Raw genomic sequence first — 72,089 nt, forward strand, 5'->3', positions numbered from 1 at the left:
ACTGTGCAAGCTACTCCTCCATTCTGTATGGCCAGCAGATCTGTATACCTGTGGATGCAAGGGCCTGCACATCCCTTATCAAGCCCCTTCCCTGCCATCATCTCTCCTTTTGATGACTGTGTTGGCAGCCCTCACAAGGGAGTGTGCCTTGCACCGCACAAGACAAATATATTCCATGCAGAAACTTCTTGAATCCTGGGCCATTATGCACAAACAGCATTGTTTCCCTTTGCCTCCCTTTCCCCCTCCCCATTTTTCCTTATGGTCATTGAAAGGGGAATTTTAAAAAGGGGGGGGGGAAGTAGGGAAAAACAAAAGCTGAGCATTTTTACATGAAAATTTCTTTTTAAAATGTGTGTGAAATTGTTGACTAGCTCTAATTACAAGGAGGCCATTGTATGTGTGCATCAATTAGAGATAGGTGAACATTATGGAAAATAACAGAACGCCACTAGCCGTCACCTTCAGCCCCCAACTAAAACCCCTCCAACGCATTATCAAGGATCTACAACCTATCCTGAAGGACGACCCAACACTCTCATAAATCTTGGGAGACAGGCCAGTCCTTGCCTACAGAAAGCCCCCCAACCTGAAGCAAATACTCACCAGCAACCACATACCACACAACAGAACCACTAACCCAAGAACCTATCCTTGCAACAAAGCCCGTTGCCAACTGTGCCCACATATCTATTCAGGGGACACCATCACAGGGCCTAATAACATCAGCCACACTATCAGAGGCTCGTTCACCTGCACATCTACCAATGTGATATATGCCATCATGTGCCAACAATACCCCTCTGCCATGTACATTGGTCAAACTGGACAGTCTCTACGTAAAAGAATAAATGGACACAAATCAGATGTCAAGAATTATAACATTCATAAACCAGTTGGAGAACACTTCAATCTCTCTGGTCACTCGATTTCTAATTTCAAAGTGACTATCCTTCAACCAAAAAACTTCGAAAACAGACTCCAACGAGAGACTGCTGAATTGGAATTAATTTGCAAATTGGATACAATTAACTTAGGCTTGAATAGAGACTGGGAATGGTTGATTCATTATAAAAAGTAACCTATTTCCCCTTGTTTTATTCCTTCCCCCACCCCCACTGTTCCTCAAACGTTCTTGTTAAACCCTGGATTTGTGCTGGAAATGGCCCACCTTGATTATCATATACATTGTAAGGAGAGAGATCACTTTTGATAAGCTATTACCAGCAGGAGAGTGGGGTGGGGGGAGAGAAAACCTTTTGTACTGATAAACACCCATTTGTTTCATGGTCTGTGAGTATAAAAACATCTTCTGTATTTTCCACAGTATGCATCCGATGAAGTGAGCTGTAGCTCACGAAAGCTCATGCTCAAATAAATTGGTTAGTCTCTAAGGTGCCACAAGTACTCCTTTTCTTTTTGCGAATACAGACTAACATGGCTGTTACTCTGAAACCTGTCATTATGGAGTGTGAGGTTTTGATTTAGAAAGCCCCACAAATTACCTTATGAGGATCACAAACCTGTTTTTCTCAGGGCTTTTAACCCATTTGATCTGGCACAAGAAGTTGCCCTGTAGATGGTAAGCTCTGTGCTGTCTTGTGACATCTGTAGCCATATTGGAAGCCATGGGACTACACAGCATGTAAATCAGTGCAGAATTTGACCCAGTGTGTTTATGTAACCCACACTAAGAGATCATTTGTCTTTGTTATCCTCTAATAGCTGATCTGTATAAAGGATTTGAGTATATTATGGCTTCCAGTTGGAGGGCTTAGGGTCAGATTTTCAAATGTATTTAGACATCTACAGATATAGATAGCCTCTTAGTAGGATTTTCAGAAGTGCCTAGGCAGGTTGGCACCTAACTCTCAGTGATTACGCCAATGGTTGAGGAAATATAAATCAGAATACTCAGCTGCTTTAGACATAGTCTCTACTATTTCAAATTCCTAAACTGAAACTCACAGCAGCAGTAGCATACTGAAGAATTATATTCATAGTACTAAACAGTAGTTCTGAGCACTTAATATATTCTGGGTATTTTATTTTACTGGTTGCACAAAAAACAATACTCTATTGGAGACTGTTAAATTGCAAGAACATGCATATGGTTTAGTTATTCCATAATTACACTAACATTAGTACACTAACACCCTGCATCTCTTGAAACCTGGCCTGAACCAGTATGTGCAAACCATCCCTTCTGTGCCAGGGCTCTGGTGAAAAGTTGGGTGAATCCCGTCCCTCTGTTTCAAACAGTGTCCCAGCCATTTAATAATGATCATACCTGGTGTGAAAGCTGAAGGACTTAACATTTTCTCTCTCTCTCAACTCATTGCTTCTATGTTTCAGAGCCTTTTATGGTCTTCCCTTTATGTGCTTTACTTGTGCAATCAGCTGGGTTTTTTTTCTCCAGGGAGGAAGCAGGGGAAGGAAGAGAAAACCCAATGATTCCAAAGTGTTAGAACTATGAAATTTATAAAATGCTTCAAAATGTTATTGAGTTTGAACTACTGATACAAGGGTGTTTAAGATAGTTGGTCAAAAATGGGGGGAAAATCAGAAAAAAGTAAAAGTTACTATTTTTCAGCATTCAAAATGGAACAGTTTCTTCATTTTTTTGCGGAATTTTTGAAAATTCCATTTAATAATTTCACATTTGTTTTCCCTTCTTTTTCCCTCCTTTTTTTCCTCATTGATATTCAGTACAACAAAACAAATGTCTAGGGTTCCGACTACATCCCCCACATCCCACACTTTCCCGTTTTTCCTTCCTCCCATCACTGTTCTTTTTCACTCCATCTTTTCAAACCTTCTCCAACTTCCGAAAAGATAGAATGAGAGTTTCATTTTTCCTTTTGCCACTCAGCAACTTTTAAAAACTTCCTCAACTTTTGAAAAGTTAAAGTGTTTTTTGGGTTTTTTTAAGGGACAAAGTGGGTGAAGTAATATCTTTTATTGGACCAACTTCTGCTGGGGAAAGAGACAAGCTTTCGAGCTACACAGAGTTTTCTTTCACCAGCAGAAGTTGGTCTAGTAAAAGATATTACCTCACCACCTTGTCTCTCTGGGACCAACATGGCTACAGCAATACTGTAAATAAAACATAAAGGAAAATGAAAAGACATCTATTGACTTCACAGTAGGGCCAAGATTTCACTCACAGAATCATAAATACATAGAAATATAGAGATGGAAGGCACCTTGAGAAATCATCCAGTCCAGCCCCCAGCACTGAAACAGGACCAACTAAACCTAGACAATTCCTGACAGGTGTTTGTCTAACCCAGGGGTCTGCAACCTTTCAGAATTGGTGTGCCGAGTCTTCATTTATTCACTTTAATTTAAGGTTTCACGTGCCAGTAATACATTTTAATGTTTTTTAGAAGGTCTCCCTCTATAAGTCTATATATTATATAACTAAACTATTGTCATATGTAAAGTAAACAAGGTTTTCAAAATGATTAAGAAGCTTCATTTAAAATTAAATTAAAATGCTGATCTTATGCCGCTGGCCCGCTCAGCCCGCTACCAGCCTGGGGTTCTGTTCACCTAGGCCGGCAGCAGGCTGAGCGGGGCCTGCGGCCGGGACCCCGGCTGGCAAGGGGCTGGCAGCCAGAACCCCGGGCTGGCAGCCAGAACCCCAGACCAACAGTGCACTGAGTGGCTCAGCCCGCTGCTGGTCTGGGGTTCCGTCCACCAGCTCCTGCCAGCCAGGGTCCCGGCTGCCGGCCCTGCTCAGCCCGCTGCCGGTCTGGGATCCCGGCCCTGCCCACATAGAGTGGGTACCTACCTTCTCCCTGGTTCTAGCCCATTCTCTTCCTCTCTCTCTCTCTGCACTGAGCTGAGGGTGGGAGTGCACTGAGCACAGGGCTGGGGGTGAAAGAGCAGGCTGGGGGTTGGGGTGTAGGGTCTGGCCAGGAGCTAGAATGAGGGAGGGGGCTCAGGGTTGGGGCAGGAGGTTTGGGTGTGGAGTGCTTACTTGGGCAGCTCCCATTTGGTACAAGGGGTGCAGATAGGAATGTGTGTGTGGGGGGGTGCAGGAGCTCCCATTTGGTGCTCAGGGTGGGGGTGAGAATGTGGGGGGTGCAAGAGTCAGGGCATGGGGTGTGGGGGAGCTGAGTATGTGTGTGGGGTGCCAGGGTCAGGGCAGAGGGCTGGGGGCATGTTAGAGGGGTGCAGGAGTCAGGGCATGGGGTGTAGGGGGTGCTGGAGTCAAGGCTGGGGTCGTGGCGGGGTGCAGGGGTCAGGGCAGAGGGCTGAGGGCGTGTGAGGGGGTGCAGGAGTCAGGGCACAGGGTGTGGGGGGTCTGGGTATGTGTGGGGGGTGCTGGAGTCATGGCTGGGATTGTGGGGGGGTGCAGGGGTCAGGGCAGGGGGCTGAGGTGTGTGTGGGGGTGTAGGAGTCAGGCAGGATTTTTAATGGTACACTGCTGCCTGCTGGGGTCCCGGCCTGGGTTCGGCAGCGGGCTGAGCAGGGCCGGCAGCTGGGACCCGGCAGGAAGCAGCGTGCTATTAAAAATTGGCTTGCATGCCATCTTTGGCATGCGTGCCATAGGTTGCCGACCCCTGGTCTAGCCTGTTGTTAAAAACCTCCAATGATGGGCATTCCACAGTTTCCCTTGGAAGCCTACTCCAGGGTTTAATTACCATTACAGTGAGAAAGATTTTCCTACTGGCTAACCTTAATCTTCCTTGATGCAGATTAATCCCATTACTTCTTGTTTTACCTTCAGTGGACAAGGAGAACAGTTGATCCCTGTCCTTTATATAACAACCATTAATGTATTTTAACACTGTTATCAGGTCTTTTTTCAATCAAGACGAAACATGCCCAGTTTTTTTACCTTTCCTCACAGGTCAGATTTTCTAAACCTTCTATCAGTTTTGTTGATCTGATCTGGACTCTCTCCAGTTTGTCCACATCTTTCCTAGACCTGGACACAGTACTCCAGTTGAGGCCTCACCAGTACTGAGCAGAGTGGGAGAACTACCTGTTAATACACCCCAGAATAATATTAGCTGTTTTCTCAACTGCATCACATTGTTGACCCATATTCAATTTCATTGTAAGCCACAGATCCTTTTCTGCAGCACTACCACTTTGCCAGTTATTTCCCATTTTGTAGTTGTGCATTTGATTTTTCCTTCTTAAGTTTAGCGCTGTGCACTTATCTTTATTGCATTTCATCTGGTTGATTTCAGACCTATTCTCCAATTTGTCACGGTCATTTTGAATTCTAATCCTGTCTGCCAAAGCACTTGAAATCTCTCCCAGTTTAGTGTCATGTGCAGATTTTGTAAGCATACTCTCCTTTCCGTTATCCAAGTCATTAATGGAAATATTGAATAGTACCAGACACTGGATTGACCCTGTGGGACCCCACTAGATACATCCTCCCATTTTGACAGCAAATCATTGCTAACTACTCTTTGAGTAGGGTCTTTCAACCCAATGTGTACCCATTTTATAGTAATTTCATCTAGTCCGCATTTCCCTAGTTTGCTTATGAAAATGTCATGTGGGATTGTATCAAAAGACTTAGTCAAATCAAGATATTTCACACCTACTGCTTCACACTTGTCCACTAGGTTGGTTTGGCAAGATTTGTTTTTGAAAAATCTAGTCTGGCTATTTCTTATAACCTTACCATCCTCTAGGTGCATACACATTGATTGTTTCATAATTTGTTGCAGTATCTTTCCTGGTATTGAAGTTAGGCTGACCTGAATGGTTCCCTGCCCCCCCCCCTTTTTTTTTTAAAGGTCGGTACTATGTTTGCCCTTCTCCAGTCCTCTGGAACCTCACCCATCCTTCATGAGTTCTCAAAGATAATTGCTAACAGTTCAGAGATTGCTTCAGCTAGTACATTAAATACTATAGGATGAATTTCATCAGGCCCTGCCAACTTGAAATACATGTAACTTTTCTAAATATCCTTTAGATATTTCTGTTCTTTCCCTATTTTGACTTAAGTTCCTTCCCCCTTGTTGTTAATATTAATTGTTTTGCACAACTGGTCACCATTAACCTTTTTAGTAAAGACTGAAGCAAAACAGGTATTAAACACCTCAGCCTTCTTGAGGTCATCAGTTATTAGCTCTCCTACACTTTCCTTAATCTTTCTCTTGCTCCTAATGTATTTAAAGAACCTCTTCTTATTGTCTTATGTCCCTTGCTAGGTATAGCTCATTTTGTTCCTTAGCCTTCCTGATTTTGTCAAGTTCAGGGAAGTGATTAAAGTTTCAGTAGTGCAGCTCAGGCAAAAAAGTTTGCAGCATGTCTCATCAAAACATAGCTACAGATCTTTTCTTTAAAAAAAAAAAAAAAAAAGGATGTCCTTAGGGAGTTTAGTTACATTTTTCTTTCAAATATTTCCTTGAAAGTCAGGGAATAATTGTAAATGCAATTCATAAAGAAGAAAATATCAGTTATTATATGGGCAGAACCCTTTTTGCCTGCTGAAGAGTTGATCAGAGGACTGACAGCTGGAATTTACTTGATTGGTATATAGTAAAACAGTACTACAGCCACTTTTTGTTGCATTCAAAAAGCCAAATATAAACTTAATGCACTTTCTATAGAATGCATTATTATTTTAAACAAAGAAGATGAAAAAGAGAGAGAAATAAGAGAAAGACCTTTGCACGCCCAAAATTATTTAGAAACTATCAAGGGAAATAAAACCTCTGTGTGTGTGTATTTGCCAGCCATGTAGAAATCCAATAGTTATATGAAGACTTTATGCAGAAATGCACATAAGGCATTAGTTTGACGCACACTTTATAGTATACCGTGACATCTCAGTTTGTGATGCTTCATGCAATCTACTTATTTATTAGTATTAGTGTTCAAAAGCCCAAGCACACAGAGTAATACAGTGCTTATATAATTTATAGGTGGTCTTTCCAATTTTAACTGATTATACAGTATCAAGACTGTCTCCCCCATCATTATCCAGAATGACTCCTTCATAGATGCATGAACGATACACATCATTGCAAATGCAAACTGTTAACTTATTTACATTGTTTTCTAATACTTAACAAATTTACATTATTCTTCAAATTTCTCTTCAATTTTTCCTTTCTGATTAATACAAGAGCTGTCCAGTGAGATGGTGTCAATATCACTATAAGCTCTAAAGAGAAAAACACTTGACAATTTATACATTCTTCATTCTTATCGTTTTACCCATCATAAGCCTCTACTCAGAACACACACACACACACACAAATATCTTGTCACTCACACATAATACATTCATTTTCCAGCTAAAAGTTTTCCTCTCCCAACAGTTTCAACTATAATTTATTGGCAGAGCTGAGTCTTGGAATGAGCACCACATTCATCACTGGACAAAGAATTGCCTTTACTACTCATCCATTTTAGAGGCCGGGATGGAACTGACCTCTTATTCATCGTAAATTTTTCAGCAGATTGTTTAATTTACTTGTGGATGAACTGCGTGAGGCTGGAGTCTATCACAGGGTTTTTCATATTTTATTATGCAGGGAATTCATAGTTCTGAAGCTTCACTCTCATTACTGGACTGCTGCATTTGAATGTACCTCATTTGTAAGAGCTAGCATGGTGGCATAAAAAGAGCTTCCCAAGAGGCCTGTAATTTGAACTAAGTAATAATTAACCTAGTTACCTAATCCTTCATGATGAAAGGAGTATATATTTATTTTTGGTGAAGCAGAAGGTGACCTAATATTGATTAAAGATTCCCAGGATTCCTGCCCGAAACAGCTTACAATACAATTTAGACAGGGTATGACAAAGACAGCCAAAAAACAGTAAGATGGACACCATGGGTTGCAGCAAAGGCATGGGAGTAGCGTGGTGGAATATTAAAAATTAACTACTCTTTTTCTTGTCTGGGGGCATTATAGTAGAGGAGAATCTTCAGGAGGAGTTTAAATAAGAAGTGGTTAATGGTTTTTGGTTTTTAAAGCTCATTTACAAATTATCCTACAGTTCTTCCTCTGGAATGCTCACAGGGCTAGGTTGTGTAATTTCCACCACACTGGAACGGAATGTACAGCACGCTCAGTCTTTCCCAGTGCTGCTTGGTGTGTATGGATGGGTGTACTCTCTACACAAGCCACTAAGATGGTGTGGGTTGCTTCCCCACCCACTGTGTATCTGCCCAGCTCCCTAGAACAGCAGAGAAGGATGGAACCATAGCCTTTTTTTGTTGCCACATCTTTGTGGGTGATCCTCCTTGTAGGGAGAAAAGAAGGTGATTGGTCCCTGCTCACAGGTACTACAGTTGTGTTCTATCTTTATACATCCTGCGCAAGGCTGGAGGGTGCATTTCTCTCCACATGTCTATAAAAGGGCCCTGATTTCCCCAAAGAGCTGAGCAGGTGCATCTTCAGTTGGAGTCAAGAGCAGCAGTGAGTGCTCAGCACCCTTGAAAATCAGACCCCACATTTAGGTGTCAAACATGGTATTGACCCAGATCCTCAAAAGTATGTAGGGTGCCTAATTCCCATTGAAATCAATGAGAGTTAGGCACTTAAATACCATTGAGGAGATGGACCTTACTTCAGGAAACCATTTTGTTTTAAATCTTGGTCCAAGTGTGTAGCCGTAAATGACCCCATGTTTCTGGTGTGTCCCACTCAATTAACACCACAAAGGTGTACAACTACACCTGTCTTTCCTGTGTGATACACTCTTCTTGGAACTCCTACAGTCCCAGAAAACAAAGAACTCCTCTCTGCAGCCCATGACAGCTGTGGAACCCTTCCTTCCCCAGGCTTCCAATGTCCATGATTCCAATCTCCTAACATGTTGTGAAAACCTCCCCTAATGTATGCTATACAGATTACTACTACTTCACACACAGCTTTGCAAAACTACCATAGGATTCCCTTTAGTTTGGCAGGTACTCAAACACATGTGTCTTCATGCAAGGGGGTCTTGGCAATATGGAATTTGCATGAACTAATATAAGCAGTCATAAATTCTTTTGGCTCACCAATGATAGCAGGATAAAAATTTGGATGAATGATTTACTAATGTGTTCAGAGGATAAAATGTACCATACTGTGAATCTTCCTTTTTCCCCACTCCTGGTTATTGAAACAAGACCCAAATTGGGACTCGTATTGAAACGCTTAGTTTTCAAAATAGTCTACCTTACATTAAAAGGGGTCAGGTGCATTATATATTACTTCTCTACACTTAAATTGCAATCAACTTTAATGTTTGTTATCATGCAGTGTTGTTGTCACCATGTCAGTCCCAGGATATCAGAAGGACAAGATAGATGAGGTAATATTTTTTATTGGACCAACCTCTGTTGGTGAGAGAGAGACAAGCTTTCAAACTACATAGAGCTCTTCCTCAGGTTTGGGAAAGGTACTCTAAGTGTCACAGCTAAATACAAGGTCGAACTGACAGGTTAGCTTAAATAGTTAGCACACATTCTAAGGGCCCATTCAAGGTGAAGTGGCTTGTTCACACCCCTATAGTCATAGGACAAAAAGGGAGGGGGGACGGCTTAGGGCTTATTACAACAATCGGTAAGCCACTAAATCCAGTGTCCTTATTAAGACCATGATTTTTACTGTCTATCAAAGTTATGAATCAAACAACTACAACCCATACTTGATGGGGATCCCACCCTCAAAGAAATATTTCCTGAATGCCTTCTTCTGGCCTTCAAACAACCCCCAACCTCTCCAAGCTTATCACCAGAAGCAAGCTCCCCAGAGACCAGGACACACCAATTCAAAGTGGCACCAGAGCCTGCCAGAACAACGGATGCAAAACCTGCAGACATATCTCCACGGCAACAATGATCAACACCCCCTATAACACCCCCTTTAAGATCCCTGGTTCCTACACATGCCTATCACAACATGTGGTGTACCTCATCCAGTGCATTAATGTCCCAATAACAGTTATGTGGGTAAACCATACTCTCAAATGAACTCTCACAGGAAAATGATACAAGAGAAAAACACCATATCACCTCTGGGTAAACACTTTTCACAAAGCAATCTCTCTGTATGTGACCTATTGGTCCTCATCCTCAAAGGAAACCTGCACAACACTTTCAAAAGACAAGCCTGGGAGCTTAAATTCATAACTTTGCTAGACACTAAAAATCATGGTCTTAATAAAGATACTGGATTTATTACAACAATCTGTAAGCAACTAACCCCCTCTTCTTGTCCTATGACTCTTTCAACTTGAATGGTCCCTTAGAATATGTTCTAACTACTTATGCTAAACTAGCTGTTTGATTTTGTATTTAGCTTTAACACTCTGAACACCTTTCCCAGACCTGAGTAGCTCGATTGCTTGTCTCTCTCACCAACTGAAGTTGGTCCAGTAAAAGATATTACCTCACCCACCTTGTCTTTCTAATATTTGTTATTGTCCTTTCAAGGATCTCCACTCCCCTAGTGTCCATTCAGTATGAACCCCTCCTATTTTAACCCCTTTTTCCAAAACCCCTGCAGTTGCAGAATTCTTCCTTAGTATAAGTCATTCAGTGCTTTGAAGGAATAAACAAATCTCCTCTTTTCCTAGAGAAGTGGACATTTCAAGATAAACAGACCATTTTAACATTGTAACAACAATGCTTCACCAAGAATGCAGAGATTGATAGTTTCTCAAAAAATTAAAAGTATTTTAAGACATATTTGGTTAACGAAATATCTCAGGTTTCCTACCCAGCCTCAACAGTTGGCTTTTGCTGTACTAACCACTGCTGTTAAATTACATATTGCACACTCCACTTATGATGGTCATGGTTATAATGGACAATTGGTTGTAGCGGACAAAAACAGATCTCCCAAACCAAGCATATTAAATTCAAGACATATCCTCTCTGGCTATAACAGACAACGTTTGGCCACAGATGACAATTTCTGGGCTTTTTTTGAACACTGTGAGTGGATTGAATAGCAGGGAGAGCTGGTGAGGAAAGTCACAGGAATATTGTATTTTAAAAACATAGAATCCTTTATTGGGCTGGTTTTGGAAGTTTTGTCATTCTGGCACTCTTAATCAGCCTGACACACTACTGTATACCAGACTGGTACGGCCCTCTCTGCAATCCCCCCTACTTTTGTGCTAGAAAAGAGCCCAAATGGGAAGTAATGCCACAGGGAGTGTGAGAGTGTGTCTCTGGGTCACAATTTCTTCCCCTGGCTCCTCCTGAGGTGACATAACTTCAGACTGCCCCATGTACCAGGGCAGTGTCCAAAGGCTCAATCTAGTCCTAAATGACATCATTTTTAAATGTACCTGTCTAAAGTTCAATTCCTGTTTTTATTTACACTTGCTGTTTTTATACCTGGTTATAAAATGCAACAATTCTAACTGAAAGATGAGTTTGCAATTGCCAGGAACGTGAAATAATTATTCTTTGCAGCAAAAGCTGGGGAATTTTTTCAGACAACAGTTTATTTGCCAAAAAATGCAGTTTCAGATCAATTGAAACTATTCATGAATTCCATGAATGATTTTGGTTGGAAAAAAAAGAAGAAGAAAATTGAGAAAGTCAATTTTGACTTTTTGTTTTTGAAATGACATTTCATCTAGAAATTTAGCTAGATTTATTTCAAAAAACAAAAGCAACATCTTTTTGCAGATTGATAGAGCATCGACAATGCTAGATCTGCGAAGTCCTTACACATTTTGAATTTGTGGACTGAAACTGTCTGTGAAGGGATGCTGTGAAGGGATGGTGAGTAGGACAGGGGTATTGTATCCTCTTGTTCCCACACACATCCATTTAAGCACAAACATTACATGTTCTAGAACAGTGATTTTCAACCTTTTTTTCATTTGCAGATCCCTAAAAAATTTCAAATGGAAGTGCTTACCTCTGGAAATTTTAGACATAGTCTGCAGTCCCTGAGGGGTTCATGGACCACAGGTTGAAAACCACTGCTTTAGGCTATTTAGACTATTAGCCATTCAAACCACAGCTTTGACTTCCTAATATCCGTAAAGCACCTATTACTCTCTAGGTATACAAACAATTAAAATACATGAATAATATAAGGCAATTTTCTTATTGCCTTGCAGCCATGACACTTTCTAGTGAAATAATAAAGACTTATTTGGGGATTTGTTTTAGAACTGATGCCTTATTCCAAAGAAGGGTAAAATAGAGTGATTTTTATATCCAATCAAAGGCCTGATCCTACTTCCATGGAAGTCAATGGCTAAATTCCTATTGATTTCGGAGGGTGCATGATCGTCCCCCAAATGAATTTTGAACTAAAATTGGGCAATTTATTCTTAATAAAAAGAAAGTAAAATTTCTGATCAGGTCTGGTTCTGTATACAGCTGCTGATGGAGAAGAGTAACAGACAGAACTGAGCTTCAGCAATCAATGTTAAATAATAAAAAATTAAAAGGGAGAGCTATTCTGTCAATACTACTCCTGTCACAAAGGGAATGCTTGTTTTATATTGATTAGCTCCTGTTAAATAATGTATTACTGCTTCACAACCATGTAGGCTCTCACAGGGTTATTTACTGCAAGCAGCGGCAGTACAGAACTGCCTTTAGTGAACCACCAAATCAATACTGTATCTGTAAACAAGCTTGCAAATGCAGTCCCACAGCTCACCATCAAGTCTGCTGCTGCTCCATTAAGCAGAGTAGTGTGAACTAAGGCAGGTTGTAACATTCTGTATATCTTCTTCACCACTCTTCCAGACAACAATAAGCTGCTGGAGATGTTAAATTAGACTCCATTCAAGAAATGACTGTCTTGGTGCATTTCTACCTACTGTTTACAAATCTATGAGAAAAGGTTCCACTAATCATATAAGCCACTTACAACATACTGTATTTCTATTTTAGGACAGCAAATTAGCAGTTTCCCCTTGTTCAATCACCAAAGTTAGCCATTTATTTGTGAAGCTGAAAAACGTGTTTAAAACCAGGGCACTCAGAACTTAGGAACAGTGGATGTGGAATCACTTACCCATCACCCCATCCCCCCAAACCAGAGAAACCCAGGATGATTGCCACCATGACATTGTTCGCTCTGCTTTTGTGTTATTCCTGCCCCCCCCCCCCCGTGTCTATCTTGTTTATTTAGATTATAAGATCTTCAGGGCAGGAACTATCTATTACTATGTCTGTAAAGTACCTAGAAAATGCGGCCCCATTCTTGGTTGGCCCTTATACACTCACATAATAAACGTATATTAATAATCTCCTCAAACAGGCCCTTTGGAATTTCCTTTGGAAGGCTGGACTGCTCAAACGAGTGTAAGGGAATTAGATGTCCAACTCCAATTGAAATTCAGTGGAAATTGGACATTTGGGACCTAGATTCTCAAAAGAATATAGGCTCCTAACTTTCATTTGGTAAGATCTGGGCTAAACTCCTCTAAAAGTTTTAGCCTGAGGCAGTGTGGGACTGGCCAAGTGAAATACCTCACACCACTTTTGAAAGGACTGAGCCTTATTTTTCCATTTTTTGGTGGTAATCTGAGGGCCTATCAGGACCATGGTATGATTCCACTGAGCCAAATTTCCTGACTTGGATGAGTTTTGAGTCTTTTCCCATAACAGTGTCTTTTATTTTTCCTCTGATGGGATCATTTGGTTCATGCACGACAGGAGTGTAACTGTTTGTTGTCACCACTTGCATACTAAGCATATGATGAATTGTGCTCCGTTTTATGATACAAGACTTGATCCTGCAAGGTGCTGAGTGCTGTCGACTCCCCCTGAGCTTCACAGAAGTAAATGGAATTTGAGAGCCCTCAGCACTTTGCTGGATAGCATAAAAGATAAATATAAATAAAGAACAAATGGTGATGTACAGATTAACTCATATGATAACATTACAGCCAAATTGGGCTGGTTTGATGATGTGTAATTTGTTAATGTATGTAAATAGTTGCATTTAATCTTTAGGTCCAAAGAAAATTCATCTGTAAAGTCTTAGGTGAGTGTTTTTATTGTAGTCTGTGTCCTCTGTCTGCCAGCTGAAAATAATAATCACCAATTACAATATGTGGCTCCATGCAAGCCAGAGACATGGAACGTACAGGATAAGCTAGATGATGTGCTATAATTAGTAACAATTGGAAATGCAGAAGAATGCTGAAAAGAATTATTTCATGTTACTTTTGAATCACACCAAATGGAAAAGAGCATGCGGTAAACTATGCTATCAGACCTGAATCTTCAGTCCTGCTGAAAATCTAGGCAGGGCACCAGGTCGCTTTGCAAGGTTCCAATGATAACCCTTCAAAGGAAGATAGCTGGCAGTGGCATACAGAACATTTCATCGAAAAAGCATGTTGGTTCAGGATGGGAGTGGCTCCAAGTTGGGAATGGCTAAAATGGCTTTTGATAAATCTATTCTGTAGCTTATGTGACATGAGTTAATGATCTCACTACGGGCTGGTGTTCACATGACAGAAACCACCATCTGTCAGTCTTTGGGGAGAGTGAGCATGGAACTGAATTACCTTTTTTCTTTTCGAAGTGATCTCTTCTGAAAGGGTTAATATAATAGAGAGGGAAGTGTGTATAGAAAATGCTGTCCAGGCTGGGTGACCAGAAGACCTTGGTCCCAAGCCTTGTCCATATGGCTCTTGTAGGAGCTATAGAAGAAATCCCTCCTTTGTAAAGGGAAAAGGGTTTTACTCCTTATACTTCCTGATCCCAAAAGCAAAATGGGGTCTCTGGCCTATTTTATATCTAAGGGAGTAAACCAAGTTCCTCTAAAATCAAAATTCCATATGGTCATTTTAGCTTCCATTATTCCTTCCCTGGAGCCAGGGGACTGGTATAGTGCTCTTGAATTAAAGGACACTTACTTCCATATGGTGATTCATCAGAACAACATAATATTTCCGAGATATACTATCAGTGGTCACCATTGTCAGTTCACTGTGCTCTTTTCTGGTCTCTCAGCTGCCCTGCAGGTATTTACAAAACATGTGGTGCTGGCAACAGCATTCCTTCAGAGGTCCGGGTCCATGTTTTTTCTTACCAGGATGACTGGCTGACAATGGGTCCATCCACATCACAGGTGTTGTCCAGCATAAGTGTAATCTGATCCTCCAGCTTCGATGCACTCAGCCTGTTGATCAAGTCAATCCTGTCTCCAATACAGAAAATAGAATTTATTGGAGCGGTTCTGATTCGACAATGGCCAGGGTCTTACTACAGCAGGCAGGTGCATGCAATGCAAAATCTTAAAGACTTGAAGATGTATTCCATCACCATGATCATAAACTGTTTAAGGCTGCTGAGACACATGGCAGCATACACTTGTGTAGTCCAGGCTATGTTTCAGATTCCTTCAAAGCTGGAGGGCCAAAGTGTATTCACCAAGGAGCACCACATAGGTATATGGTAGTACACATACCAAATCTGATCTTATCCTCCCTAGATTGGTGGACATGATCAACGTCAGCAAGGGAGTTCCCTTCACTCTGCCTCAACAGTCGCTTACCTTAGTCATGGATGCCTCAGACATGAGTTGCGGGGGCTTATCTGGGACACCTGCAGATGCGAAGTCTCTGGTCTATCCAAGATCTCAGTCGACACATAAACATCAGGGACTTGTGAACTAACTGATTAGCTTGCATAGCATTCCTTCCTCACATCAAGGGAAGGGTGTGTTGGTGCTGATTGACAGTACGATAGCCGTGTTTTATGTCAACAAACAGGGAGGGGATCCAGGTCCTCACTTCTCTGCCAGGCAGCAATCCTGCTCTGGGACTTCTGCATCAGCAGCTCTATACTTCTGAAAGTGGCTACCTCCCAGAGACTCTGAATATGCTGGCAGATCACCTCAGCAGGTTGTTTATCAATCACCACAAGTAGTCCCTTCGCCCAGACATAACAAGGTCAATTTTCAAGTTCTTGGGCATTCCCTAAATGGATCCGTTTGCAACAAAAGGCAACAGAAAATGTCACCAGTTTTGTTCCTGTGCGGGCCACAGTTTGCGTTCATCCATAGATGCTTTGCTGCTGCCATGGGCAGAGGTTCTGCGATACGCTTTCCCCTCACGATAACTCTCTGCATAGAGTTCTATGCAAGGTCAAACAGGTCAAGGCCCACCTTATACTGATTGCCCCGCATGGGCCCATCATCATTAGTTTTCACAGCTCTTGGACCTCTCAATCAGTCCCCCACCGTCACTCATGTTTCACACAGACATGGTTTCATAGAATTGTGGCTACCTCCTGCACTCTAATCTTCAGGCCCTTCACCTGGTGGCCTGGGAGGCTTCATAGGTAACATTGGTGGAGGAGTCCTGCTTTAGAGACTTTCAGGAATTGCTGCTGAATATAGTAGAAAACCATCAATTAAAACTACTTACCTGGCTAAATGGAAGAGGTTTTCCATCTGGTTGAGACTCAAAGGGGTTTCTGTATTTTTTTGCTTCTAACAGCATGTGCTGGATTATCTTCTATCTCTGAAACATCAAGGATTGGTGATTAGCTTGATCAGGGCACACCTACTGGATATATAGGCATTTCATCCGTCTGGGGATAACCACTTTCTCTTTTCTAACCTGATGACTGTAAGATTTTTAAAGGGTTTGGACAGATTATTTCCGAAGGTCAGACCCCTGTTCCACCATGGAGCCTGAGTCTAGTCTTAACAAAGATGATGGTCCCCACTTTGGGCCTCAAGTGCCCTGCTCTCTGTTGAACGTTTTCATGAAGGTAACATTTTTAGTAGCCATTTCATTGGCCAGGAGAGTGGGGAAGTTGAGGGTTCTAATATCAGATCCTCCATATACAGTTTTCTATGCTGACAATGTCTACCTTTATCCTCACCCAAGTTTTCTTACAAAAGTTTTCATTTTAACCAAGCACTTTTCTTACTGACCTTTCCCCAAAAATCTCATGGTAATAAGGAGGAGAGACTGTACACTCTGGCTGTTAGAAGACTATTCATTTTTTAGCTGGACCAGACTAAAAACCTTTCATGTCTTTGACTCAATTGTTCATTGCGTTTGCAGAATGAATGAATGAATGAAGGACAGTCCCTTTTCCATGCAAAGGTTATCATCATGGATACCCCGTTGTATTCGCCTTTATTACCAGTTGGCTAATGTGATGCTTCCAGATAAATTGTTGGGTCATTCAACTAGTGATCTCTGTAGCTTTTATGGCTAACGTTCCCAGACTGATCATTTGCAAAGCAGTGACGTATGCTGGTTTTTCACTCCATGCATCTGAAGAAGTGGGTTTTTTACCCATGAAAGCTTATGCCCAAATAAATCTGTTAGTCTTTAAGATACCACTGGACTCCTCATTGTTTTAGTGACCTATGCTGTATCTCAGCAATCTAGAGGTAATGTTAAATTTGGACGAGTGGTCTTCCAGTCCCTGTTCAAATAGACTCTGAACCCAGTTGGGACTGCTTGTGAGTCACCTATAGTGGAATAGACACGTCCAATTACTCAAAGAAATAATTGTTCTTTGAGATGTGTTGCACGTGTCCATTCTGTGACCCACTCTTCTTCCCCTCTCTCATGGAGTCTTCTGGAAGGAAGAAACTGAGTGGGATCAGGAATGGATCTGCTCTTTATGCTTGTGCACTCTGCGTGAGGCACCAGAGAGTGCTCATGCTACCCCAGTGGGTACCACTAAGGGGAAGAACTCTCTGACAACTCTGCGCTGGAGCACACACATACCTACAGTGGAATGGACATGTCCAACATATCTCGAAGAGCAACAGTTATGGAGCGGTTAATAATAATTTCTTCCTGCTAGGAAAAACAAAACAGGCAAGGGGGAGGTCTAAACTTAGTTTTGATTCATTGCCTGTTGATAACAAGGGTCACAATCTAAGTACCAGTTCACAGGAGTGCAGGTTGCACACACATCACCATCACGGCAATGGACTGGACCTGGTTTACCTTCTTGAATTGTTTGGCAACCTGTAATTTACTTTCAAACACAAAAAACATGCTATACATATCCAGCAAAATGATCCTTGTGGCCTAATTACATAAAGCTCATATTTCAAAGATTCTGGGCTCATTTACATGAATAATTAGCTCATGGCAAGGTGGGGTGTGAATCTACCCTACACTAGCCTTCTGCGGACTATCTGTCCAAGTGGACCTGCTGATATGAAATGGGACTAGATCAAAGTGCATTAATGGACTGTTAATGCACATCAGCAGGATCTACCCAGACAGGTAGTTCACTGCAGGCTAGTGTGGGGGTACATTCACACCCCAGCTTGCCATCAACTAAGTGTTCATTGAGGCAAGCCCTCTATCTCTTGTAGGGTTTTATAGTGCCACTGATCACTGTCGTATCTCAGTGCACAATTAAGAAATATTGTTGCTACAAGTGTATTACTTATATTGTCATAAGGCTTAGGATATAGGACCCTGTTATGCTAGGTGCTATACAATCACAGAATGGGGTTTTAGATATATGGCCTTACATCGGAAAATGTTTGATGTGAAGTGCCTGTTCCAAAAGTATGTCTCAACTTTTGGGTGTAGAATGAAGTAAATTATTCATTTCCAATATATATTTAAATCCTCTTCAGAGCAAAACTGTTCAGCATGCCATACATATTAATATCAGTGGATCGTGTGAACCTAAAATAATACATTACAACAACCTCATGTTTTTTAGGCAAACGGTTCTTGAACAATATGTCAGCTTTTGCTTTGCCCTGAAAAGTTCCTTTTCCCACCAGCTTTATTGTGCGTGCCAAGAGTGACTTAACCTTGAAATTATTTGTTACATTTGAACAATGAACAAACCAAGCTTATTAAGAAAAAGGGTGGGCAGTCTCATTAGCAAGGAGTAGAGCAGAGGACTCTGACATCTGCATTGAATGGTGCACCCACAGGTTTTTGCAGTCTCTGGGAAACATCTCTTGTCTGTGAAGTAATACAGAATTTTTGCTATATCCTAAAGGGTTATATTAGCTGTGCTAGTAGGAACGTGCTGTATTCTCTGCCTTAAAATAGGGCTCTGTGTTAAGATGTTAATCTACTGACTGAAACATGGTTGATGCATTTAAAATATGTCAAGAATTCTTGGGGATGTATCTCACCAGTGGTTTATAAGCAGAACTTTCCCTGTGGAAATCAATGGGGACTTGTGCTTAAAAATCAGTGGCCATTAGAAAATAAGTCTAATGTGAAGAACATTTATTCATTTGAAAATGTATTCACTTCTAAGGTTCCCATCCTCTTTGCAATGGGGGAATAAATCTTTTCAGGGGAAGAAAAGGAGGAGAAATCTTTGCTGTAGGTTTCAGAAACAATTGGTAGATGTGAGAGCTGTTCAGAGATTCAGTCAACATATTCCTCTGCAGGTGCTTACATTTTGTCAGGTACACTTATCCAGAGAACAAAACACAAAAAGAAACCATGATGGTTCAGCCAGGGTCGGGGAAGGTCTGAAGGTTAACCTAAGTCAAAGATCCTAGGGGAAATTATTCTTAATGAAAACTGACATATGCCCTTGCCAGCTTTAGAAACAACTGACATAGTTTTCATCTGAACCTAGAACTATTTAAGATATGCAACAAACTCTGAACAAATTTTGTACTGAGTGACATTAACCACATAAGAAAACTGAATTCACACACTTTTTCCCCCTACTGACTCCATTACCTAGTAGAACTGGTTTACACTTATCTGACCCTGACATCACCCTTTCTTTCAAAACCATTATATTTAATGAATTTTCATGAGGAGCAATCTGGGGTGTTGCCTAGTCATTGTCTCAAATGAAGCCAGAACCTCTACTGTAATAATGAATATGTATCTATACTATCTCCATACTGTTTATGAGCCCCAGTGCAATCTTCCTTTGGAAACAATAAAGGGTGTGTCCACATGAGTTCCAAATGGCACTCCTTGCACACTCAGAACTCCTAGTGAAGTTAATGAGAGGCTTTGGGTGTGGAAGGAATACAGCATCTAGTTGTATATTGTTGGAGAATGCATAAAAGCAAGGGATTGGCACAAGTTTGTTAGTCTAAAGTGGAGCTCTCCATTGCAGACATATTTACCATTGACGTACACACTAAGCAACAGGGCTGAGAGTTTCAAAGTTACCTGGGGAGTGGGGGTTGCTGGTCACACAGTTCCTGCTAAAGTGCATAGGAACTGGGCATCTAACTGCTCAAAGAAGCTTTGGAAATCTCAGACCAAATGTATTAGGCCAGATTTATTCCTGGTGTGAGGCCATTGAACTCAGAGGGCACATTTAACTCATTCATTTTCATAAAGGGCTGTAATGGGGAAGAGTGTTTCAGTTGCATTTGACAGTTGACCCGAGTTATGCCACCTGGCACCAGCTGAGGATGTGGCCCTTCAGACCTCAGAATCAGCACGAGGCAGGTTACAGACCACGACATCTTTATTTAAATAATGGGGAGTTAGGAGGCTTTACAGAGCTGTATGTCATGAACCTTGTTATGGAAGAACATGCTCCATGTTAATAACAGGTATTGATATTATTTTTATTTGAGAGGCCTCAACTAAGATCAGGGCCCCGTTGTGCTACATATTTTCCCCAAACCAAAGAGTTTAGAGTCTAAATAGACATGTCACTGAAAGGGTGAGAGAAAGGAGGAGTTAGCAGCATTTCACACCTAGGGAACTGAGGTACAGAAAAGTTAAATCAATTGCCCAAGGTCACAGAGGAAGTCTGTGGCAGAACTAGGAACTGAATTCAGGTCTCCTCCTGAAGCCCATTCGAATACCTTATTCACAAAATTATTTTCTTTTTGATGTAGCCCAATACTGAATTTCTAATCTCTCTTGGTAGATGCCCCAGACTGTCATGAAAACGGAACATACTTTAATATACGATCTAACACTAGTGTAAAATAATTTAATGGCATGTGATGTATTTTCTACATAGTTACATGCTGTTGGTGTATAACTGAATTAATGTGTATATTCCCTTAAACCAGTTCCAGCTGGTGAATAAACAGGTCTTAGAATATTTCTATTACTTGGAATGGAACTTACCATAGAAAATTGTCTGGAGATGTATATGTATATGTGTGTTATGTATTTACAGAAGAGACGATTAATGGAATGTGATTAATACAGAACTTTGACTCCTTATTTAATCTTATTTAAACCTCAACATCATTTTATATTCTTCAAAGAACTGGCAATAACTCCAATAACTACTTAGAATATCATTTGTTCTGAGCAGCCGGCATGATATATGCTGACATTTGTACTAACAATCAAACCATTTGCCTATTCAGTATCAGCAGCCTAGTGGAGCAGTCTGAGCATGTTCCGAACCTTCCAATGAAGGAAGTATTCAGGATAGGTCTATCATTTATTTACCTGATGTTCATACCACTGACTGGTGGGTGGATACATAGCTCAGCTCCAAGTCTCCAGCACTAATTGGTGTAAGAGCGGATGAATTCTCAGCATTCCATTCTTATATGCATTGAGGCTCCATCAGTGGTGTCCCTCCCCAGAAATGATGACAGCCCTGATAGCTTAACCCGGTCTTGAGAGAATAGTGGTTGGGAGTGTATCATTCTGAGTACTTCTTTGACAGAGTTAGGGGTTTTTTTTTTCTTATCAGTACCAGGCAGGATTTTGCAGGGTTCTGTATGCAGGAGAGAGATATTACAGAATTCTACAAACATCAGTAATGCTGTCTTTTAAAACCTGGAGTCAGAAAATACTGTTCTGTTTTTACAAATAACCTCTTTAAAATATAATTTAATAATAAAAAAAAAGTCAGTTGCTACTACTGCAGCATTTCCATGATGTCTTTAATGTCATCCATTTGAATCTTCCCTCCCCTTTTTGCATCTATTCCAATCCCTACCTCCATGAGTTTTGTTCAAGCCAGGACTCTGGCTATCCAAAGTAACTCCTATCTGTCAGGGAAACCATTGATTTCAGTACAGTTCTCCTTCTGGAAAAGGCACTGCTACACCCTACACTATGATAGACAAAGTATTGTCTGATGCACAGAGTAAACAAATTGTGGGAGGGGGAACCAGCAGAAATATTTTTTCTCCAATCTCTTTCATTTATCATTATCTCAAGTGTTATTTGTAACCATAGTAAGTGAAAAAATATTCAGACCTGAGTGTGATACGTAAATTGATTGTATCCCTATAAGGCACTCATCCTGTTTAGCACTGCCACTGGAGCAGTAAAATATTTACCTCTGGAGCACAGGACAGTGTTGTCCTATTTACTGTCCATCAGGAGCCACTGCAGAATCATAGAATCATAGAATATCAGGGTTGAAAGGTATTCAACATCTAGTCCAACCCCCTGCTCAAACAGGACCATTCCCCAACTAAATCATCCCAGCCAGGGCTTTGTCAAGCCTGACCTTGAAAACCTCTAAGGAAGGAGATTCCACCACCTCCCTAGGTAACCCATTCCAGGGCTTCACCACCCTCCTAGTGAAAAAGGTTTTCTTAACATCCAACCTAAACCTCCCCCACTGCAACTTGAGACCATTACTCCTTGTTCTGTCATCTGCTACCGCTGAGAACAGTCTAGCTCCATCCGCTTTGGAACCCCCTTTCAGGTAGTTGAAAGCAGCTATCAAATCCCCCCTCATTCTTCTCTTCTGTAGACTAAACAATCCCAGTTCCCTCAGCCTCTCCTCATATGTCAAGAGCATGACAATAAATAAAACAAATCTTCAGCATATATCTCCTTACATTTCCCAAATGTATAACTGGCTAGTTGGTCACATGATAATTTGAAACTGTAGATGTCCCTTTCTGTGCTGGTCTCATGGATGTGAATCTAAAGCAGGAGTTCTAAAATTGTCAGTTGAGGCTAAATATAGAGTCTGACTAAGGGAAATAAAGAAACCATCCAATATTTTCTGGTATCACTTGGGAAGAGGACTCCTTCATATGCAAAAATAATGTTACTGTGTTAACTGAAATATTCTAATCCATGAAATGATTAATTCCTAAGTGGTCTGGTAACTTCTTTGCAATTAGTATGTACAGGTGAACACATTTTAGAACCAGGATTAACAATATTAGGATCAGAGCAAAAGTCACTGTAGTCAATGGGAATTTCCTCACTGACTGCAACAGACTTTAGTCCTGCCCCTTAGATTGTAAACCTTTGGGACACGGGCTGTATTTTAGTATGTAATTTTACAGCCCCTAGCATGATTGGGTCATTTTTCTAACTGGAGTCTTTGAGTGCTATTATAATACAATAATAAAACAAGTAAAATAGCCATCAGCCAATCTGATCCCAGTACACATATGACTTATAGTGATAGCGTCAAGTAGCTCAATCTATTTAGTTTAACAAAGAGAAGGTTAACAGGTGACTTTAGTACAGTTTATAAGTACTTACATGGGGAACAAATATTTGATAATGAGCTCTTCAGTTTAGCAGAGAAAGGTAGAACACGATCAATGTGTAGAAATTGAAGGTAGACAAATTCAGACTGGAAATAAGGTGTAAATTTTTACTAGTGAGGGTAATTAACTAGTGGAACAATTTACCAAGGGTCATGGTGGATTCTCCATAATTGACCATTTTAAAATCAAGATTGGATGTTTTTTTTTTCTAAAAGATCTGCTCTAGGAATTATTTTGGGGAAGTTCTATGGCCTGTGTTATACAGGAGATTAGATGCCCACAGTTTTCCTTTTGGCCTTGGACTCTATGAAACCATCTTATAGTTCTTTTGCATAAATGAAGAACACTAAGCTTACATTTTCTCTGTTGATATATTGTTGTACACGTCATTACCTCATTGTTATATTTAACTCAAATGTTTTTTTGCTACATTCATTGCTGCCTTTATTATTTTTCAGCATAGACAACATGCTTGGTGCTAAACAGCACACAAAGATAAAGAGTGTCCACACCCTAAAAGCTTCCATGTACCTGAAAAAAGAAAATAAAGCTTTTTAAACTTTCCTCAAAGGACACTAGCTCCCACATCATGCCATAGGAAGTATCAGGTTTGAATGCCGCTGCATACTGAACCTCGACTTCTGCAACACCAGAAACACTTCTCCAGTAACTGTTGTGTGAAAATGTATGTAATTCAGTCTGGGACCTCTACTTCTGACTGTTGCCGATGAGGAGGATTTGCTGGTTTTAAGCATCTCCTGAGTGGAGACTAATGTAAACCAAGTGCTGGAAGGGATAACCTTAAAATAGATATGCCCATGAAAATGTGATGAGGACTGTTCCCCTTCACCCTTGTATAATTTTCTTATGAAATGTTAGGATTAAAGCTAATTCATCCTGTGGTTATTACTAAAATACTTATCACAAGCTGGCATCGTATAGGCTATAGAACAACTCTCAGTTGTCGGGAAACAATTCAAGGGTGGGAGGGAAGTTGCTACTTGACAACAATTCCAAGAAAAACACATGAAGCCATTTTTAGATGCAAACTAGAAGGACGAACTTGCAGGATTCACTGGGTCACATCTTTAAGGAGGGATTTTGTTTTCTCTTTCCGAGAACTGGGACTTCATATTTCTAAACGGGATTTAAAAAAAAATCCTGATATATATCAGAAATGTAAAGCCTCAACTGGAGGCACAGACCTGTGGAATTAGCAAAAACATTATTAGGCCTGGTCTACACTGGGGGGAGGGGGGGGGAAGGGATCGATCTAAGATACGTTGACTTCAGCTATGAGAATAGCGTAGCTGAAGTCGACGTATCTTAGATCGACTTAGAATCACTTACTTTGCATCCTCGCAGGGCGGGATCAATGGCCGCCACTCCCCCGTTGACTCTGCTTCCTCCTCTCGCTGTGGTGGAGTTCCAGAGACGACAGCAGAGTGATCGGGTATCGATTTATCGCATCTACACTAGACGCGATAAATCGATCCCCAATAGATCAATCACTACCCGCCAAACCAGTGGGTAGTGTAGACATGGCCTTAGACTGTTAAACTAAAGGTGAGCCTGGGAAAAGAAGCACTGCAATTAAATAGACCATCTAAGAGAATTCAGATCCCCTGAAGAATAGTAACAGGATGGATCTATAGAACTTACAAATAATTTATATTTTTTCCATAGAGAATATTTTTAAAAGCAGTGGTGGCATCTATGTTTCAACCTGATGTTTATATCCAGTGAACCACATTTACCACTGAAGACAAATCATATCTTTTTACAGGCAAAACAATGAATTATTTGCTAATGCATAGAAGACAGGTAACATAGCATGAGCAGCTCCTTGAATCATCCAGATAGCCTTCAGCTGCCCCACGGGGGTCAGTTCATAAGGAAAATGAAGGCAAAGGCTTCTAAATGCCTGTGTATTAGTGGGAGTTAAAGTGTCTGTCCCCTGCTGATGTCCAGCACTTTTCCCTGCATTCTTTTCTACATTGTGGGCTGGAAAGAATTTTCTCCCTTCTGTCCTTCAAAGAATAAAAGGTAGAGCTGGTTGAAAACTGGAATTTCTGCCCATTGTTTCGATTTGGTTAAAACCCCCCAAATATTTTGATTCAGGTCAGTCTGACAGAACATAATTCAACTTTCCAGATGGAAAATCAAAAAAATTCAGCAAAATAAAAAATGTCCATTTTATGGAAACTGTATCTGCCTTTGAAAAAACATGGATGGAAATTTTCTGATTAGTGCTACTGAAAACAAATTTAACTGCACTGCTTTTTAAAATATTGTTTTCCCTATTAAACTGCACGGACCCAGGCACCTTACTTGTTCTCTAGCAAACTGTAACCCTTTTCTCTTAGAGAAAAAAATTATTTCATTTGGTGTCTGTTCCATTCTCAATTGCTGTCTCCTTCCTACTTTTGTCCCTTTGGTACCATTGGCATTGTCAGCCAGCATAGCAGTTTCACAAAAGGTGCAGAGAAGGGTAATGAAAGTGAGTACAGTTTTGGGGGTATGGTTGCTGTACAAAAAGAGATTAAAAAAACTACAACTATTTAGTTTGGAAAGAGGTAAGCATGGCAGAGGATTATGACAGTGGACCATAAAACATTATGGAAGAGGACAACTAGCCATTTCTCTTTATCTTTTCCTATCACACTAGGACCATAGGGTTAAGGTGATTCCTCATTACTGGTTTCAGTCATTTCTGTTTGTATAACACCCATTTTGTCAGCTAGGGCAGGCCTGCTTAAAGGGGTTCAGTGTGGGAGATGCACACACTCTGGCATGCACATGGCCAGAGGAAGTACTTCTACATGGATCCTTGTATTGAGCTGTGCAAACCCACAGGGGTTAAGGAGCAGGTCTGGGCCCACCCCCACACCTGCAATGCATACACAGGCTGGAGGAGGAGCTGAAAAGGGGAGCAAATACAAATTGAAGGCTGACACTCAATTTAAAAAGGGGAGCAGAGTACCTCACTTGCAGACAATCAGGGAAGGCGTGCAGACCCAGCTCTGCAAAAGGAGCACTGTTGGAGGCCTAGCTACCAGAGCCCCTGACCTTTGATTTATTTTTATAAGCCTTTGCTTTTCCCTCTTGTGTGGGGAGACTGGTAGGAAGTGATCCAGGGAGGCAGCCACATAGCACAGGGTGCAGGACTTAGCCACCTACCTTTGGTTCCTTGAGTCAGAACCTGGTGGAGAGGGTGAAGCTAGATTCCCCTACCCACCCCCTCATAAGATTGGAGGCAAAAGGCCTAGTATCTTAGAGACTGGAGATTTAAGAGTAGGGAGAGCCCATATCCCAGAAGGTCCCAAGTCTGGAACTTTGGCCAGGTGAAACCTGAAGCCCCTCATTGGGCAATGGAGTTAGCCTTTTGTTGGACTCTTTACATACTCGGGAAGGAGTGGGCACAACTTGTGGCCCAGTCAGAGTGCTGAGCCGTAGAAGGTGACAAACCACCTCAGGGCTGAAGTGGCTATTAACAGGGATGGCAAGAGAAAAGAGTGCCTGTCATGCCCTCACTCTCGCCTGACTTCAGTGACTGGATTGAAGTAGCTTCTGCGGAGTGTCTCCCTTGTCCCTTAGGCTGTGGACATGACCCATAGTGTGCAAGATGTGGCTAATATTAGCAAGAAACATATATACACACTGAATTATTTCATGCTTGAAAATATTTTTATTGCAAGCCAAATTATACCAAGTAGCCATCTATCCAACTAGTTCAAGGAAAACACGAGCAACCATCCATGCTAGAAATACAAATCATAATAAAAGTTGACCACAGTCACCAATTGAGCAGACATTTCAGACAACAACAAAAACCTTAAGAGGAACATTAACAGTTGCATCCTGGGTATGTGTAGATGGATTTGATCTGATAGGAAAATATTTGTTAAGAGTGGTGCTACCCAGAAGAACCAGGCAGGAAACATGGTTGGACAGACAAAAAGAAAATAAATATTACTTGGAGGATGCTAGGGGTGGGGTCAATACTATGCCTGTAAAGAGAACTGTACCATTCTCCCATGACATTTTCAGTGTGAAATTATGGACAGCTTCAAAATGAAGAAGAGAAACAGATAATAGTGTAAGAGAACAAATGCTAAGGGAATAACTAGTGCTAAGAACACAAAGTGAGTCAGTCGGGGGAGTTCCTAAAGTGGTCTGTGTGCAAGAAAAATGTCATAGGAAGTAGTAGAATGTACACAGAAGTTTTCACACGTAATATGGTGAAGCCTCATTTATAAATAATGTTCCATGAGGACGATACACTGTTTCCAATAGTACCTGACAGAGAAATCCTAGCTGTTATTGAATAAAAATTGTGAGAAACTTAGGTTGGGGTATCATCTCTTATGGAAAAATCCTACAGAATTTAATAGGAATGAAACTTGTAGGGTTCTATGGAAATTAAATAGAATTCTATAAAAATTGCTCAGAAACATATAGATTTAATAATAATCTTTCATATAGTGCTTTTAAATGATTCCACAGAATTTAATAGAGAATTATATCCCTGCTATCAAATCCTTATTAATATTTATGTTGTAGTAGCACCTAGAGGCCACACTCAAATTTGGACCAATTGTGCTTGGCATCATTCAAACTCATAATAAATTATAGTCCCTGCCCCAAAGAGCTAGGTTCATGTAAAAATTCTCCAGAAAGGTTCTTAGTCTCCAGATTATTATGCATGGGCTCAGAGGTGAGTTTTTTGTCTTATGCATAAATTTGCACAGTATTGCATATTATATTCAATTCCTTTTTGCCAACTATTGAATTAAGGATTGCATAATTCTTCTGTTCATGCCTCCCTGCCCCTCTGTGGCTGTGGCAAGCAGTTAATTCCTCTTGGAAAGACTCAGGCAATCAGTTTATTTACCAGCCAGTAAGTATACCTGGCAATTTTCCTGCACAAAATGAGATGCTCTCTTGTCAGGAAGATGTTTGATCCTTTTGCAGGCTCTGCCATCTGTTAAATAAATATAGGCATGTGAAAGTTCAAAGTATGCTGTGTGTAATAACAGGCAATGCTACCATACATTGTGTTGACTCTTGGAATTAGGACAGCGACAGTCTCCTATTATGTAGTTGTAACAATGTTATTAGGAGAATGGCAACTTTTTAAAAAAAAAGTCACCAATTCAAATTATTTCAAATAAACAGAATATAGATTAATGGTTTTGTCGGATATGTATTGTATGTGTTTTATATCCTTCAATGAAATATTACCCCTCCCTTCAGAAAATTTATGGACAAAATATGTATAATTTACCTGAAAAGTCTGGTTTGACTATAAAAACCCTAAAAAATATAAATTGAAGGCTGACACTCAATTTAAAATGAGTTAAGATGGCGATTCTGGCCTTGGCATTGAATTTCCTGGTTTGTATCATTATCAGACAGACACTGAGCCATTGCACATACTTTTTAGCCATGATTTTTAGCCATCATAGTGTATTTGCTTCTGTTTTCTTTTCAAGAGACAGAAAGAAACAAATTGCTGAACTGATAAGTATAGGCTGCTCTAGTCTTTCTTGCAAATATATACAAACGTATACTTAACACTTATCGTTCCTCATTTGTTTTGTTGGCTGTCTTCTTCCCCCTCATAACAACTTTACTTTATTTTTCTTTCCAGTATAATTAAATGAAGCAAGACAATTCAAGAGTATAAACACATTATAGCATTTAGTGCTGTAAACATTTTACAAAGGTGTTTTTAAAACATTGTTTCATACTTACATCTAAGAGCTCAGTGGGAGAGTAGGTGCCCAGAGCATTGAGGCTCTGATTCAGCAAAGTGCTTAAGTACATGCTTAACATTAATCTCATGATTCAGTTCATTCCTATTTAGCAGAACATCTAAACACATGCCTAAATCCCACTGAAATCAAAGTGAAAGCAAGTGCTTCCCTGATTCAGCTCAGGGAAGCTGGCAATTTGGGAAGGTCCTCGCCGACTGGAAAAAGGCTAACGTAGTGCCCATCTTTAAAAAAGGGAAGAAGGAGGATCCAGGGAACTACAGGCCAGTCACCCTCATCTCAGACCCTGGAAAAATCATAGACCAGGTCATCAAGAAATCAATTTTGAAGCACTTTGAGGAGAGGAAAGTGATCAGGAACAGTTAGCTTGAATTCACCAAGGGCAAGTCATGCCTGACTAACCTAATTGCCTTCTATGATGAGATAACTGGCTCTGTGGATGAGGGGAAAGCAGTGGATGTGTTATTCTTGGACTTTAGCAAAGCTTTTGATACAGTCTCTCACAGTATTCTTGCCAGCAAGTTAAAGAAGTATGGGCTTGATGAATAGACTATAAAGTGGATAGAAAGCTGGCTAGATCATCGGGCTCAATGGGTAGTAATCAATGGCTCCATGTCTAGTTTGCAGCCGGTATCAAGCGGAGTGCCCCAAGGGTCGGTCCTGGGGCCGGTTTTGTTCAATATCTTCATTAGTGATCTGGAGATGGCATGGATTGCACCCTCAGCAAGTTTGCAGATGACAGTAAACTGGGAAGAGTGGTAGATACACTGGAGGGTAGGGATAGGATACAGAGGGACCTAGACAAATTAGAGGATTGGGCCAAAAGAAATCTGATGAGGTTCAACAAGGACAAGTGCAGAGTCCTGCTTTTAGGATGGAAGAATACCATGTACTGCTACAGACTAGGGATTGAGTGGCTAGGCAGCAGTTCTTCAGAAAAGGACCTAGGGGTTACAGTGGAGGAGAAGCTGGCTATGAGTCAACAGTGTGCCCTTGTTGCCAAGAAGGCTACTGGCATTTTGGGCTGTATAACTAGGAGCATTGCCAGCAGATCGAGGGACGTGATCACTCCCCTCTATTCGGCATTGGTGAGGCCTCATCTGTAGTACCGTGTCCAGTTTTGGGCCCCACCCTAAAAGAAGGATATGGAAAAATTGGAAAGAGTCCAGCGGAGGGCAACAAAAATGATTACAGGGATGGAGCACATGACTTATGAGGAGAGGCTAAGGAAACTGGGATTATTTAGTCTGCAGAAGAGAAGAATGAGGGGGGATTTGATAGCTGCTTTCAACTACCTGAAAGCAGGTTCCAAAGAGGATGTCTCTAGACTGTTCTCAGTGGTAGCAGATGACAGAATAAGGAGTAATGGTCTCAAGTTGCGTGGGGGAGGTTTAGGTTGGATATTAGGAAAACTTTTTTCACTAGGAGGGTGATGAAGCAGTGGAATGTGTTACCTAGGGAGGTGGTGGAATCTCCTTCTTTAGAAGTTTTTAAGGCCCGGCTTGACAAAGCCCTGGCTGGGATGATTTAGTTGGGGATTGGTCCTGCTTTGAGCAGGGGGTTGGACTAGATGACCTCCTGTGGTCCCTTCTAACCCTGAGATTCTATGATTCTATGAGAACCTTCCAATATTACGCCCTTGCAATGCTATGGATATTACTTTATTATTTTTATAATAAAATATTAATGATTAATTATTTTTATTGATGTTTGTATTATAGTTGTATCCAGAGGGCCCAGTAAGAGATGAAGGCTCTGAATATACATATCATGAAAAGATGGGTCCTTCTCCAATGAGCATACTGTCTAACTGTAAGATGAGGGTCAACAGGTTCATATGACAAACAGATGTGGGGGAGCAAAAAGTAACAGTAAGACAGTAATGATTCATTTAAAAAGCAGGGATCACAGTACACCAGCTGCCTAACCATTAATACTAAATATCAAGCAAATCATGCCAAACCAACCTAATTTCCTTCTTTGACAGGGTCACTGGCCTAGTGGATGTGGGGAAGCTGTAAACGTGATATGTCTTGATTTTTAGTAAAGGTTTTGATACAGTCTCCCATGAAATTCTCATAAGGAAACTATAAAAATGTGGTGTATTTGCAGTCATTATAAGGTGGGTGCATAACCGATTGAAAGACCGTACTCAAAGAGTTATTATCAATGTTTTGGGTCAAACTGGGAGAGTGTATCTAGTGGTATCCCAAATGGTTCTCTCCTGGGTCCACTAATAGTCAATATTTTCATTAATGACATGGATAATGGAGTGAAGAATATGCTTATAAAATATGCAGATGACACCAAACTGCCAGGAACAGCAAAGACTTTGTAGGACTCAAAATAGCTTTGACAATTTGGAGAATTGGTCTGAAATCAACAAGATGATATGCAATAAAGATAAGTACAAAGTACTAAACTTAAGAAGGAAAAATCAAATGCACAACTACAAAATGGGAACTAACTGGCTAGGTGATAGTGCTGCAGAAAAGGATGTGGGGCTTATAGTGGATCACAAATTGAATATGGGTCAGATATGTGATGCAGTTGTGAAAAAGGCTAATATTAAGAGGAGTGTCATATGTAAGACATAGGAGGTAGTTGTCCCACTCTGCTTGGCACTGATGAGGTCTCAACTGGAGTCCTGTGTTGAGCTCTAAGAAAGATGTGGACAAATTGGAGAAAGTCCAGAGGAGAGCAACAAATGTTAAAAGGTTTAGAAAATCTGACCTATGAGCAAAGGTTAAAAAAAGTTGGGCATGTTTAGTCTTGAGCTGTCATAAACATACAGCTAAGGGTAGCATAAAATCCCTCCTTTACCTTTAAAGGGTTAAGAAGCTCAGATAACCTGGTTGGCACCTGACCAAAAGGAGGAATAAGGGGAGAAGATACTTTCAGATCTGTGGGGGAAGGTTTTTGTTTTGGGCTTTTGTTGTTCTCTCTGGAGACAAAGAGAGAGACCAAGCAAGTAATCCAACTCCTACTGAATGATACATCTAAAATTACAGAAATAGTAAGTAATAGCAAGGAAATGCGTTAGAGTATCTTTTGTTTTAGCTTGTGAATTTTCCCTAGGCTAAGAGGGAGGTTTATTCCTGTTTTTTTTGTAACTTTAAAGTTTTGCTAAGAGAGGAATCCTCTGTGTTTTGAATCTGATTACCCTGTAAAATTACATTCCATCCTGATTTTACAGAGGTGCTTCTTTTACTTTTTCTTTATAATAAAGTTCTGTTTTTAAGAACTGGATTGGTTTTTAGTGTCCTAAAGCCCAAGGCGCTGGTCTGTGCTCACCTTGTTTACTCTCAAACCTCCCCAGGAAAGGGGGTGAAGGGGCTTGGGGGGATATTTTGGGGAAACAAGAACTCCAAGTGGTCCTTTTCCTAAATCTTTGTCTAACTCACTTGGTGGTGGCAGTGATACCATTCCAAGGACAAGGAAGAATTTGTACCTTGGGGAAGTTTTTATCTGAAGCTGGTAGAGATAAGCTTAGGGGGTCTTTCACGCGGGTCCCCACATCTGTACCCTAGAGTTCAGAGTGGGGAGGGAACCCTGACATGAGCAAAGAAGACTGAGGGAGGACCTGATAACAGTCTTCAGATATAGTAAGGTCTGTTATAAAGAAGACAGTGACCAATTGTTCTCCGTGTACGCTGAAGGTAAGAGAAGAAGTAATTGGCTTAATCTGCAGCAAGGGATATATAGGTTAGGAATTAGGAAAAACTTTCTACCTATAAGGATAGCTAAGCACTGGAATATTGTTCCAAGGGAGATTGTGGAATTCTCATCACTGGGTGTTTTTAAGAACAGGCTAGACAAACACCTGTCCGAGATGATCTAGTTATACTTGGTTCTGCCACAGTGCAGGGGAATGCATGATCATTATGGAATGCATGATCATTCCCCCCCCCCTCCCCCACTCAGTGCATCAAGAAAGCACTTGGAACATTAATGATTGCTTTTCTTATTTGTATCAGTTTCACTGAATTTCCTGAGGTAAGATGACCAAGAACAGGTTGATTTGAGATCTTCAATGTGGGCTCAAATGCAATTTCAGTAACAGTTTGCCCTGTATTTCTAACTTGTCTTGTACAATTGTTCTGCCCCACGACCTTTTATTTCTTTACTCTGTTTCCACAAAACAATTTCTTGCTTCATTTACACTAAGGAGAGTTGGCAGTTTTCTCTTTGGTGCAGAAGGTAGAGAATTGCTGGCTTAATTTCTGAAGCATCTGCAGTTTCACTGAATTTTTTCCCCTCTCTCCAGTATTTCCCATGTCAGTCCTTTTCATTATTGATATCCCATTTCTATTAAGTGACTTCTGACAACTCTATTTTCACAGCAAGTGTGTCCCTGATTCTCCTCCATAGCAGTGAATATTAGGAATAATTCCACCGTAGTTAATGCAGTTTCACTGGAGATGTGAGAAGAGAATCATGTCTTTATCAATCATCAGCTGATAATCCATTCTGATGGACCTCTGGAAATCCATCAGAAAGTGTGTTTATTATTGAAGACAGACTGCATTTCAATGTCATGTTTGTAAAAATAATCAGATCGGAATGGGCAGGTGGCTTGTTATTCCTCACAATCCCCTGGGACATGACCCAGAACATGTCATTATCTTTTACCTTCTACTAGCTTTACCACACTAATCATACTTAAGGCCTAATCCCGCTCCCTTTGAGTCAATGGGAGTCTAGCCATCTAACTTCCATGGGAACTGGACTGGGACATTACTAACTGGGCTGAAGATAAAGTAAAGGCAAATCAAATAATTTGGCATCTGTACCTGAAAATGCAAATATATGTAATGGGATGATTGGAATAGGTAGGGATCCAAAACAACACCAGATGATTTTTGAAGGTTCTTTGATATTTCTGTGCCACTAGTACTGTGTGCTAATTCTGTATCCCTTATTGGCTTTAGGTCAAATTGGCCTCTCAGCTACACAAATGTAAATCCAGAATAATATTAAAGCCAACAGAGTTACTCTGGATTGACACCAGACTAAAGCCCAGATCTGGTAGACTAATTTACACAGGCGGATGCCTGAATGTGTCTAAAGTCCCATCTCAGTTAACCAGGCTCTACACATGCACTGGGAACCACTGGTGCAGAGTAGTTTGAAGTATTGAGGCCTAAAATAGAGGATTCCCAGATGGTGATCACTGCTGGGTGATCTTGGGCAAATTGCTTTCGCCTCTGTATGCCTCGGTTTCCCCAACTGTAAAATGGGGAAAATGATACTGACTTCCTTTGTAAAACACCTTGATATTTATGATGAAAACTACTATCTAAGAGATGTGTATTATTAATGGTGGTTGTTGTTGTTGTTATTATTATTATTAGAAGAAGAATTTGATCCAATAATACCATCCTCCCCACTTTATGCTTATGTATATTGGATGCTCCCCAACCACAAAACTCACGAGTGTAATTCAGGCACAGCTAATATAAAACAAACACCGTTTATTAAAAAAAGCTCAACAGAATATTGAGATCAGGTTTTGAAGCCCATGTTTTCAATACTGACATAAAATGTGGGCTGGCAGTTGATTTTTAATAGCACTTGATTGTGTGAGTGCTTTTCCCAGTGGAAAAAGTTAATGAGCCTTAAAACGGAGTGTGCTTCTTTATGAATTCACACTACTGTTCTGTTTCTGGCTAAACTTTACTTGATTCCTGATGGGAAAACATTAGTTTAATAATTATGTCATTGATAATCCTACAGTAAAAACTTTTGCTTTGATAACACAATCCAGGAAAGATGAACATTCGGGAAAACAGATTTAATATGATTATAAAATGATATATTAAACTCTATCAGTGCCCAATTTTTATTCATGTTTTCCTGAGGAACCCTTGTCATTATTCACATTACATCCATCCAGCTGACCGTTCTTTTTTTGTGGCCCTGATTGTTCACAGTGGCTGTCATTTCTGTGGCATCGGTTTGCACTCGCAACTAAGTGTGCCTGACATTTACACCCACAGGTCACAGTGTATACAAATACTGTCCTTACAGAGCTGACTGTGCCACTTGGTCAGATGTGAACCTGGAATTAATTGCTGATGCAAGAATGTGGTGCGCGTGTTAATAGGTGAAAATCTGCACCAACTGAATAAAACGGCTGGGTCAAAGACCATTTAATGCCTGGCGTGTTGTACGTAATACACCTCAAAACCAGTCATTTGTGGTGCAATTTAATTTTGCACTAGAGTAATTCTTTTATTCACATTTTCACATCTCCAGTACAACTAAGCCTCCTAACATCTATGTTCTTTAAATACTAAGATTTTTGCCTTAACTTTTGGTGCCCCCGGGCTTTACATCAGGTAGTGTGCAATTTAAGAGGAGTTTCTTTCTCATTTTAATTAAAGTTGGATGTGAGGAGAAGGGTGAGGTCGCCTCATCCTTTAGTTATCTCAGCAAGATGTGTATACTGTTAATAATTTAAACTGAATGTATTACAGTTTAAATGGTGCATTTGATGATGGAGCAAAGCCACATTTTTGAGGATTCTATTAGGCAAGATTATATCCGTCAGATCCAGGGAATGACTGATGTTTAACTGGTAAGTGTAGCAGCTGTTCCGTGCATGGTTTTTTGTACAGCTTAGCTATATTGCTTTAGAAATCAGTGTAGTTATAACAATATGATACCCTAAATGCATTTATACCAGAATAAAGGTGTTGACATCAGTACATTTACAGTGTTAAGGTATATTAACCCTTATACGGCTAGAAGTGAATACACGCTAGAGGTATTGCTATGCCTGTACTAGTTTCTAATCTGACGTAGTTAAAGTGGAACAACACAATGTGTGTCCTAATGGTCATGCTGAAATATGTTGCACTCCTCTGGGACAACGTGGACAGCAAAGCATAGAATGAAATAATGAGAGCTGGGTAAGAGGCGTTCTCACTTGAGGGGCTCCAACTGTGGAAAACTTCCAGAAGAGATGACACAAATCCAGATTCTGACCACCTTTAGGAGACTGCAATGCTTCTGGGAGTAACCAGGGTGGGGCACCATGCTACCTCCTGCCCCGAGTGTGAGGTAACTTTGTTGTTCCTGCCTTGGGTCAGCTCCTTGACACTCCTGGCCACTGTGAGCACAACTGGGCTCCCCACCTTACAGTTCACCTTTTTCTATCAATTTCTTCTCCTGAAGTCCCCACAATCTCTTCATTAGCATTTGATTCAATATGCAATTAGACTTCCTATGCAAGACACACATTACACAATGGGGAGCCATTGAGATAAATGTCTCCTACTTCCTGTTTAGTGGAACTTTAAGGTATGTCACCTCTGGCTAACCTGCCTTTAACGACAAAGCTTTCAGAAGATAATTTCCTATATATACATATCTCCTTACATAATAGAAACCTTACCTGACACTCTTTGTGAACTAGAATGTAAACACTAGACACAGGGGATCCCTGTAACTCTGATGCAACCCTGTGCTCTCTGCCATTTGGCAAGAAGAAGTCCTTGGTTCACAGAGACATGGCAGACGCTGCCCATATTCACAGCATCAACCCCCGCCCCACTTCCCCTCCCAAAATGAGCCCGTCCTCCATTTAGAGTTTTCTATAACCTGAAAAGAGAGAAGAAACGGAGACTCCATGAAGCTCACTAGAGATTTCACTATTGCCAATTTATTTTATGTGGACTCGTATGCAATGATGACAGGCAGCAATACAAAATAGATTAGACAGGAAGACAGATTAACCACCCTAGCAGCTGACCAGGAAGGTTAGATTCTTATTAAGTACAGAGGTAAGTTGATCTTGTATACATTTTCCTCGTGTATTTGCTTGTAAGTGAAAATTAAGTCACTTTGGTCATGTTCATTTCCCTTTGGCTTTGCTTTTCCACGAATTTGACTTTTACCAGCACTTACACTTCGCAACAAGTGAAGTTTAAGTCCACACACTTGAGCACTCATCCCAGAAGTGATATATTTTATATGGCCTGGCATAACTAGGATTGGCATCCCCAAGCTCTTTGCTGGATCCCTGGTGCAGGGGGAAATTAAATGAACCAGAGAAGATCTTACTCCATCCATCACAAATAGGATTGCAGACACAGATGCTGTTATCTTGTGTCAGTGACTGCTGTGATGACAGCAAGTTACAGAGCAGTAAAGGCAGTTGGTATGTTTGACATGGGTGGGGACACTGCTCAACACAGCCATAGGGGAATGTTCACAAAAATCCTTAGCCAGAGCTCCAGATTAGAGGACATTAAAGCTGCCTGGCAAGGATGAGACCTCACACTGAACTGCAAGCATCATACCTCCCACCCCGAATTATTGTGTGTGAATGTGAGAGGAGGGAGCTAAACTCTGCACCCAGCTACAATATAGTTTACTGCAGTTTAATATTTTCATACTATCTTAAGCAAGGCCTGGCCCAGAAAGGAAGAGGCTTAGATTCTTACAAAACTGCCTAATCCTGTTTATCTGCTGCCTCTCAAACTTCTCATTCTCTCAATTGGATTCAAAAGCCATTCTAAGCCCTACTCCAGTTCATGAGCCTGATCCAGTGACCCCAGAAGCCAACAGGAGATCCTCCAGTGATTTCAGTGGGTTTTGGATTAGGCCCTTATGCTTATCCTACTAGGAAACTGAATTAATATCAGGTGACCTATTTGGCCAATCATAGGTTAAAAAAACAGCTTGAATTTAAAACCAAGTATCAATTACAAGCCTTTAAATGGTGGTAATTAATTCATGAGCAAGAGAAATTTGAAAAGAGAGGATTAAGTAAATTTGATGCACAAATGAAACTGAGGAAATAACACTCCAGGATAGTTTGTAAGCAGAAAAAGAAGCTAAATTCACAGAGTCGTTAATTTGTTGGGAATTATTTGCTGTGCTCTAATTCAGGGAAAGACAGCTGGCCTGGGTGTCAGGGTGTCTCTCTGCACCCCTAGATACACTACAGAATATTAACAGAATGTGGCTTTCAATTTTAGAGGGTTTTTGGCCAAGTAAGAACTCTGTTTCTGACAGAGAATTCACCACGACTGTTTTAAAAAGCAATTTTTTTTCGGTGATAAGGAAAATAAAATCTCAGCTGAATGTGCTTCCTATTCAACATGTACACAGATTTAAAAAAAAAAGGGAGTACTTGTGGCACCTTAGAGACTAATCAATTTATTTGAGCATAAGCTTTCGTGAGCTACAGCTCACTTCATCGGATGCATACTGTGGAAACTGCAGAAGACATGATATACACAGAGACCATGAAACAATACCTCCTCCCACCCCACTCTCCTGCTGGTAATAGCTTATCTAAAGTGATCACTCTCCTTACAATGTGTATGATAATCAGGTTGGGCCATTTCCAGCACAAATCCAGGTTTTCTCACCCCCCCTCCAAAAACCACACAGGAGAGTGAGTTTTTGGGGGGGGGTGAGAAAACCTGGATTTGTGCTGGAAATGGCCCACCTTGATTATCATGCACATTGTAGGGAGAGTGGTCACTTTGGATGAGCTATTTTACCAGCAGGAGAGTGAGTTTGGGGGTGGGGGGGTGAGAAAACCTGGATTTGTGCTGGAAATGGCCCACCTTGATTATCATGCACATTGTAGGGAGAGTGGTCACTTTGGATAAGCTATTACCAGCAGGAGAGTGAGTTTGTGTGTGTGTGTGTGTGTTTTGGGGGGGGGGGGTGAGAAAACCTGGATTTGTGCTGGAAATGGCCCACCTTGATTTTCATACACATTGTAAGGAGAGTGGTCACTTTGGATAAGCTATTACCAGCAGGAGAGTGAGTTTGTGTGCGGGGGGGGGGGGGGGGGGGGAGGGTGAGAAAACCTGGATTTGTGCTGGAAATGGCCCAACCTGATTATCATACACATTGTAAGGAGAGTGATCACTTTAGATAAACTATTACCAGCAGGAGAGTGGGGTGGGAGGAGGTATTGTTTCATGGTCTCTGTGTATAACATGTCTTCTGCAGTTTCCACAGTATGCATCGATGAAGTGAGCTGTAGCTCACAAAAGCTTATGCTCAAATAAATTGGTTAGTCTCTAAGGTGCCACAAGTCCTCCTTTTCTTTTTGCGAATACAGACTAACACGGCTGTTACTCTGAAACAGATTTAAAAATTATGTATGCAATTGTAGCACCAGTTTTAGCTAAACATAGTTCACAGACAGAGCTGGCTTAAAGAATGGTCACAGTTTTCACAAAATGTTTTGTAAAAAGTATGACGCTTTTTTGTCCAGAAACCAGCCAGCTCTATCCACAGGCAGTAAAACCAGATCAGACAGGATAAGGTACATGACTGGAAGACCCAGGTTAAATCATGCAGTGTGTTTTTCAGTATAGGTTCTCAGGCCTTAATCTTACAACTGAATCTACACAGGTAGCCTCTTGTGAAGCCTCTTGGAAGTCAATAAGGCACCACATGGGTGTAAGGAGACATCTGCACACATCCAGTTGCAGAAGCTGGGCCTCAGGTAGGAATTTCTTACACCATGCCCATCACTGTGATATCTGTACAACTAGGACCTTAACTATTCCTACTCCAGCCAAAAGCTAAATAACAAAACTAGCCTCAGATGGTCTGTTCACAACAATGCACAATCTGTCTTCATATTGTCTCTAAAGCACTATACATCTATGGAGTTGGAGTACTTGTGGCACTTTAGAGTCTAACCAATTTATTTGAGCATAAGCTTTCATGAGCTACTGCTCACTTCATCGGATGCATACTATGGATCTTTTTATACACACAAAGCATGAAAAAATACCTCCCCCCACCCCACTCTACTGCTGGTAATAGCTTATCTAAAGTGACCACTCTCCTTACAATGTGTATGATAATCAAGGTGGGCCATTTCCAGCACAAATCAAACATGTCCAGCAGACATGAAAGTTGTGATATTACAACAGAAAAACTTCAAATCCAGACTCCAGCGAGAGACTGCTGAATTGGAATTCATTTGCAAATTGGATACAATTTACTTAGGCTTGAATAGAGACTGGCAGTGGCTAAGTCATTATGCAAGGTAACCTATTTCCCCTTGTTTTCCAAGCCCCCCCCCCCTTCCTCAGACGTTCTTGTTAAACCCTAGATTTGTGCTAGAAATGGCCCACCTTGATTATCATACACATTGTAAGGAGAGTGGTCACTTTAGATAAGCTATCACCAGCAGCAGAGTGGGGTGGGGGGAGGTATTTTTTCATGCTTTGTGTGTATAAAAAGATCTTCTACACTTTCCACAGTACGCATCCGATGAAGTGAGCTGTAGCTCACGAAAGCTTACGCTCAAATAAATTGGTTAGTCTCTAAGGTGCCACAAGTACTCCTTTTCTTTTTGCAAATACAGACTAACACGGCTGTTACTGTGAAACCTGTCATCTATGGAGTTGTATACCTAACTGAAGACTTAACGAAAATAGCTATGTTCTGAGGGCAGAGCTGTGAGAAGATTCAAGTTGGAAGTTCTTATAAATGAGAAATACACTATGCATGCACTCTCTGGCCCGTAGACATTTAAATTCTGTTTGTTGTTTGCCTTAGTCTACAATATAAGCCACACAGACTGAAAATACATATTTTTTCTTCTTTTGTATGGAAAACATACCATACAAACAGGTGTTTAGTTATCACTAGAGATGTGAACTGGATTTGAACCAGTGACGTAGGTGTAGAATGTTCTGTGCCTAACCATCAGTCCCCTGAGATATCTAGTAGTGCTTGTTGAGAACTTGGATCTAATGTGTCTCACTCATACTTGTTTCAAAAGACTGAAATGGATGTTCTTTTTATGGAATAAAAATGTGGAGATACACACAGTAGTAGCTGCAGCGTATAATTTATGCACCAGTTACAGTGACTGCGCTCACCAAAATGCCAGCAATTATGAGTCAGAAAGTGTGGTTTGGACAAATTGTCCACAAAGTGCAATATGAAATTAGGGATGAGGGACATTCATTAGAGGATCACTATGCCTTTAAAAAGCTATGGAGCTGCCAACAGACATTCAGCAAGCTGAAAGGAATTCAGTTTAGTTTTATCAATGGTGCTGTTTAAAATATCCACACATTTAGTCTGGGCATTAAAGCCAAAATATTCTGTGCCCCGGCAATACATGTGATAGAGTTAAAAAAGAAGCATCATGTTGCCATTATAGCTTCTTCTGTATCAGAAAGTAGCAACTTCTTTTGTAGGTGCCATTTCAAAACATTGCAGACAACCAGTACTACTTTTGTACAAGGCAGTTATGTCCATTTTTTTGCAGTCAAACTATGGTATCTAGGTGCCAATAGGCAGGCCTCATTCCCAGACTTCTAGGTGGTGGATGGCATTACCATACGTTTTAATGAATTTTGCACAGTAATGCCAGAAATGTTTTGGTTTGTCATGCCTTTTACTTAGGGGACAGACAGCCAATGGCCAAAACTATGTTCATATAATATTTTACCTGCAGGCTCAGTCTGTGATTCCTTGTTGAGGTAGTTTCTATTAGGCATTAGGCACTTTTTTTCAGGAAGAATGCCAAACTGGATGCAGAAACTAAGCAGGCAATCCAATGATCTGCATGAATGATTTCTATTATTCACAACACTCAAAGAATACAAGACCAAAAATAATACAAAGAGTAAATAAACAGCTGATTTAGATTAAGTATAAGCTAGGGCATTGTGTTGCATTGATGAGGTTTGTTTTACAGAGTGTGTTAATCCTCAGCCGGAAGTGTGCATTGCATCTCTAATGTGTATAGAAATTGCCACTTGACTTCAGGTTTCCTTTTAAGATGGCACCTTGCCTTTCAGTAGGCACCATTAATAAGGTCCCATTCTATTATTGCATGTGCCCCATGACTCTCATCTTTTCCCCTTTGGAACTTATTCCACAGTATAATAGACCTCTTTGTTAGGAAATTATTCCTACCTTTTTCTTTACTCAGTTTTATCCCATTATTCCCTGGACCGCCAGAAGCAATTCTTTTGTATTTTCATCCTTCAAGTATTTGTAGTGGGTAGGCAAGTCATCTTTAGTCATCATTTGGCTGAACTATATTTAGAGTTTTTCTCTTTCCTCCAAAATGAACCCTTTCAATCCATCAATAATTTCTGTGGCCCTTCTCTAAAGACATGTTAATTTTCAATATCTTTCTGGGATTAGAAGTGTCCAGAAATGTACACAGTATTCATCACAGCTATATAAAGAAATAATCACCTCCCTGTGCCACTTTTCACACATTGCTCAAATACAATGATTATATGAGTGAGTGATAGAGAGAGAGAGATTTTGTCCAGATTCTACATTAGTATCACTTCCACATTGCAATTCTCAGAAATTTCAGTTTGTTTTTTTCCTGCTCTTAGGCCCTATCCTGAAATAGTTTAACATGGGTAAAATGCTCACTCACCGATTTTTAAGGGCAGACGGTACCATTAGGATCATCTAGTCTGACCTTCTGCATAACACAGGCAATAGGACTGCTTCAAATCCTATAATTGTGGTCAAACTTGATTTAAAAATTGTCAGTGATAGAGAATCCGCCATGACTCTTAATAATGGTTAATTAATTAATTCCAATGGTGAATTAACCTCACTGTTAAACATTTACACTTTATTTCCAGTCTGAATTTGTCTAGCTTCAACTTCCAGCCATTGGATCATGATATACCTTTCTCTACTACATTGAAGAGCCCTCTATTATCAAATTTCTGTTCTCTGTGTAGGTACTTATAGACAGTGATCAAGTCATTCCTTAGCCTTCTCTTTGATAAGATAACTGAGCTCCTTGAGTCCATCACTATAAGTCATGTTTTCCAATCGTTTAATCATTCTAATAGCTCTTCTTTGAACCCTCTCCACTTACTGCAGTGGGAATTTTTCTTGCATAGACTGAAGGCCAAGGGTCTGATCCACCAAAATGGGCTTATTTGAGTAATCCTTAGTCAGCAAGAATTCCCATTGGCTCCATGCCCACCACATCCCCACAGAGAGCAGAGCAAGATCTCTGTGCCTTTCAAGAAGTGATACAGCAGCAGGAGCAACTCCACGGATCTGGAAAATGTATTGTGCCTGCCTGAGATACAATGCCTCATAGATCTTCTGCTGGGGCCAGCACCTCTACACCAGGCATCTACAATGTGAGGCTGCTGCAGAAAGCCATAATCAATCCTTTAATATCCTCTCTGAATGTACTTAATAGTCTGTTTACCATCCCACACTCTGCTCCCAAATCCAGATAATTATGAAAGGCTTTTATCAACCAGGTCAAACAGTAATTTCTGCAGTACCCCACTGGTCAGCTCCTCCCAACTTGATACTTTGGTTGTCATTCCTTGTCAGATAGTTTTCAGCCCAGTGCTCATAGTCCAATTAATTCGCATGAGTTTTTCAGGTAAGAATCTGTTGAGGCATGATATCATGTCAAATGGCAACTGTAACTCCTGACAACAAGGAAGAAATATAGATTACAATATTTTCAGAAGTGGCTATATATAATACTGTTTGTAAAGTGCTTTGAGATCCATTGGGAAAAAAATTGCTGTATAAATGAAGTCATCACTATCATAAAAAGTTCAGTTTCTTACACTTTAAGGATTATTGACTGTCACCCAAAACTAAGTTGAAAGCACAGAGCTAATTAATGACTTTTTCTTAACAGTCTTCAACCATGAGATTTGAGGACATAATTTTGGTGGGTGTCAACAAATGGCAAACCCTTAACCGAGAAGTTACATAATGGAAGGGATGCTCACAGATACTATCTGTTGTGGTTTTATTTGTCACCTGCAAAATAAAATAAAATAAAATAAAATCCTTGCTACCAAGACAGAAGAGTTCCAGTCCTGTCCGCTATTCTGGAAATTCAGTGGTGTTAGTTACATACCTGTCCACCAAAGTGACAAGGGAACATGTGTTTATCATTATATTGTCTTTGAAGTAGGCTCCAAAAGCTTTTATTCTTCTAAAATTTCTCCCACCACTGACCCTATAAGGAGTGCCATAGGCTCATCTCACTTGGGATATAATTATCATATTGCAAGCTGGCTGTGTATGGAAACAGCCTGTGGCTTTCTATTCAAAACCTTTTTTGGGTTCTTTAATATCACTGTTTGACCAAATGCAGCCCAGAGAGTTCTACAGTGTGGCTCACAGATTAGTTTATACAGTTGTTTAGTCCACAGAAATGATACATTTTGGCATGCAGTGTTCCATCAAGATTAATTGAATCATTGTTTAATCTTCCTTAAATATGTATGTAGGGGACGGAGTCATAAAACATTAAATTGGCTTCATTTGATCCCTCCAAACTGTGCTGAGTGATGACAGTTCAGAAGAATCTTTGGCTTTGGCTCCACAAGCTCTCGGTATACACAGTATAGTAATAAACAGACAATGCCACCATTTAAAGTGTCTTAATTATTTTACAGAGGAAAGCGAAAAATATCCCTAGTTTGTGCATGAAAGGATTTTCACCTCCACCCTGTTTTTACACAACCAGAGTTTTTGTCAGATATACTGTATATAACAAACAAAAACGAGGCAATGTTAATACGCTGGCTACAGTCCTTAATGCAGCAGATAGTAGTCCTGTGCCATTGGAAAATACTTTATACATTCACAGTATGACTTATTACTTTAATTTCAGTATCCTGGGGCAGCACATATGAGTTCAGTTAGCCAATCCTGACTTCATTTTGGAAAATAATAAGGACAATGAGAAGGATGGTTTTTTTTTCAAGTATATTAGGAACAAAAATAATTCTGACAGTGGTATTGGTGCATTATTAGATTGAAATGGTAGAGTTATTAATATTAATGCTGAAAAGGCAGAGGTGTTCAATAAGTATTACTGTTTTGTATTTAGGAAAAAAAACAGATAAGGTTTTTCTCATCATATGATAACACTCTTTCCATTCCTCTAGTATTTCAGGAGGATGTTAAACAGCAGTTACTAAACTCAGACATTTTAAAATCAGCAGTTCCAAATAACTTGCATCCAAGAGTTTTAAAAGAGTTGGCCGAGGAGCTTGCTGGACTGTTAATGTTGATTTTAGTTAAGTCTTGGCACTCTGGGGAAGTTCCCAAAGACTGGAAGAAAGATAATATTGTGCCCATGTTTTGAAAAGGGTAAACAGGATGAACCAGGATATTATAGGCCTGTCAGTCTGACTTCAATCCTGGGCAAGATAATGCAGTGGCTGACAAGGGACTCAATTAATAAAGTATTAAAGGAGAATATATAATTAATGACAAGCAACATAGGTTTATGGAAAATAGATTCTGTCAATCTAACTTGTTTTTTTAAATGAAATTACAAGTTTGATTGATAAAGGTAAAAGGGTTGATGTAAATATACTTAGACTTCTGTAATGTGTTTGACTTGGTACCACACCGCATTTTGACTAAAAAACTACAATGACATGGCACACATTAAATGGATTAAAAGCTGGCAAACTGATAGATCTCAAAATGTAATTTTAATTGGGGAATCATCATTGAACAGGTGTCAGCAACTCAGCTGACTCCAGCTGCAATCTCCTGTGAGCTCAGCTGGGCCCAATAAACTCTAACTAAGTGACTGTGCTGCCTGATCGGACAGAACAGCCAACAGATCCCCATTTAAGCCTGGTAGCAAAGCAGCACAGTGGCTGCTCAATGTGTTTCATGCCCTCAACTGCACCAGACTTCCTTCCTGCCAAGACCTTACTCCACTCCTTGCCTGCTCAGCTCTAGCCTCTGTCCTTGCCTACCTCTGAACCCCTGATTTCTAAATCCTGGCTCTGACCCTTGGCTTGTCTCCTGACCACAACTCCCTTTCTGCTCGCTGATTCTGCTCCAACCACTAGACCAGACTCTTGCTCTGACCGCTAGGTCACACTGCCTACAGCTTGACGTGCTACAGTTTGAGCAGCCCACTAAAAGATAAGAGGGACTTTGCCTCCAGGCATGGAGCTCCCCACTGGAAGGGCTCCAGCAGGAGCCCAACCTACCTTCTATTTCCCCATGCTAATTTTTCCTCACACCTTCTTGTCAACTGTTGGAAATGGGCCACCCTGATTATCACTACAAACGTTTTTTTTCTCCTGCTGATAATAGCCCACCTTAATTGATTAGTCTTGTTAGAGTTGGTATGGCAACCCGCATTTTTTCATGTTCTCTGTATATATAGATATATATCTATATATATCTATATATATCTTCTTACTGTATTTTCCACTGCATGCATCTGATGAAGTGGGTTTTAGCCCATAAAAGCTTATGCCCAAATAAATTTATTAGCCTCTAAGGTGCCACAAGGACTCCTCGTTCTTTTTGCTGATACAGACTAACACAGCTACCACTCTGAAACTTAACTAAAGTCATCTGCAGTTCATGTTGCAGTCACAGTCATATCCCACAGATCGGTCCTGAATAAGATTAGTACCCAGTCTTCTCATTGGAGAGGCCCTGAGTCCCCAGTCCTGGAGGGGTCCAGTCCTCTTCTTGAAAATTTTGTACATGCAATGGCAGGCATCTTCGATGCCTCTCCTTGAAAACATACTGCAGAAATTGCTCTCCAACTCTCCGGCAGGGTCCCAATTCCATTGCCAAATATGCAGCAGAATTTCAGGGTTTGGTTGCAGACACCCATTGCAATGCGGCTGCGAAGTGGTACCACTTCAGGCAGGGCTCAATGACCTTATCAAAGATTAATTCACATAGGTGGAACCTCTGCCTAGCCTGGGAACTTTAATTGATCTTTGTTTTAGGATTGATGATTGGCTAATGGAGCGAGCCCAAGAAAAATGACATGCTACCTGACCCCGCCAGCTCTCGAGGCCTCAGTTGCCCTACCAGATCCCAAAGCAATGCAAGTTGACTTCACCCAGCCCCACCTCTCCACCAACTAAAAGAATTGTCATTGGGTTTGTGCCTTTATTGTGGGATGCCTGGGCCCACTGCAGCAGGGTGCCCAGCCCACCTCCAGGTCAGGAAATACCAGGGCTCAGCCCCAGTCAAGGGGCTAGGGTTGGGTCTGCACTTCACACCTCCCCACAGTGAACCATACTGCTGCCTATCCACCAGAATCATGGCAACCTCTATCCAGCCCACTATCCCAGACATGCCAGACATCCACTTAGAAGCATTGGTCACAAGATTACTAAGTGGAAGGCACCCTCAAATATATATGGAGTACAGCAATTTCTCAGATTGACAGTTTTTTTTAGTAGTGATTCATCTAAGAATTTTCTGACCTGGTAGCCCCATAATGTCCTTCCTCTAGAAGATGGTTAAATTCACCTAGTCCACTGACATGCAGGTGGCTTTCGACCACTTGAAAAAGGCATTTAATTCTGTCCCCATTTTGACCTATCTGGACCCCACAAAGAATATGGAGCATCTACAGACAACCTGATGACTTAACCCATGTCAGATTTGCTGGGATCTTTTCATCTCCTGATTTGACTTTATGATTATTTACCATGCTGAGACTAAGAATGGGAAGGCAGATGCCTTGTCCTACAAGAATGAATACTGTGAACTGGAGCAGAAAGCTCTCACTACTGTCCTTTAAACCCTCCCACTTTGTCTGTGGGACCATCACTGGTCCCCGATGACCACTATCCATTTTTTGTTCCAAGCAATGCATTTGCAGCCCCAATCTGCCAGATGCTAAGAACCACTGGTGCTTCCCCAGATTCAAGTTTTCATTTTCAAGAAGACCTCCTTTATCTTAGGGGATCATCTCTACATTCCTGAGGGCAGTTTTTGGCTTTAGGTGCTAAGGATGTGCCATTACTCGCCCATGGCAGGACATTTCAACCAATTTAAAACCTGAAAACTGATCACAAAATATTTCTGGTGTCTGACCCTACGACCCGATATTCAAAACTGTGGTAGATCCTGCGACCTCTGAGCTTTACCTCTGAGCCAAGCCTGTGGGTCTCATTCACGCCCTCTCCACACCTCCCCATCCTTGGTTCTTCCTCTCAATGGACTTTTATAGAGGAATTACTGTGCTCCAAAGGGCACTCAGCTTTCCTGTAGTGGACCTCCTGACCAAGAGGCCCATTTTATTCCCTGTAACACCATGCCATCTGTCTGTGAAACTGCACAAGCTTTCCTGGAGCATGCCTTTTTGTGCCTTTGTATGCCAACATGCATCATTTTGGATTAAGGCCTTCAATTTGTTTCTCAATTGTGACAGGAATTTCTTTGCCTTCTGGGCCCTACGTTGGCAGATTGATGTCAGAATAAGTACGTTGCTCAGAGGGGTGGAAAATCCACACCCCTGAGCAACATAGTAATACCAACCTAACCCCAGGTGTAGACTCCGCTACGTTGACAGGAGGGTCTCTCCTGTCAACATAGCTACTGCTTCTCGGGGAGGTGGACTACCGACATCTATGGCAGAAGCTCTCCCGTCAGCATAGGTAGCATCTTTACTAAGTGCTACAGCAGCACAGCTTCACTGGTGCAGCTGTACCGCTGCAGCTAGGATGAAAAATTGGTACAGGGTGATGGGGTAATAGATACCGATATAAGACAAAGCCTTGAATATCAGGACTGTCCCTATAAAACTGGGACATCTGGTCACCCTAGCTGCAGCGCTGTAAGTGTAGACAAGTCCTTATAATTTTCTGTGTTAAATGGAGCAACTGACTGCTCCAACAGAAAGTTGTAAAAATGAGAGACAGAACAGTTAGTTGGCTTTTTCTTATCAGTGTGCAGGCCAGTGGAGATAAATGCTTATATTAGCCATTGTTATGGTCCAGTTTCCTTTTCAAGTGTCCTGGAAATCTCATAGCAAAACATTTACAATTGATGGAAGTTAAAAGAACAAGCAACTGGATTTGTTTTTGTTTAAGAAACAAAAATCAGAAGCCATTTAAAAATATTATTCATTAAGCTTCCTCCTTGTATTCTTAGGTCATGTCCTGCATTTATTTGCCTACTGGAAGCAGAAGACTGTAGCTATCACACATTAAATATGTTTATTTGGGACATTTTAGCTAGGTACAGATGCATACCCCATAATCATCATCAGGAAGATTAACATTTGCATTTACATCACACTACAATATGTTTGAATTCCTAGGTCAGAATTCAGTTCAATGACACTACTGCAAAGAAACATTAGACCAGAGGGTAGTCATATGGGTAAGAAAGACCATTGTGCAAATTCAGGTCTTAGTTATGCCAGAATAATGTACTGGCTTGTTGTACATAAGTGATAAGAGGATGGTCTTCAGATTAAGTCACTGAAGTTTTGATTTCTGTCTGTATCACAGACATCCTGTGTGATCAAATCATTTATTCTCTTTGTGCCTCAGCTCCCCACCTATAACAGGGGCATTGCAAGAAGAAATAGGGTTAAGATTGCATCGATTGTAAACTGTTTGGGAGAGGGATCATCTTGTTATTATATATGTATAGAGTGCCTAATAAATGGGGCCCTGGCACCCAACTGGCAAGTCTAGGCATTATGACTATACAAATAATAAATAAATACAGTGATTTGTGATATTTTCCAATGCTAGAGTGACTTCAGGGGCAGATAGCATGAATGCACTGGTGCCCATAGGACCTAATGAACGTTTAATAGCTAATTATCATTATTTTTACTACTGGATTTAACTAAATGAGTATCTGGACGGACACCTTTGTTTCTGAAGCTGAAGAACCGGGGATGTGTAATATATGTGTATGATTTTCAAGTCTGTTTTCAGTATGTGTATTAGCTGCACATAAATCCAGATGGAGTTTTGCCATTGACTTAGTTGACGTTAGGATTTTGCTCAGAGAGACTGCCCCTATGCATTTTCATCTAGTAACAACTGCAGTTGCTTCTGGTAGAGACCAGGGAATTTAAAAGTCTCGCTAGGTGTGATGCTTAGGAGTTCAGCCCAGACCAGTATCTGCAACCAGTGCCTTAAATGCTATACTGATGAGGATCACAGCCCTGACACCAACAGCCAGCCTTACAAGCATGCAGGTCACACCTAGGCTTCCACCGCCTAGTTACTTTTTGCAGAGTGATCCCGACACCCAACCCCAGTCCCGAATTTCCCCAAACTTATTGGCCTCTGTAGTATCCAGCCCTCTCCTGGCACATCCTCAGGAGGCTGCTCCTTTAAAGAGACAATACACTGCAGCTCATTAATTTAACTGATGTTTGACAGACACTCTTATTTCTGTCACAGCACTGAATTAGTTTATAGCAAAAGTAAAACAAGTTTATAAAACAAAAATTAATAGGTTTAAGTGATACCAAGTATAAGGAATAAAGATAGAAGAGGTTCACAAACAAACAAAAGTAAACATCTGCTTCTAAGACTAAAACGTAACTTCAGCAAGTTACAATCTTTGCCTAAGGTTTCCCATCTACATTCAGTTCCCTGAGACTTCAACCACCCCTTTGTTGAATAACCCAGTGTTCTGTGATTACAAAACCTCTCTCCCTTTGAATCTCCCAAATGACGGACAACTATGGGGTGCTCTTTGTATTCCAGCAAACCGTTGAAATGTAGTCTTTGAAAAGTAAACCCAGATAAAGTTTCTCTCTTCTACTGGGGTTTAGATGCCATGCTGTCTTCTCCCCGACTTGTTAGCTTGATAACTTTGTTTACCTTATATGTAAATGTACCGACATTGTCTCTGCCTGACGATGGGGCTGGTGTGAGACTAGCAAATACACATTCCTTTGGCAGGACAGAGTGGGCTCATGCAATGTTTGCCAAACACATTTTAAGAACATAATTCTCTCACATATTTATAACTGTGTACACACCCTGTTCACACTCCACACTTTACCAGTATGTTACCAGACTGTATATGATACCTTACATGACTTCTTTTTGATGCAGATTATGACAACAGTGTGCTAGGTGCAGTCAGTATGTTAGGCCTGACAAGAATTGCTAACACAGAGTAGTGAACCACTTATCAAAAAGATTGAGAGATGACTTGATCACAGTGAACAAGTACTTCGAAGGGAGAAAATACTGAGGATTAAAATGCTCTTTAATTTAGCAGAGAAAACTAATGGCTAGAAGGTAAAGCCAGACAAATTCAAATTAGAATTTAGGCACACATTCTTAAAAGCAAGGGTGATTATCCATTGGAATAAACTACCAAGTGAAGTGGTGGATTCTCCGGGTTTTTATTGCTTCATATCAAGACTAGATGCTTTTCTGGAGGTTATGCTTTTGGGAAACACAAGTTATTGGGCTCAAAATAGGGACAACTGGGTGAAATGTATTAGCCTGGAATGTATGGGATTTCGGACTAGATGATCTAATGATCTGGCCTTATAAACCTATGAAATCTATGACTTTATGTACTTTTATTTTGTATTTGAACAGTACATTTTGTATTCTGGAATTTGGGTCATATGTGGTCAAAAGTAATGTTTAGATGCTAGTTGCTGTTTTTTCCCATTCTTTTAACAATGATGTCATAAAGTAAAATTAAAAACTGCAATATTGTTGCCTTTTTGATATCATCCTAGCACTGTAAACAAAACAGGCCCAATACAAAACAGGTCACACTCTGATAATTTTACTAATTTTGAATTTTATCTGACTCCACAATCAGGAAAAGTGGCAATGACATTTCCTCTCCTGTTTTTTGAACAGTTACAGAGGTGGGTACCATTTTCTTCGCAACTTCTCCATTTTTTTTAATTGAATTTAAAAAAGAGAAATATATTTCAAACACATTTTAGAGCATTTCTAGAAAGACCTATGTCCCAAGGATCATACAGCTGGGTCTGGGTCCTGCACGGTGTTGTGGAAAATCACTGGAAATTGAGGATGTTGACCACTTCTCAAGAAGTGCTCAGGAATTTACAATATTAGACTTTGCCCAGTCCCTCAGATGTCTTTCTGAGGTAGTCCTGTAAGGACTAGGATCCACACATGGTTGAGTGAGAATTGGGGAGAGGGCTACCATGGGCTCGTCAGAGTTAGGCAGATAAGTTAAATTTGACTCAGCTGCTTACCCACCTTTCCCTTGTACACTTTTAAATCCAGAGGCAGCTCCTGCTCCAATGACTGGTGGTGGGGCTCCCAACCGAGGAGCTGTGTAGACCTAGTTATTTGGTTATTAGAGGGATTAAACTCCTGCTTCTTCTGGAGTAGTCCCCCTTCTCAATGGTGGAATTCACAGGATACTCTATGAAAGAAGCCTTGTGGCGATTTCCATCCCTTGTGCTCCAATAGGGGAAATGTGGCCCAAAGCATCCAATAATTTTAGAGAAGAGTGGATCATCAGCTGGGACAAGGCAGACAAGTACTAATATGAGTGCAGTGACTGGCAAGACACATAAATGCACATGAAGAGCTATACCCAGATATAAATATGGCCCCCTCTCTGGATTTAGGCAGTTCTTCTGCCCATACCTTTGTTACTTTTCTGCCTAAATCAATCCAAACTGAGGTCCCGTCCTTAAACACTTATGCACATGCTCAATTTTACTCATGTGAGTAATCCCATTGAATGTAATTAGATAAAATATAATTAAGCATGTGTGCTAATATTTGTAGGACTGGGGCCTACTTTAGCAAATTAACTCAACCAAAGAGAGTATCAAGTTCCTAACAGAAATGCTTTATGACATTTCAATAAAACATAAAACCAAACAAATTATTTACAACCAAAATTACAGGCATATCTGTAATTACTCTTTACAGTACAGATCTATGGATATACCCACACTCATATTTACATTTGTTTCATGTAATTATTTATGTACTGAAACTTCCAATTTTTGCATTTAAAAAAAGAAAGAGACAATAACACTAGCATGTAACAGACATACAGCGAATACACAGATTAATCTAAAGAATCTCTTGGAATCCATCTATTTTTAAGGATACTTCATCAAAATACTGTATGGTAAGGGCATAAGAATTACAATGTATGTAATTAAATATCATTAAATTGTGTAATGAAAACAATGTGGTTTGAATGGTGATTAAAAGAAAGGTGAAGAGAAAGAAGAAAGACAGAATAAGAAAATGATGGACATCTGGGCTCATCCCTTTTTATATTTGGGGCTTCTTGTATAACTGAGCTGCTTTTTTATCTGCAGGAAATCTGCCAACATTTCTTGATACTTTTCCAGTGCCCCACCAAATGGTATATCTGCATGCACAGAAACTAATCCTTAATTATGGGTGGATGTGGATTTCATCGTCCATGCAGTAATACTTTCTTCATGGACAACACAGCTAAAACATGTATCATGATTCCTCTGTCTGACCTAGGCATTGCTTGTTTCATTATTGTAGTACGTGACTCCAAATCCACACTGTGTATGGGTGTTATGGCTACTGATCCAGTTAAAATCATTAGCATTAGTTAAAAGACATAACGGACTTTTTTGGTTGTGAACAACAGGAAAAAAACCCGCAAAATAACAACAAAAATGAATCAAGCTAGCACAGTGAATAGTTCCTTATTTACAAGCGACATCCAGCAACTTTTCATTCTCGTGTTCAGTCTCTAACGTAATAATAAACAATACCCAGCCCCTATATAGTGTTTTTCCATTGGTAGATCTCAAAGCACTTTACAAAGGAGTATACAATTATTATTATCCCCATTTTTACAAGTGGGGAAACTGAGGCACAAAGAGGAAAAGTGACTTGCCTCAGGTCACCTAGTGTGCCAGTGATAGAGTCAGGCATAGAACTGAGGTCTACTGAATTCTAAACTAGTGCTCTATCCACTAAGGAACCTTGCCTTATCCTGCAACTTCAACTGTGGCTGCAACACCTGAGAAGTCTTTTTGAATGCTGCCACATGGAGTCTCCAGAACTTAAAGTTGCAGTAACCAGCACAAATGCACCAGAGTTCTTAAAGCACCATTCGCTGTAGAACTCATGGCCATAAACTTTGTCCCATCTCAGCGTCGTCAGTTGGACTGTGCTTCTCGTCTTCAGAAAGGCCAGACTGAAATAATCTACGTAGATTTTGATATACTGGATCAAAGAAATTGATTGGAGCATAACTTGGACTTTTTTGCTAAAGCTATGTGGTTGTGTCTTCTCGGGTCCTGCTCTGGAGCTTGTTGCAAAAATGTACGTTTAATTAACACAAGTCTCAACATAGCTTGTTTTTTATTAGCTAACTATAGCACTGAATGGATCCATTTCAGGACTAGCTTGAGCAGTATGCCTCTATTAACTGAGAAAACGGGTGCAGGGACATCAGTTACATGATATAGTTGTCCTTGCAAAGCGTTAGGTCTTCCCAGCAACACCTTTTTCACAGCATGGCTTGGAGCTGTGGTTGCATTAGTACATGCTGAGACTTTGGAAGCACCAATCCTCTAGCACTTTTGCTGGCACACGGGTTTAGGAGGTAATTTCCAAAGGGGAGGCACAGTGGCATAAAATTAAGATGACTGGCTCAACTAGTTGATCTGCTTGAGGCTTCCTGCCCACATTAATCCGACACTAATTGGACCTGAGATAAAACTGTCTGGACCTGAGCCAAAGACCTCATCCTAAGTGTGGCAAGTAAATAAGTATGACAAACGCTTGCAAAATGCCTGGGATGGCCATCATCATGTGTGCATGCTGAAGGTGTAGTACACAATGGTTTATCACAAGCCTTATTTGCCTAGTGTAGAGACAGCTCTAGATATGGAAATCAGATATTATTTGTAGTATGGTGGCATCCACAGGCCACTACCAAGATCAGAGCCCCATTTGTACATACGTAAAAATACACTGTTAAAAGCATTGCTGCCCCAAAGAGCTGTAATCAGAGTATACGAGGGGAATGGAGAGATGAAATGATTTGCCTCAGGTTACACAGCAAGTCAGGAGCAGAGATAGGAACAGAACCTCAATATCCTATCCACTGGACCATGTTGCTTCTCACAGGTATGTAATCACAGTACTCTGAGAGAAATATATAAAGAAAGGGGAAGACACTATATACATGGTAGCACACTGGCAAATTTAGCCATATCCTTGCTGTTATTTTAATGCATATTGAATCTCTCTTGAATGTGGGCAAAGAACGGAAAGGTGTGACCCTTTTTGTGCATGACATACTTGCTTCCTACCATCACCTTAAATGGATAGGCTTTTACTTGGTCATTAGGAGAGTGTTACTTCACAGAAAGGAGTTTAATGTCTGCTTTGTCTCAATGTTATTCAGCCAGTGATGTTCAGGCAAAATGTCTTTGTTTTACTACCATATATAGTGCAGCATTGCTAACCCCAGGCATATAAAATTCATGAGTCAGGCCCCAAAAATCATGGCCCTCTAAAATGGTGAGATTTTGAAAAAAATGTATGTTTGCGATTCTCTGTATTTGCCTCCTGGTTTTGAAGCCTTCAGTTTCATATTTTCAAAGTTAATCTGCAGCTGTGAGGGCTAGAAACCTTTTAAAATTAAATTTGAGATTCTCAGGAGCAGGATTGAAGAAAACACCAAACTCTGCCAGTCTAGTGATAAACCGCAGGAACTCTCAGCTCTATAAACAGACTGACCACCAGATCCCTGTTGTGAGTAGCTTTAACTCCATTTTATGTCATTGGCACTATCATGATTTTCACCAGCTAAGGATCTGGCTCATTACCTGCCTGTAAGGACTTTCTAACCAAAGCAGAAACTACAAGTGGGTGAGCCAGCTCTGCTTCTACTGCCCTCCATTTTGCTAGTACTATGTTACTCTGTATCATTGTTGTTATATGTATCATAGAACCACAGAAATGTAGGGCTGGAAGGGACCTCTAGAGCAGTGCTACTCAAAGTGGTGGTCCGCGGACCGGTGGTGGGTCCGCGAGCCATCGGCTGCCGGTCTGCGCGCACATTGGAAAAAAAAATGCCGGTCCCCTACATCATAGCTTGAGAAGCACTGCTCTAGAGGATATTTAGTTCAGCTCTCTGCACTGAGGCAGGACCAAGTAAACCCAGACCATCTCTGACAGGTGTTTGACAGTAACTGGGATTCCACAACCTCCTTTAGAAGCCAGTTCCAGAGTTTAACTTTCCTTATAGACTCCTTATAACTCCCCGCCCCCCCCCCCATATCTAACCTAAATCTCCCTTGCTGAAGAATAGGCCCATTACATATATATTTAAAAGTCAGGAAGACCAAGTCCTTCAACATGAACAGGCACTTGTAGTGTTGTCAATTGTAATCATTACTGCCCCACAGAAACCATCGAATGACATTCTGCATAGCTGTCAAGCCTGTATTAGAGACTGGCACCACTGCAAAAACATAATTAATTTATGATACAACAAAACATTTATATAATTTGTGCTTTGGCCCACAGAGAGGTAACTAGGTTAAATTGAATGAGTAGATAGATGTTATTAGATATCATATTTTGTAATCCCCTGTTAAGCAAGAGGCCATGCACTGCATTCATTTTTGGAAGCCGTAAAGCCCTGGTTTATCCAGTCCCATAATTAGACAGGATCATGAAAGAGAGAGCACTTCACTTTGAGAACATTTACGTCCATTTTTGAAGTATCTTTTGGAACTAGGCAGGTTGAATGTTTCAGAATATGAATCTATTTTCTTCCCTCTTTCTAACTTTTAGAGAAATAGAGAAGGGCACTGAAAAAAACAGATGGTTGGCGCTATTGTGGGAGTGGAAGAGATGTTAACTCATCCAATTATTCTGGGCTGCTCCTATGTACAATAATAATTATACTTTGAACTTTTTTATCTGAGGATCTCAACATTATTTACAAGTACTAATTAAGCCTCACCCCACCATGCAGTACAGTGGGTAATATTGGGCCAAGAGAAGAACTGAAGCACAGAATGCTTTAGTTCAAATTTTCAAGAGTGGCCACTCACGTTGGACTGAGCATTCCTTTCTTGGGAATCCACCCTGAGTCATTAAGGACATTCAGAAGTGCTTCGATTCACTCCATAAGGGAAAACAAAGCCCTAGGTGTCTCAAATTGGACAGCCAAAACTGGAGACATCCCAAATGCTACTGAAAACATTTGGTGTAGACGGTGTGTTACCATCACCTGAGGCCAGATGCTGTCACCCTTACTCATGGTGAATAACATCTCAGTCCAAGGCATCAAGAGAATGGTACTATTCAGCCTTACTAAGGGCAGCCCAATCTATCCCACAGTGAGTCAATGGCAGGGCTAGGAACAGCATACAGGATTCCTAATGTTTATACCTTTTTCTAACCATTAGATGACACTCCCTCCTTCCAGTAATGCACTGTGGCCATTGTTGCATACTACCACACTTCTAGTTTCAGAAAGTACATACTGTGCCACCTACTGCCTAGCTTGTTCACAACCCATGTATGTTAATTGTAGGCGAGTGGCTGTGTGGAGAATGCTAAGCATTATTTGACCTGATTGCACCTGGCCCTTGAATAGGTGTGCAGGGATTAGAGTGGGGTAGAGGAAGAGGGGAAGAGCACAACAACAGTTCCCATGGTCAGGGAGTAAAGGGTCTACCACCCCTTAGCAGGTCCAGGGTACAAATCACCCCAAAGGTGATAGAAAAGAATAAGTTTGCCCTCCATACAGGCTGTGGAGCTGGTCGGGATTACGATCTCCCTCTGAGCTCTCGGGAGGGATTGTGCCCAATAAGGCATACTCTGTACCAAAGCTCTCCCCTGGGAAGCTGTGCAGTGTCCCTTACTCAGAGCCATGCATCTGTGGCACTATTTGGCCCTTTATCTTTCCTTCCTTCTCCCTCCACAAGAGATTTCTTTTTTTAAATCAAATTCAGCCCTAGGTAATTTCTTTTCTTGGTTGCATTTGGGAAACCCTGTTGAACTCAGTTGTGCTCTGTGGCTGTAACACAACAGAATATGATCCTTTGACCCACTTCCCTGATTCTTGTACAGTCCCAGGCACACTTATCACTTTACAAATCAATGACAAACACAAATGCAGTGGAGTGAGTGGCATGAGGAGCGGAAGGATGATCTAGTGATTAGGGTGCTAGCCTATAACTTTGGAGACCTGGATTTAATACTTTGCTCTGCCACAGACTTCTGTGTGATCTTGGACATATCACTTAGTCTGTGCCTCAGTTCTCCATCTGTTAAATGGGGATAGGAGCACTGCCCGGCCTCACAGAGGTGGTGTGAGGATAAATTTATTAAAGGCTGTGAAGTGCTCAGATGCTACAGCAATGCGGGTCAGTGGTCTCTAATTTCTCCCCAACACTGCTTCTCAGACCTTTTCTGGAGTGAATGGTTTTGTAATTGGTCATCTAAGGGTTGTGTATAGAGAGCAACATCCAAGCCACTTGTAAAACATTTTATTCAGTCTCACTGACTTTTGCAACTTGCCACCCGATGTCTTGCTCATGTTGTTCTTGTGTGCAATTATGACAAACAGAGGGACAGATTCTTAACTGGAGTAAATCAGCATAACTCCACTGAAGTCAATAGAACTACACTGATGTACATCTGCTGATTTGGCTCAAAATTTAATCAGAAAAAAGTGACAGGAACCGTCCTCAGAGGTTACTATAGTTTTTTTTTAAAAAAAAATGTATCTTCCTGCCACGAGATCGTGACATAACAATTATGCAACCAACAAGTTAAGGAACAATCAGAAATGGTAGGAACCAGCCCCACCTTATTCTTTTGCTTCAGAGTGAATAGGAGTCGAACCAAAGTAAACACACTTTGCTAGCCCCATCTTGCACTAATACAGATTGTACTATGCAAATTACTTTTAAACCCACACACAGAGACTAGCAAGAATCTGGGAATTATCTGATGGAATAATCCTATCAGTTGTTATTTAATTATTTAAAACAACACTCTCTCAAATTTTAGAATATCCCACAGCATAAAAATGGTGCTGGAATACAGGCCAGTATCTCGTGATCAACTCTGGGGTGCAAATACAGAACATTAGAGGTTTTGGGACACAAAATGCTTTTCTTCAGTCTTGTGTGTTGTATGAGTTAGTTACATTCTCAGACAGGAATGTTTTTACATTTCAGCTCAGCTTGCTAAACTATTCACCTTCCAAAGCTACTGTTAAAGAACTTTACAGTTTAAAGGCTAAATGTGCCAAAGTTAGGGAATTATTAAGCTTGCCTATGAATATTTTCTCTTGTTAACTTGTGCTGTCTTTATATTCCCTATAAAATCATCAGACTCTAAAGACACATTCACTTACCCTCTGTAGATTCACTGCTGCAGATCCAGAATACTCCCGCAGACTCACAGTGACACAGCCAGCCTTCCTGTGTAGAGTCACTCATATACAACCAACTCTCTACAGATTTGTTGAGGCATATTCAGCCGTAATCAAAGCAAAGGGCTAGACTGTGACTTGAACTCCCATACTCTCTGCCTGGGCTACCTGAATCTTGGGTCCACATGTATAGGAGAAAGCAGGAAGAGGGCAGAGAGGGGTAGAAAGCTCTTCCCCCACCCCATCTGCCACCAGGCACTAGCTAGCAAAGCCTAGCTGGTGTGTGGGATATTGTAATTTGCCACTGGTTTAGGTCAGAACTAAAATACTACCCTCCAGAGTAAAGGGAAAGCATTGAAAGTGCCTCAGATAAGCATATCTGCAACAGAATGCCTCCTTGGGCTACTCCGAGAGTGGGGCAGCTTTCCCATGCACAATCTGTGCCATAGAAATTAGAGATGGATAAGATCTTTCTCTCTCCCTGAGGCAGCATTGCCCACTGGGATATATGGTCCAGTGATTTCTTCACAGTGTAATAGAAATTTTTCTTGATATTCAGCTTGAGTGTTCTTTTCTCAACTTCATTCCATTGTACCTCATTGTTCCACATGCACTAGCATAAATAATTCCCCTCTGTCCTTTTTACCCTTCTCAGACCTATAGCTGATTATTATATCCTGTATCTTCTTTGGTGATTGCTTAGGTAAACTATCCACATTTCACTTTTAATCTTTCCTTATATATCAACCCCTCTGGGCCCACAAACTTCCCTGAACTTCCTCCAATTTCTACAGATCTTTCTGCTCCAGAGGTGTGTGGAACTGAATGCAGTATTTCAGGTGCAGGCTCCTTAGTGGAATTACTACTATTCATTTATAAAGCACCATAAATGAACATGGTAAAATAAATTCCTTTCTCTGAAAAGCTTACAATTTATGGGACTCAAATCACAAAAAGCCAAATCAAGGCGTAGCCTGGGTCAACGGTCCAGGTAAAAGCATTTGTGGAAAGATTATGAAGTAAGGGAAGAAGCATTCCTTGATGAAGTGGATTGGATGGAAGAGGGAGAAAGTGCTTGATAACCCAGAATTAGGAGACTGCGCCAATTGTAGGAGATGATAGAAGGAAATGACAGCAGAGATGAAACTGGGGAAGGTGAAGGGGAGAGGTTATATAGGACTCTCTGATGGTGAGTAGGAACTTAATTTTGATGTAGTAAAAGAGAGGAAGCCAGTGCAGGGATTCAGAGCATGTGATGTGACTGGAGCAGTCAGACTGCAAAATTATTTTAGCAATAGACGTTTGTGTAAGGGGACTGTTACCCCCTTACTAACATTCAGTGGGGGTGTTTTGGTTGGCTAACTCCCAGTACTAAAAAGGGGAAAGGGTCGATGGGGAATCAGGACCCTGAGACTGATAGCCCCCAGGAACAATTGGGAGAGGCCAATGCTCCAGGTCAGCCTGAATGACAGGGTGGGCAGGCTAATCAGAGAGTCAGGAGGCCAGGGAGGTCCCGTCCTCCGTGTGAGCTGGATTTGCCTGGGTCAGACAGAGTGGGGCCGAGCTAAGGAGAAAGCAGGGGCTCAAGCTAAGCTGGGGAACAGAGCTGGGCCAGATCCAGAGGGACCAGAAAAGCAGCCCAGAGAGAGCAGACCTGTCCTTGGTGCAGAGCTGCAGCCCCAAAGCCAGAGGCACAGCCCAGAGAGAGCAGACTTGCCCTGGGAGCAGAGCTGCAGCAACCAGAGCCAGAGGGGCCAGAAAAGCAGCCCATGAAGCAGGTCAGTGCTGGGAGCAGAGTCACAGCAGCAGCCTGCAGAGCAGACCTGTCCTGGGAGCAGAGCTGAAGCAACCAGAGGCAGAGGGGCCAGAGAAGCAGCCCAGGGAGCCGGAGGCAGAGCAGCAGCGCAGAGACAGAGTGGTGCAGCTGGGGCTGGAACTGGGTGGGGTGAGCAGCTGGAGAGAGCGAGGGGTACCCTGGGCAGCAGGCCCAGCACAGGGAGACACCTCAGCCAAGGGGCTCTGCAGGCCAGGCCTGGATCATAACCCCGACAATACTGGGAAGAAGGGTCCTACCACTTAGAGCCTGAGAGCGTGTGGCCACCACCAGAGCGAGTGTCCAACTCACAGCATCCCTGCAGCACAGCCAGGGCCTGAGAAGAAGGCCTGGGACTTATAAGGAACAGATTGTGAAATGCCCTGACGTTCCAGAGACACTGTCTGTGATGTTCCCTGCCACAGAGCGGGGTGATGTGTTTCCTTTAACCTTTCCCATTTTATCTTATTCTTTTTAAAATTAATTGTTGATTAAATAACTTGCATTTGCTTTAACTTCTATGTAATGGTCAGTGGGTCAGAGAAGTGACTGGTGCAGAGAGAGTAACCCCGGAGTGGGGACACCCAAGCCCCTGTCCTAGGTGACCACAGCAGGGTTGGGGGTCAAGCCCCCGAGGAATCCTGGGCCCAGCCTTGTTGGCGTTACGAGGACTCTGCCAGACAGGAGAGTGGAAGGGGAGTCCTCAAGGGCAGGGAGGCCACTGGGTAAAGGAAGTGGGAGCGAGGACTCAGATCCTTTTGCTAGCCCACTTCACCGGGGTAGTGCAGAAGCCAGGAAAGTTCTCCACAAGAACGGGACTATTCCCCCCCCTTACATTTGGATCGGCTGGAGAGGCAAAAAGGCCAGGGGAAGGAAGGTTAAGGATGTCAGTCCTGTTAAAAGAAAAGGAGTACTTGTGGCACCTTAGAGACTAACCAATTTATTTGAGCATGAGCTTTTGTGAGCTACAGCTCACTTCATCAGATGTTTACCGTGGAAACTTTTCCACGGTAAACATCTGATGAAGTGAGCTGTAGCTCACGAAAGCTCATGCTCAAATAAATTGGTTAGTCTCTAAGGTGCCACAAGTACTCCTTTTCTTTTTACGAATACAGACTAACACGGCTGTTCCTCTGAGTCCTGTTAAAGGCAGTGGGGAACTCAAGATGAGAAACAGCAGAGAAGTGCTCAGTCACAGTAGTAGGAGGTCATAGCGACCTTTGAATGGGTGGTTTTGGTGCGTTAGAGAGACTGGTAGTGAAATAAGAGGGGATGAAGAAAGGAAACCCAGCCAGCAGAAGACACCCTGCTTAAGGAGACAGAGTTTGTGTGGTTAGAGACTGTACTTCAATCCCCACAATGTTGTATGCAGTTTAAACTGCCTTTTTTGGTGCCACTTCATATTGTAAACATTATATAAGTGTAATAGTGTTTATAGTGATTATTGAAGTTCTGATTGTGGATAACACTGTGTGTGTGTGTGTAAACATGCTTGTCCACTCTCACACTTACAGTAGGTTTCTTCTTCTGTAACTGGCTTCTATGTACTATTTTCCTGTTCAGTATCTCTCAGTCTGATTTCCCGCCCCCCCAGATGTAAGGGAGAACCTTGCATTTTTCTACAATTTTTCTACATTTTTCTCATTTTATTTCCTGCCATAATTTCAAATCTGCCTGAGCCCCCTTTTGTATTATTACTCTGTTATTCACATTTTACACAACTCCTCCTGCTTTTTAACGATGAGCCTCATTAACATAAATTCATTAATTAATTAGATCTGTCGTTTTTACAGGACCAAAGGTGATTGTGATTCTTTACAGATGAATTAAATAGACAGATCTGAGCCCTCGTCAGACTTAGATTCTAATTTAGACATTGTGCAGCAAGGGTTAGGGTTAGGGTGAGGGGAGTTTGTAGGAACTTTGAGGTCAACAACAGTGAGAGACTGAAAGATGCTCTGGTTGTACAGCTTTCTTGCAGGTAATCTTTCTCTTTTTAAAAGTTTTATTACATTTTGTATATATATATCATAATTTGAAAGAATGGAAACAGGCAAGATGGTAGGAGAGCAGTAATGTTGTGTGATGTTAAATAATACGGCACCCGCACCAGACAGCTCCCCCCACAACTTGATACATTGCTGTTTATCATTACTGTACTGCCCTTCAGCCAGTTTTCAATCCCCATGGAAGTGATCATATCAAAATCAGTACAAATTGATTTTAATTATCCTCCACAGATCTAGGGATACATGCCCCAGTATTCTCCACAAACTCACTTTGGCTTATCCAGCCACCCCAGTAGTTTTGCAGAATCATTAAATCAGTGGACTCATGAAAAACTATTTCTCTGCAGATATATAACTGTATCTATGGACCTAATTCTCTGCTGGCATAACTCCACTAACTTCAATGGAGTTACATTACGTTAGCAAAGAATTTGTCCCTCTATCTATGTGTAAATTGTTCTCTGATGTGTCTAATTGTCCATAGATTCATTGATACTTGGGCTGTGTTTACAGTAGGATTTTGAAGGCTTGTAATTCCCAGCAGATGTAGCTCCATCAGTGCCTACTCCAGTGGAGGTTTCAGTATAGAGAGGGCCCAGTTATTTTTACTTAAAATGCCTTGTTGAACAGTACAGTCAATGCTCAAAGTTCCTGAGCTAGCCTCCCCCTTGTCTACATGACATTCATGGTATAAGAGTTTAATACAGCACTCAAATTGATTTGGTCATTTTCTGGCCTTCTTAAAAACTGGTGTCCAGTGAAGCTTAATATTTAAAATAAAGTGGTGAGAGTAGTTCTTTTTGAGGAATGCAGTATGGGCTTTCCTTGCTGCAGTTCTAATATGACACCCCTAATCCTGGGGATATATACCTCTGATATTCCAGACTAGAAAGCCAAAACTTGCTCTTTGATAGCACTTTTCCCGCCCCAACCAGGAAAACCGAGAAGTCTGCTGCTTGCCAGGAACTAGGATTCACGATGTGACGGCGAGACTGCTGAGATGCATCAAGCCCTCGGATCACTACCCCTTCCTGCTTCTCCATGTGGGCACCAATGATACTGACAAGAATGACCTTGAGCAGATCATTGCAGACTATGTGGCTTTGAGAAGAAGGATAAAGGAGTTTGAGGTGCAACTGTTGTTCTCGTCCATCCTCCCTGTGGAAGGAAAAGGCTCGGGTAGAGACCGTCAAATCATGGAAGTCAACAAATGGCTACGCAGGTGGTGTCAGAGAGAAGACTTTGGATTTTTTGACCACGGGATGGTGTTCCAAGAAGGAGGAGTGCTAGGCAGAGATGGGCTCCACCTAACGAAGAGAGGGAAGAGCAGGAAGAGCATCTTCGCAAGCAGGCTGGGTAACCTAGTGATGAGGGCTTTAAACTAGGTTCACCGGGGGAAGGAGACTAAAGCCCTGAGGTAAGTGGGGAAGTGGGATACCGGGAGGAAGCATGAGCAGGAAGCGCAAGAGGGGAGGGCTCCTGCCTCATACTGAGAAAGCAGAATGATCAGCGAGTTATCTTAAGTGACTATACGCAAATGCAGGAAGCCTGGGAAACAAGCAGGGAGAACTGGCACAGTCAAGGAATTATTATGTGATTGGAATAACAGAGACTTGGTGGGATAACTCACATGACTGGAGTACTGTCATGGATGGATATAAACTGTTCAGGAAGGACAGGCAGGGCAGAAAAGGTGGGGGAGTTGCATTGTATGTAAGAGAGCAGTATGACTGCTCAGAGCTCCGGTATGAAAGTGCAGAAAAACCTGAGAGTCTCTGGATTAAGTTTAGAAGTGTGAGCAACAATGGTGATGTCGTGGTGGGAGTCTGCTGTAGACCACCAGACCAGGGGGATGAGGTGGACGAGGCTTTCTTCCGGCAACTAATGGAAGTTACTAGATCGCGGGCCCTGGTTCTCATGGTTCTCACTTCAATCACCAAGATGCCTGCTGGGAGAGCAATACAGCAGTGCACAGACAATCCAGGAAGTTTTTGGAAAGAGTAGGGGACAATTTCCTGGTGCAAGTGCTGGAGGAACCAACTAGGGGCAGAGCTCTTCTTGACCTGCTGCTCACAAATTGGGAAGAATTAGTAGGTGAAACAAAAGTGGAGGGGAGTTGAGAGACAGTGACCATGAGATGGTTGAGTTCAGGATCCTGACACAAGGAAGAAAGGAGAGCAGCAGACTACGGACCCTGGTCTTCAGAAAAGCAGACTTTGACTCCCTCAGAGATCTAATGGGCAGGGTCCCCTGGGAGAATAACATGAGGGGGAAAGGAGTCCAGGAGAGCTGGCTGTATTTTAAAGAATCCTTATTGAGGTTACAGGAACAAACCATCCCAATGTGTAGAAGAATAGTAAATATGGCAGGTGACCAGCTTAGCTTAAGAGCGAAATCCTTGCTGATCTTAAACACAAAAAAGAAGCTTACAAGAAGTGGAGGATTGGACAAATGACCAGGGAGGAGTATAAAAATATTGCTCGGGCATGCAGGAGTGAAATGAGGAAGGCCAAATCACACCTGGAGTTGCAGCTAGCAAGAGATGTTTTAGAGTAACAAGAAGGGTTTCTTCAGGTATGTTGGCAACAAGAAGAAAGCCAAGGAAAGTGTGGGCCCCTTACTGAATGAGGGAGGCAACCTAGTGACAGAGGATGTGGAAAAAGCTTATGTACTCAATGCTTTTTTTGCCTCTGTCTTCACGAACAAAGTCAGCTCCCAGACTACCGCACTGGGCAGCACAGCATGGGGAGGAAGTGACCAGCCCTCTGTGGAGAAAGAAGTGGTTCGGGACTATTTAGAAAAGCTGGATGAGCACAAGTCCATGGGGCCGGATGTATCCGAGAGTGCTAAAGGAACTGGCGGATGTGATTGCAGAGCCATTGGCCATTATTTTTGAAAACTCATGGCTATTGGGGGAGGTCCTGGACAACTGGAAAAAGGTTAATGTAGTGCCCACCCTTAAAAAAGGGAAGAAGGAGGATCCTGGGAACTACAGGCCAGTCAGCCTCACCTCAGTCCCTGGAAAAATCATGGAGCAGGTCCTCAAGGAATCAATTCTGAAGCACTTAGAGGAGAGGAAAGTGATCAGGAACAGTCAGCATGGATTCATCAAGGGCAAGTCATTCCTGACTAATCTAATTGCCTTCTATGACGAGATAACTGGCTCTGTGGATGAGGGGAAAGCAGTGGACGTGTTATTCCTTGACTTTAGCAAAGCTTCTGACACAGTCCCCCACAGTATTCTTGCCAGCAAGTTAAAGAAGTATGGGCTGGATGAATAGACTATAAGGTGGATAGAAAGTTGGCTAGATCATCAGGCTCAACGGGTAGTGATCAATGGCTCCATGTCTAGTTGGCAGCCGGTATCAAGCGGAGTGCCCTAAGAGTTAGTCCTGGGGCTTGTTTTGTTCAATATCTTCATTAATGAGCTGGAGGATGGCATGGACTGCACCCTCAGGAAGTTTGCAGATGACACTAAGCTGGGAGGAGTGGTAGATATGCTGGAGGGTAGGGATAGGATACAGAGGGACCTAGACAAATTAGAGGATTTGGCGAAAAGAAATCTGATAAGGTTCAACAAGGACACGTGCAGAGTCTTGCACTTAGGACGGAAGAACCCCATGCACCGTTACAGACTAGGGACTGAATGGCTAGGCAGCAGTTCTTCAGAAAAGGACCTAGGGGTTACAGTGGATGAGAAGCTGGATATGAGTCAACAGTGTGCCCTTGTTGCCAAGAAGGCTACTGGCATTTTGGTTTGTATAAGTAGGAGCATTGCCAGCAGATCGAGGGATGTGATTGTTCCCTTCTATTCCGCATTGGTGAGGCCTCATCTGGAGTGCCGTGTCCAGTTTTGGTCCCCACCCTAAAAGAAGGATATGGAAAAATTGGAAAGAGTCCAGCGGAGGGCAACAAAACTGATTACAGGGCTGGAGCACAAGAGTTATGAGGAGAGGCTGAGGTAGCTGGGATTATTTAGTCTGCAGAAGAGAAGAATGAGGGGGGATTTGATAGCTGCTTTCAACTACCTGAAAGGGGGTTCCAAAGAGGATGGATCTAGACTGTTCTCAGTGGTAGCAGATGACAGAACAAGGAGTTATGGTCTCAAGTTGCAGTGGGTGAGGTTTAGGTTAGATATTAGGAAAACCTTTTTCACTAGGAGGGTGGTAAAGCACTGGAATGCGTTACCTAGGGAGGTGGTGGAATCTCCCGTCTTGACAAAGCCCTGGCTGGGATGATTTAGGATTGGGGATTGGTTCTGCTTTGAGCAGGGGGTTGAACTAGATGACCTCCTGAGGTCCCTTCCAACCCTGATATTCTATGATACTATCAGTGTTTCCATTCTAAACTCCTGTTTTCAGGGGGTTTGACTGAGCTGTAACAATGCACCCTTTCCTGAAGCATATAAAAGTGTTTTTAGGAATGATCTGAATTGTTGACAATTTTAAAAAAAATTGGCTCCCCGCTATTTAAGCTAAGGGAGTTTTCCACTATATGGAGCTGTGGGCTCTTGAATAACATTTGAATTTAAAAGAAATCCCCCAAACGTAGATTTGTCTTTTTCACTTAAAAATAAATGGAGGATAAGGGGTTTTAAGAGTGCTTGGTGTTGACCCAACTGCTCCCCTTGAAGTCAAATGACCATTGATTTCAATGGGAGTAGAATTAGGGCAACACTGAGTGCTTCAGAAAAATCCAGCCTGAATTGTGTATCATTTTGCTCCCAGTAAAATCCAGTTCATGCACATGAAGTCAGAGTTTGGGCTTTACGTGGCGGGAGTTAGGTTGGTGAAGTGAAATCCATCCCTGTAACCCAATGGCAGCATGTAAGCTGGAAGCACCTCTATGCCAATGGCACAGGTTACTCTGGCCATTGGCTTCATGTAAAGGTACCTCTGTGGCTCTGGCCCCAGTGTGTCCTTCTGTGCTGACCAGTATGTGATGGCCTGGAGACAGTTTCTGCAGCACACAGGCATATGCAGGTCTCAGCAGAACCTGTGGGCAACTCTTCTGCAAGGTTGATGTGATATGGAAGACTTTATGCTTCATGGGTAATTTCACCCCTCATGTTTTAAATGGTAAAACAAAAATGCTGGCAAATCCTGTCTTCTCTTTGTAACTCAATGGAACTACACACATGAGTAAGTGCTCAAAAGTGTGAGTAAAGCCTCCATAATCTGGGCCATAAGAATTTTTTTAAAGGCTATTTTGTGAATCCATTAAATTCACAAAACCCATAGCTCTTATGAGAAATGATATATAATTAGAGGTGGAGATTAGGCTTGTAAAAAGAAAAAGAGTGTGTTCATGACTGCTAGCGAAAATTAAACCTTAAGATAATTTAATTGCCAGGTATTCAAACTGAAGCAGTAGTTTTCCATAAGGACGTTTGGTTTTCAGAAGGAAAATATCCCCTGTATTGTATTCATTAGTATCCAGTGGAATGCCCACATTGTTTCTGTTCTTACAGTTTATTGTTAGGAGCAGCCATGTTTGTATTTATACTACAGTAACTGGGAGTCCTTCTGCTTCAGAAAGAACTTATTGGAACCTTGGCAACCTCTTGGTTGTTGTTTTTTTTTTTTAACTAATGCACTAGCAAGATAAGAAAAATCAACTCAAATATTTACCTTGGACATGTCCAATTATAAGTTCCAATTTACAACGTTCCAGAGGGGCTGGAAGAGACATTGCACTATGTACCAAGTGTATATCTTGAAAGTGCTTCAGTTGCTAACCCACCAGTGCCCAGCATTACACCGAAAATCTTTTGGACCTTGATGACATAACACTAAAGGCAGTCAGCGTGTGGATCAGCATTCCCTGGGTGCCACTGGTTATACAGCATTGGTGAGAACAGTAAATTGCTGAGGGCTAAGCTACTTTGTCCAGCACATTTCACTCTTTCATTATCTTCCTTTCTTCCCATAAAAGTTATTACACACATATAATAGCTTTTCCTTGTGAGCAGTTTAAATGAGTTGACCGATAGCAACCCTTACATCAAGCACTTGTAGAATTCTACCCTGTTTAGACCCATTACAAAGACACCTAACGTGCTGCATTTTCAGAGGATTCTTATTAAGCACAGACATCAGAACAGACATTCTTATGTTACTTCTCACGTACTCCATACATTGTGGAAATCAGCTCACACAAAAATATAAACGGAGAGAATGCTGAACAGCATGAAGTGTCAGCACTCAGTTCTCTCTTTGTAAGTGTGAAAAACAATTTTCAGGATTTGAAATGTCCAGCCTTTTCAACATTGAGGTGAACAACTGCAGAGAGTTATCAAAAAGCAAAGAAAACTATTCATCCCCCACTGAACTTAAGAATCAGATAAATGGCTATGTGGCCTGGACGCACATACAGAAAGCGTGTTAACCTCTGTACATCCATGAAATACCAGAAGGAATTTGTGTGAACACATTAACTAGGCTAGGACTGCCATGCTACCTTCTGCCATTTGGGAGGATTATGAGTGTCTCACTGCAATACTTGGGGACTGATTGTGTAATGTGCCAGGTACCTCCTACGAGATTCTAAACACCTCCCTCTCACCCTGACTGCAAATGGGACCTGAAAGTGGTCAGCCTCTTTCAGTATTGGATCTTGAATTCTCATGGCCAACATAGTTCTAACTGCATAGAATGCAGAGTATTTGGATCAGTGTTTCATCAGGAAATAATGCTTGCTTCGATTAAACTGAAACTCTTGTGGATGGCCACATGTTTCTGTATCAGTTTATCTCAACTGAAATGGGGACAAATTGCTGGATTACTCACTCAAGTCACTAGCAACTGAATTTTCTCTTTTAGACCTTTGAGAAATCAAGTTTATATTTTCAAGCAGCAGCATGGCTTTCATCTCTATCCAGTGTAAAGTATGTGGCCCCACAGACTGAGTCAATTTCTCTCTTTTCCTTTGAAGGCTACTACATGTCAGTGGTTTGTTCCAAATTATTGCAAACAGTGCAACATGACAAACCCCAGATAATGCCATCAAACCAGAGCTGAATTGGCTAAATGTAACAAATGATAACTGAAGCATCTGTAAAAGGCTGATGGAGTAGGAGAAATATCCCATAATGCAGTAGGCCAAATACACTACGTTAGATGGAAGGGAGATGTACATTATACATCTTTCTGTCCCATCCTAGGTGAGGGTTTCACTGATGATCTCCCAGAGGGGGTTTCCACCAGGGAAAAGGAGTATAAGTTATAGCTCTTGTTCTACTGCAATTCCTTTTGCAGGTTGCTGGAAGTAAGAGCTGAATCCCTCTGTTTCCCTATCTATGCCCCTCCTCACTCACAACATCAACCCATATATTAGGTTACTCTGTTCATTATCTTCCCTCCATGCCCACCCAAGCTGTAGAGAGGTTGCAACATTTTGTTGCGTATTTTTGTTGTGCTGAAATCTCCCTTCTGCAGGCAGACTTTCCACGGCTCAGGGCCTCTGCCAGGATCAACACCAGAAGAATCTGAATCTTACCCATTGTTTTGAGAGAGACTGAATTTCCTGAAAGTAGGTGCTCAGATGCTACAATGAAGAGAACCATGTAAGCACCCATGCAGACTGACACTATGTAAATGATAAAGGTAGCAAATATTCATGACACTTTAGAAAACAAGGTTCTCTGCATACCAAAGAGCTCAAAAAAACAAAACACAGGGCAACAGTTCAATGATGGGAAATGGAGACAGAATGGCTGGGGAGGTCAGCCCTGGAAGTAAGATGACTAACTACATTTCAAGGGAAAAGGAACAACTGTGTGAAAAATATGGGCCAAAACTAATTTTTAAGTGGCATCACCACACAACATGGAAGATCATTTTCAGGGGAGAGTCCTCAATTTTAAAACTTGCTTCCTGTTGGAAATTGCTGACCTTCTGGGCACAGTGAAAGGCCTATCCGTTTGCCCGAGAGGGTAGATTTAATGGTGGAGAGAGGAGTTTACTAGCTGCTATTGTGTGCACTTCAGTGGCAGTCATTTTTGTTTTCTAATTTCTAATGTGCACCTAGAAATAGTGATAGAAACATTCAGTCACATACATTAACTAATTAATACCCAGTACATATATGGAATTTCAAAGTGGGAAACTTTACCACCATTCCCACTATCTAGAAGAAAATCTAGAAGAAAAAAGTCTCCAGTCCAAATTCTCCTCTGCCATGCCAAACTTGGGTCATGTGGTGTTTGCTCACAAGACCTACATTGCGGTATTTTTCACATTCCCAGTTAGAAGCCATGGTGCAGAACATCTGAGAGGACATTACATAGCCACTACTGAAACCTACGGTAGTGGCTGTGACAAGCTATATTCTCCCTATGCAGGAGCATTAGCCTGCCCATGTTCCTAACAGGGTGATATTTTTTTAAGAGATCTAGAGAGAAGTGGGGGTAGGCAAATGCACAATTAGCATTTTAGCTCAGAAATGTCTGGAATTGGTTATGGTAGTTTGGGGCATGCTTAATAGGTTCCCAGTAGCTTGACTCAGACTTCACTGAAGGCAATGAGTCAATGTAGCTGCTTTACAAAAAAGACATTGTAGCTTGCATGGGTTGGGAGAAGCTCAGCCACAGACTTGGGTGTGCACAAAGTGGGGCAAGCAGGGCCATGTCCCCTCCATATCAATAGGGGCACAGAACTCCTCCGGGGTGGAGAGAGTGAGCTCCTCTCGCTCCAGGCCAGGACCGGACTCCAGCTCCTCTGGCTGCCAGAGGAGAACGAGGTCCATCATCCCCAGGGCTGCAGAGGGAGTGGGGAGAGCCAGCCCCTCCGGGCACAGGGCCATTGAGGGGAGAGACCGTTCCTCTGGCTGTGGGGAGTACTGAAAGTGCCCCTCCAAAAGTGGCCAAATTTTTATTCATGTGCACACCCCTGGCTACAGAAACAGAGAAAGCAGGCTGTTTCCCTCTAACTCAGAAATATTTTGCAGTAGGTTAGTGCTATTGTTAACTTTCCAAGAGGAAAGCCTTGGCAGTGTC

General features: G+C 41.5%; 1 long non-coding RNA gene across 1 annotated transcript; it reads right to left on the bottom strand.

Moving 5' to 3' along the window:
* Positions 1–13,938: 13,938 nt before the first annotated feature.
* LOC125630838 (uncharacterized) lies at positions 13,939–59,460 on the bottom strand. The gene is made up of 3 exons (XR_007354801.2): positions 59,255–59,460; positions 16,345–16,440; positions 13,939–15,113 (listed from the first exon to the last, which is right to left on the bottom strand). It is a non-coding gene; the product is annotated as an uncharacterized LOC125630838 (long non-coding RNA).
* Positions 59,461–72,089: the final 12,629 nt, after the last annotated feature.

The sequence above is a fragment of the Caretta caretta genome, chromosome 2 (genome assembly GCF_965140235.1).
Source record: "Caretta caretta isolate rCarCar2 chromosome 2, rCarCar1.hap1, whole genome shotgun sequence".
Classification (NCBI taxonomy): domain Eukaryota; kingdom Metazoa; phylum Chordata; order Testudines; family Cheloniidae; genus Caretta; species Caretta caretta.